This window comes from Typha angustifolia, chromosome 12 (genome assembly GCF_048772165.1).
Source record: "Typha angustifolia cultivar Huaian chromosome 12, ASM4877216v1, whole genome shotgun sequence".
Lineage (NCBI taxonomy): Eukaryota > Viridiplantae > Streptophyta > Magnoliopsida > Poales > Typhaceae > Typha > Typha angustifolia.
Genome location: NC_133250.1, coordinates 3072074 through 3133021, shown reverse-complemented (window position 1 = coordinate 3133021; position 60948 = coordinate 3072074). Strand labels below are relative to the sequence as shown.

Below are 60948 nucleotides of genomic sequence, written 5' to 3'. Positions count from 1 at the left end.
AAAAAATACGCATAAACATCTCCGTATTTAGGTAATCAAATTTGACGTCATTGCACTAAACCACAGTATTAGGATTTTTTGCATTTTACTTCCATCAAATATAAAGGCAATAGCTTATACGATTCTGTCTAATCACAAAATAGATTTGCCATAACCTTTTGTTTTCCTCTCCATGCCTTTCAATATGAAATCCGATAACGATAAATATAGATAATATCTTGTTAGAGACTAATTATTTTTAAACTTATATTCTTTCTCACAGAATCTGTAAGTTTGTGATTGATGATGATCCATATTTAGTGAAAGGTTGAGACAAGTATTGAAGACCAATGCATTTTGTTATTTTTCACATCCCATAGTTATTACAAATATATGCTCATACTCTCTACTGACAAATATCATCTTATTAACATTTCACATATAAAATGGTAGGACTAGAATATTTAACATTATACATCTGCAACTCGTCTTTTCTTTTAAACAATAGACCAATACGTGGCTTACCACTAATATTCTAGGAAGCAACTAATATATCTTGTACTTGGTTTCCAATCTGTGTTACACTAGTTTGGTGGAGGTTCAAATAAATGTGGCACAAAATAATCTTGATTAGCCTCTAGTTATTGATCAATATCCTTATCAGATGTGGAAGCACAATAATTATTTGTTTCTACACCATACATAATATTTACTATATTTGCGATATCAGTTTTACTACTTCGTTGACTTAGGCCTACATTATACTAATTTTCATTACTATTGAGATGTATTGGTGATTAAAACTTGACTAACTTAGACCTACATAATATTGTTCATGATAATTTAGATTAGCTGGTGTTTCAGATATCACTAAACTGACGTTGTTAAAACTTGGTTGACTTAGATTTACATAATATTGTTCATGAAAATTCAAGTTTACTAATGGTTTAGATATCACTTGTTCATTAGATTATGTGAGCAAAATAGTGAATTCCATTAAACCATCATGTATTCTATCATTTGGTGTAGAATTTATAAATAATTCTACCAAACTACCACTTTGTTCAAGCAAATTAAGCATTGCATTCACACTTTCATCATCAACAATTGACATAGTATTGAACTCACGACCAACGTTGCATATCCTACAAGGCAATTCCAAGTTTTATTCGCTCTTACTTAGTCCATTAAGTATCCATATTTTATCCAATAACTCATCATATGTTGACCTCCTATCTATTTTAACAAGTCTTTTTATTTCACCATCATATTCAACAGCATTAAGCCCCCTCATAATTGAACCACTTCAATAACAAGCGATAGACACTAATTTTGGAGCCATAATCTGTATGAAAAATAATATAAAAATATGCCAAATATTTAATTAAAGAAATATGAGGACTTCCTAAAATATCAAAATTTATTTAATAGATGAAATTTGGCTTAGCATAACATATTAATAGTTGAAACTATTTCATTGGTTAGATAACAAATACTTTTGGCCATAATTCATTGTTTTCCTAGAAATGTCTGTAAGTTAGAATTGGAATACATAGTCATATGAACAATCCCAAAAATAAAAGAATTGTTCCCTTTTTCTTAGAATCTTTAGTACAATCTTAGTATCTTAAGAGAACAATTTATTATTCAAAATATAACCTATCAATCCTAGCATAGTATGATCAACAAAAAGCTTTTCACTGAGTGCTACCATCGCAGGTGTGAGCAAAAAATATATCAGTTAAACAATGTTTACAAACTTATAATTAATATGCATGAAAGACTTCTAAAAGTATTACTTCCCTTAGATGTTAACTAGAAGAAAAGAACACGACTAATGAACTAAAAATGAGACTTAAACATGTCGTACGCCAAATAAGAATAAACATTAGAGTTTTACGCACGTGTGTTGTTAATAGGAAAACAAGATCAATTGCAATCCAATAGATCTATGAAGGAACATGAGAAATTTTGCAATACCAACTCATCTTAGGTAACACAAAACTAAATCAAGATTAGACGAAACCTTAAACCTTGCACTAAAATCTCTCATTAAGAGAGAGCGCTAGAGAGAGCTTACACTGAGGGAAGAAAATGCCACACTGCTCGTCGGCAATTGGTTAGCAACCCATGGGCACTATAAGGAAGAGAGTTGTGTTGCGTCGCTTGCTTGGGTGTGAGAGAAAGAAATGGTTAGGAAAATGACTAAATATCATGGGTAGCTAGCCGAGGGACTTAATCATTTTTCTCGAAAGTAATTTATTTGGTTGTAAAATAAGACTATAGCGATTTATGAATCCATTTCCCATAGAGCTATTAATTAATTGTTTTTTCTAAAAGTAATTTATTTGGCTGCAAAATAAGACTATATGACTCATGCTTTCCCATATAACGATTTATGAATCGCTTTTCCGTAGAGTGATTAATTGATCCTTTTCGCCAATTACTTAAAAGTGGAACTTAATTGATCACTCAGATTGATAGTCAGAGAAAACAATTTTCCTGTAATACTAGTTTAGAAAATAGTTTGAATAGTGAAAAATAAAATTAACTATAACAGTATTTTGGTCAAAAACTTAATTTTTTCATTACTACTGGTGTATCAGCCTGCGTCTATATGGATCAGATATTGTCCGACCTGTTGTCATCCCTAATAGTTTTCCATCTTTCAAGTGAACTGGAGCTATTGCCAATCAATATCATAATTGTCATTAAATTTTTTTTGACCCATTACAAAATGCCATTATGGCTAAGTTTAATCGAATATGCACAGAATATTCCTAACAGGTGACCATTGAAATTAGCAGATACATGTACAAATATCCTCCTCAATGCGTAGAATTAGATATGTGTAACTAATTTTATAAAAGAGTACTTCGTTTCTAATATATATCCTCTTGTACTATGATATCAGGTAGCATTAAAGTACTTTCGATCCCTTTCGAGTGATTTATACAAAGGTAAAATAGTCCTTTCACTATCTTAGCTAAGTTTTAATTATGATTCATTAGATCTAACCAATAGAATGTGCTTTTGACCAAAGGTCCAATGATATGAATGGTAACTATGACATTTCAAGGTTAAAGTGGTAAAATAATAATAATATAGTGGTTTAATAGAAATTATAAAAGGAAACCCTTTTCTCAGAGAAAACTTGTGACATCTTTGACTAAACCATAACTTGTAGAGCCTGGTGTCTCAACCACTGTATACCAGTAACAACTTTACTAAAGCTATATGATTCATTGAATACTAATAAAAGAATGAAATCAAAGGTTTGCCTTTCTCTTGTCACCAGGTATGGTCACATGAGTGTTCCATCTAAATATAAAGTCAGCAATTTCATCATTGGTATTCCAGTGGTTGAGACACCTCATTCACAATTTGGAACGCGAAAGATTGGCTCTTGCCAACTGCAATTTATGGCTTAGCCAGGGCACCATGGGTTCCCCACCATGGGTTCCCCACTTTATCCAAAATTAGTAGTCTCCTCAGTGTTTCCCTTTTTTTCTTTTTTCTTTGAAGAAAATAAGTAAAACTTGCATAGAGCCCAAAGGAAGATAAGTCAACCTACAAGAGATTCGAAGGACAACTCTTCACAGTGAAACATCAATTCATTCTCAAACCTTTGCAAAACAAATCGCTCCTCCGGAGAGATGAGAGTTGTAACATGGCATTCATCCTTGGAGAAAGGTATTCGTCCGGTTCTTCCGGCACGGTGGAGGTAGTCAACCGCACTCTTTGGAAGATCAAAATTGTATATGTGGGTAGTTTGTGGCAAATCAAACCCTCTGCCAGCTATATCTGTTGAAACTAGCAAGAAACCTTGTTGCCTAATTTCCTATGTAAGAATACCAGACATCAGAATAAAATTTTATAAGATAATAATGCAGATAATGTGATCAATTTATGCCATGTTATGAGTTACAGCTGAATTACGCCAACATAAACATGGTGCCAGTAGTTAAAACACTTTAGAAGAAGTTATACTGTGAACACCAGCTCTAAAATAACGTAAACAGAAGAATGACAACACTTCTTGCACAGGAATATAATTAATGAACTAAACCCCCAGTTTGTAGGAGCATTACAACCTAAAGGAGAGTTCTCATCATTATTTTTTTCTTATAGAAAATATTCTCATCGTTAATGTTATTCTGAAGATTTATAACTTCACAAATTTGATATTCTAAGTAATGATGAATAATATTATAAAAAGCAAGTACTCCAAACTTCTTACTTGGAGATGAGGTTCTTGTATCTCAAGGTGTACATAATGGTAAACAGAAATGTCGAAACTTTTGCCAAATTCTTAACATAAAGTTATGGGTCCAATTGTATATATATAATGTTTACAACATATATTCAATTGAATACTATATTTTTTTAGTACTAAACTAGAGAGATGATAAAGATTGCTAAATGATACACAGAGTCATTTTCATCACAATTTTGTCCACAATCATAAACTATTATTACTTTTCTAAACCACCAAACTAATGCTTCCAACAAATACGTTCAATCGATAAACGAAATCTATGATAATTAAGAATGAACCCAAACAAAACAATGAGGAAGAAAACCTACGTAGGCGTAATTGACTTGATGTCGCAAAATAATAAATATCATGCATAGTTATAGCTAAACCTAATGCAGAACCAAGTAATCTTATTAATTATTATGAAATAATGTGCAACAATGGGATGTCTCACTCATACTTGGTTATGTAACTCAACTGCCCCTAGAGCCTATATAGTTGGGGTCTAATATGTGGCCACATGTATGGGTGCAACCGTGCAACAACATTTTCTGTAAGATTGAGGGATTCCTCTTAATGACATTGAAATGTCAAAACATTTTAGGAAGGACAAAATTTTATCAAAGTATTTATGCTTCATACATCTTATAATGATAGATATTTGAGCATTGGCTAATATCATGGTGTATATTTTATGATTATGAAGAATGTACCTTTGGTTTATTTAGTAAAAATGATTATACATGCAAACATGCATGTTATACATTGTAGATGATCTAAAAATGAGTAATGCTTACATTGCGGATCTACCATTCAGCATTAAGATGTAACCCCAATAATCTGTTTGAAATACTTTCAGATGAAGAAGTTGGGACTGAAGGCTTTGCTGCTGTTCTTTTTGATGAAGAAAGGGCTAATCAAATTCAATACACTGGAACAAATTGTCATTTATAGATGAGCACAAAGGTATGATGTAGTAATCGATGACTTGAACTTTTACGGATTCTTTCATTTCAAGAATTTGTCTGTTGGTATTCCATCAAGTGAGTTGAGTAATTATTGCTAGGTTAACTATGCTAAATTAATATTATAATGCACTTAGAGCAGCAATAGATGTACTTTAGGTCATTCAGCAGACAAAGAAAGCCCCCTTATTCTGATCTACCAAGTGATGTCCAGAAAATATAATTGTGGCTTATATAGAATATTATAACCAATAATGGCAAGTTGAACGTTGAACATTGGACTTTCATTTGGAAGGAACATGTTACACAAAGTTCTCTTGCTGTGTTTACAAGAATACTTACAGAGAATGAGATCGCTCGAGCATTAAAATTCATATCTTCTTCAAGGAGAAGAATTTCTAGGCAGCCACCGTAAGAAGCTCTAAGAAATTCAATAACAAGGGTTGTTGATGGAAGCTGTCCAGCCCATTTTGATTTCTCAGACTAACAAATGAGCAAAATAGAAAGTCAAACAAGATAGCATACAGCCTAAAGATTAATTGTAATCAAAGTGCAATCAATTTTGAAATAATGATCTTCAGAATCGTAATTGTCAAATTAAAGAGAAGTTAATGCTAGCAAATTAGTAAATGGAACTTATAGATTCAGGCTCTAAATTTCTAGTAAGAAGTAAATGACTTAACAGTGGCAGATACTTTCCTTGTTCAAAAATTAAGCAGGCACTAATTTTTAAGTCCTGTGCTGCCCATGTAGTAAGTACTCTTAAGATAATCACATATGCCTCATCTAGTGGGACAAAATGTCAGTATTTATGCTCTATATGAAAAATAAAGGTAGGTCAAACTTGCAAGACCTTATTTTCTGTGCTATTAGAATTCTGACATTAAGCTGTTATCTAGAAAAGGAACTGATATAAGCCACTGCGAGGGAGAAAATGAGAGAATAATACATTAATAGGTATTTGGCAAGACAAAATTTTCTTCTCATGACTCATTCACCTTTTTCTATGATACAAATAGCAATCACACCTCAGCTACTAGATGCAGTATTATTGGTAGAATAGTTCTCATCAAACTGAAGAAATTTGAGACGTCAGCTGCCTAGTGCTTTTTGGGACATCTCAAAACATTTTCACAACAAGAATACTTCCTTCTGCCTACATAGTGCTAAGAAATAATTATCAATAATGGTGAAATCACTGATGGACATGATGCCCACTTTAAGTTTCTCATAGTAACCAAGTGAACTCTATCATGGCCAATCTGGATCCTTCGGACAGAAGACCACCAAGAAGTTTGCAAAATGAATATTTATCTTTGACAAGTACTAGTAGCATTGAGATAGTTTCTCATCATCTATTTATTGTTTTAGTGAGTTTCTCATCATCTATTTATTGTTTTAGTGACCATTGATTCTACTCTATTATTGATATTAACTCTGCTCACTACCCAATACGCCTTTATTTTTCAACTTACAAGTTACAATTCATCATCTGGAGTTCAGAGCAAATTCGCTATCAAAAGAATACATTTCTCACATGCTTTAGGAAGAGCAATGATCACATATATTATTGTGTATATATACCTTTGTATATGATATTTTCTAACGAATGAAGGAAACACTGCTACAGAATTATTCTTTGAAATCTGTCATGGTAGAGCTGTAGGATTTCAACTTTCAAACTTTCTGGGAAGAAGTGTTTATTGGCAGTGTTTTAGTTATTCCTTTTTGCCAGCCTTCATTGCTGGTGTTTTTTCTAATGGTTTTCATTGCTGGTGGTTTTCTGGTGTTCTTTTTTACCAGTTTCATTGCTGGTGTTCTATTTTTTGGCAATTTCTGTCAGCCTTCATTGCTGGTGGTTTTCTGGTGGTTTTGTTCCTTTCTTTTGTGATTGGCCTTGATTGCTTAAAGATCGTTTGTGAAGGATGTCAGATGGTTGAAGAGAAGACAAGTACTGAGCAATCGATAGAGACAGTTCAACCACAGTAAACTGGAGAATTGCAAAATATTCAAGCAGCATATTGGTTGGATGGAAAAAATTATCTCAAATGGTCTCACAGCTTATTCAAACTATGCTGAAAGGGAAAGGGAAGATCAGCCATCTTACAGGTACTGGGCTGAAACAAGGAGATCCTCATTTTGAAGTGTGGGATGAAAAGGATTCTATGATTATGGCATGGCTATGGAATTCTGATTCCTAAGATCAGCAACACATGAATGTTCTTGCTTACGGCTAAGAATGTTTGTGATGCATTACAACGAACCTACTCCAAAGCTAGAGATGTGGTACAAGTATATGAGGTCAAGGTGAAGACAATGGCTGCAATATAGGGAAATAAAACTGTGACTGAATATGCCTATCAGTTGAAGGCATTGTGGCAAGAACTTTACCATAGGATGATAAAAACCAAATGTCCTATAGATGCTGCTATCCTAAAGGATTTCATTGAGCAAGATAGAGTCTATGATTTCTTGGTTGGGCTTAATCCAGAATTTGATCAAGAATTCAGATTCTTGACAAAGAGGTTCCATGCTTAAATGAAGTGGTTGTGCTGATTAGAGGAGAAAAAAGCAGAGAAGGATTAATGCTTGAACCACAGAGCATGGACAGTTCAACTATGGTGGCTACTAGTGCCAATAATTCAGTCACAAACGTCAAAAGAGCACTAAGTTCCGAGAGTAACCCGGACTGTCAAAGGTCCAGAATTGTGATTACAAGGACAGGTTATGGTGCACTTATTGTAAAAAGGCTCGGCACACTTGTGACCGATATTGGAAGCTTCATGGAAAACCTCCTAGTTGAGAATGGGACAGAAAGGAGAGCAACCAAAGAACAATAGTCAGGCTCATGTTGCAATAGTGCAGCATGATGAAGAAGCAAAAAAGAGTTTGGAGGCCTCAACCAAGAAAAGATTGAGAGGTTGAGATCTCTTATTAGCAGCCTTTAACAAACCTTCAGGTACTTGTTCATTGGCATATTCAGGTAATCTTCCATTCTCTATTGGATTAAATATCTTGGATATAACCTATGACAACTCTTGGATCAAGGAGTCAGGAGCTATCGATCATATGACAAACTCACCAAATGCTTTCTCCACATATTTCCCATGTCTAAGCAATAGGAAAATATCCATACATGATGGTTCTTTGACCACTGTAAAAATGAGCCCATCCATGACCTTAAAAACGTCCTACAAGTCCCTAGATTTGTCCATTAATCTTGTTTCTATCCAAAAACCTACTCAAGATTTAAATTGCAATGTATCTTTTATCATAACGATGGTGTATTTCAGAACAAGAATTCAGGGAAGATGATTGGACATGCCAAACGAAATGGGTGGACTCTACTACTTTGAAGCACCAAGCCAGTCAAGCATTGTCAAGGACAGGTTATCTCAATCTTTTGTTTCAGAACTTCATTCATCTAGTAAAGAGAAACTTTGGCTTCATCATTGCTGACTTGGACATCCATCATTTAGGGTCATTAAAATTTTATTTCGTTCTTTATTTCATGGTCTATATGTTGAGAATTTTCACTGTGAAGTGTGTGAGCTTGCTAACACAAACGTGAACCTTTTCCAGTTAGTAATAAAAGAAGCTCTTTTCCTTTTCATCTAATTCATACTAATATTTGGGGTGCTTCTCCTTCCCTAATGTCTCTGGGGCAAGATGGTTTGTGTCATTCATTGATGATTGTACTCGTGTTAATTGGCTTTTCTTGCTTAAACACAAATCTAAAGTTAATACTTTTATCCCAAAATTTTGCTCCAAGATTAAAAATCAATTCGGGATCAGTGTCAAAAGGTTTAGGTCTAATAATGCCAGAGATTATTTCAATCCTAACTTCATACTTTTAGGCGGGATAATACATGAGTTATCCTGTGTCAATACACTTCAGCAAAATAGGGTGGCAGAAAGAAGAAATGATCTACTTCTCAATAAACCCAAGCTTCTTTGTTTGAGAAAAATGTGCATAAATCCTTTTGGGATGAAGGTGTCCTTACAGTACTCACCTTATAATCGGTTGCCTTCCAGAGTCTTAGGATTCAAGATTCCAATGGAAACTCTCTCAACATTCTATCCAAACATCCACATCTCAAATAATCTTGCCCCTAGGATATTTGGATGTGTGTCATTTGTTCATGTCCACAGTCACAATAGGGGGAAGTTAGATTCAAGGGCACTCAAATATGTTTTCGTAGGTTATTCTTCAACTCAAGAAGGATATGAGTGTTATCACCCTCCATCCAAGTTTTATGTCTCGGTTGATGTTACCTTCAACACAAGAGTCTTATTTCAGCACATTTATCTTTAGGGGGAGAATTCTATGATTGAAGATAAGAACTTTTCACTTGATCTGTCAGCTCTTTTTATGTCTAAACCAGCCTCTATGCCCAATTCTATGTCTATACCCATGCCTAAATCTCCAAGATATCTCCAATATCCAGAAAATTCTAAAACACCAAAAACTACTCAAGAAAATCTTGACTCTACTCTTGAGAATGTGAGATTTGGCAATGTGTTTTTGAGGAGGAAGAAGGCTGTTCCTGAACCTGTGCATGTCCAAGAATCCAATTCGAATCCTCCAAATGAGGTAACAATGTCTAACTCTTCATTGCAATCTGAATATGAATCTCATGAGACCAATATTTACCATGATATTCCTATTGCCATTAGGAAAGGAACTAGAGAGTGCACAAAACAACCTTTATATCCACTTGCTCATTTTTTGTCATTTAACTGTTTTTCACCTTCCCACAGAGCCTTTCTTGTTAGCTTAAATACCATTGCTATTCCTACCATCTTATCCGAGGCTTTGTTCAATGAGAAATAGAAGCAAGCTATAAATGTGGCAATGGAAGCATTGGATAAAAATAAAACTTGGGAGTTGGTTAAGTTGCCAATAGGGAAGGTGTAAATGGGTCTATAAAGTAAAGTATGGAACAGATGGATCGATAGAGAGATACAAGGCAAGGTTGATAACCAAGGGCTATACTAAGATTTATGGGATTGATTACTTGGAGACTTTTGCTCCAGCTGCAAAGATGAATACTGCCAGAATCCTATTGGTATTAGCAGCCAATTATAGTTGGGAGTTATAACAATTTGATGTGAAGAATGCCTTTTTGAACGGATAGTTAGAGGAAGAAATTTATATGGAGGTTCTACCAGGTTATGGGAATAATTTGACTGATCCAACCGTGTGTAAGTTGAAGAAAGCCTTGTCTGGATTTAAACAATCACCACAAGCATGGTTTGGCAAATTTGCAAGAGTTATGATTGCTATGGGGGTATAGACAAAGCCAAGGGTATCATACATTGTTCATTAAACACACCTTTACAGGGAGTCATAGCACTCTTAGTTTATGTTGATGACATACTAGTGACCGGGAATGATGACAAAGGGAGTCTCTAAATCAATATTTGGCTAATGAGTCTGAGATCAAGACATTAAGGAGGCTGAAATATTTTCTTGAGATTGAGGTACCTCACTCTAGGTAGGGAATTTTTATCTTTCAACAGAAGTATGTTATAGATCTGCTCAAGGAAACAGGCAAGATAGCTTGTAAACTAGCAAGTACAGTAGCACACTAATAGACCTGAACCTCAAACTAGGAAATGCAGAGGAAGATGCAGCAATGGACAGAGAAATGTATCAATGGCTAGTGGAAAGACATATTTATTTGTCTCATATACGACCAAACATAGCATATGCAGTGAGCGTGATTAGTCAGTTCATACAGAGGCCAAATGAAGTTTATTTGCAGGCAGCTTACCGAGTGTTATAATATCTAAAAGAGTCTTATATTCAAAAGAAATGGAGATTTGGTACTAGAGGCATATACAAATGCTGATTATGCTAGGCCTATAGTTGATAGAAGATCAACCTCTAGATATTATACCTTCCTTGGTGACTTGGAGAAGTAAGAAACATAACGTGGTAGCACGATCTAGTGCAGAGAGGAAAAATTCTGAGCCATGGCTCAAGAAATGTGTGAACTACTTTGGTTAAAGATCATCTTAGATGATTTGAAGATTAAGTGGGATGGCCCAATGAGACTTTATTGCGATAATAAGTCTGCAACCAGCATAGCTCACAATCTAGTATAAGACAATCCAACGAAGCACATTAAAATTGACAGACGCTTCATTAAGGAGAAGTTGGAGAGAGGGTTGATTTGTACGCCATATGTTTCCACACATGGCCAGCTTGCAGATGTGCTTACTAAAGGGTTAAGCAGCTCAACATTTCACAGCATTGTATCCAATTTGGGATGGAGAATACTTATTCACCAGCTTGAGGGGGAGTGTGGGAAAATATACATGTATAGTTAGCTATTTAGGAAGTTTTGTAATGATTAGTATCCCTAGAATTAGGCTAATTTAGTTAGTTCTCATTTTTGTTAGAGCAGCCCATAAATCATGGGATTAGGTGTCTTGCTTTCCTTATTTAGTGCAAGAGCTATGGCTAACTTTGTAGATGATATTTCATAACGAATGAAGGAAATGCTACTGCAGAACTATTTCTTGAAATCTGTCATATAGAAAACAGATTCTTGACTCTAACAAGAGAGAACTAATCCAACAGAATAGCTCTAATAGTGAACTAAATCTAACAAAAGATAACTACAAATTTTCCACATGTAGGATTAGCTCTAACAGTCTCACTTTGCCTGGTGATCTAAATCTCACCTCACCCATAGACCACATAGCTCTAACCATTGAGCTTCATTATCACTTATCCTTCCTTCAAAACCCATTAATCAGTCAGAATTCTGATTCTCAACAATAGTGTACAGTGGAGCAAAATACTCAGTTGGAAAGAGTTGCGGAGGAAATGAATTAGAACAAAATTTGGTACTAACATTGGAAAGAGAAGAGCTCACAGCCTCTCATAAGCCTGTATATTTCTTCTCACATATAGTCATTTAAGATTCGTATAGGGCCAGCTATAGGTGGAGTCCCCAGAAAGGTGGTCGGCCCACAGAAAGCTCTAAGAGTAGGGTTAAATCTTAAAATATGAAATTTCCATCCCTGAAATTAATTTCCACCAAAACCCCAATCTAATGGCAAATTCTCCGGGATGCTTTTCTCTTTTCTGAGAAAAAGTTACTAGCCAACGTTGCGGCAGAGGCTTTCGATCAGGCACTATTTTTCATCAAAGGATCAATTATTTCGATTTGAGACTGGGACGTCTTCTCTAGTGAGCTGCCCATAATCCACACTCCTAGGTTCTCAAATTAAAATTTAGCCAGCTCAACCACCTAAGGAAAAAATATAGGCTCTGACACCATATCCAAGGATGCCAGTTTAAGCTACTCCTAAGTTAGAATAGTTGAAATGGATCGGAATCGACTGACACGATGACATATAAGATCAAAGGTTGATAAACTTTTCATGTAACTATGGTTAGGTTTTTAATTTAATTAGGAAGATAACTAATAGTAGAGAGATCATCAGACTCTGTCTTACTAGATTTGTCATTCATTTTCTAGCATATAAAAGATCATGCACTACAAGAATGATATTATATGGATATTTATATCAAACCTAGTGCCGTGCCGTGCCAACCTATGCTGATCGGCACAGATCACGTGAGGTTCGAAATATATTTTATTGATATGAAATGAATTCATTGTAGTAAATCTAAAATATTCTATGATGCTCTTTTTTATCACGCGACAAAAGTGATATATCATGTGAAGCCAATTATTTTTTACTTTTTACTATTTCAATTATATTATGGAGTATTCAATCATTAATATTAGTTTTAATAAATATATTTAATTATATTATCAGTTGAATAATGTTTTTATTTGGTTATTGCTATTTCTTTAATAAAATAGGTTATTTACAAAAAAAATCTAAGATAAAAGACTCGCAAGTAGGCTTTAATACATATATTCAAACTAAAAAGTAAAAATTGACGTGCTGAAGACCTAAAAATATTTTTAAATACACTAAAAATTTTATTAAAAATGTGCCAAAAGCGTGCTAATGCATGTTAGTAGCACGCAAGGGGGTGCCAACTAGGGATCAGCATGCATCACCTAAAAAGTCAAAATGTGGATATTCAAATAGTTCATCCGTAATCACAAATTTCTTGATTCAAATTTTCATAAAAAATTACTTTTTTATATTCCTTTTTTTCTTATCGGTATTGTTGTTATCCTATGCCCACTATCCATAGATAGCTATAGTAGACAATTTTCCTTATTTGCACATTACATGTGAATAGCGGATTGCTAGATTTCTTGTAGATGGCTGCTGGATATGCAGCTATTTTTATGGTAAGATGCTTGAGCCAACTACTAATATAATAATAAAGTGATAGCATCCTAAAGCACTACACTGCAATCATACACTAGTGGTTTAAGGTGTCCTCATTTGTTTCTAATTTCTATACACCTTTTCTCAGAGGAAATCTTCATTTCACACTACGCTGGTCTGAACCTGCCATTTTAGTATTGTTACATCAATCTCTAAACTTCTCATAAATGTCCAAGTAATACCCTTGGGCATTGGTCCCGCTAACCTAACAGCTCCTAACAAATTGTATTGAAGAGGAAAATTTATGTTTGGATCTATGTTTCTAATCCCCAAATTGTAATTTCCCGTCTTAAATCTGATTTTTACATCCTCACTTTTCTTCAAGTAACTATTTGATTGTCTAGATAGGATAAGTTCAATAATAATTTAATTTAATTCAAATTTCTGTCCTTCAGAATTGGCCAAGCTAAACTATGGTCATTTTCATAATCTGGTAGCTTTTTTTCAAGGGCTAATGTTACAATTTGTTACCTACAGTAACAGCCAGTTGTGATTTCAGCATACTTAGGGAAATGATGGTTTCAATATAGAAAAGTGAAAAGGCAGGAATAAAAACCAGAATAAGTCAATAATGGGGGAGGTAAACTAGAGATTTCCTTTTCCTTAATGTTTTCATTCTTTCTGGCAAATATAGGCATCAAAATGTGAATTGACACAAGCTTTACACCAATCATATTGACACACATTATTTCATTGTGTCACTGGATTCTCAATGTTTCTGTCACTCTATCCTGCAAGAGTGTACTTTAAAATTGGTAAAATATTGATACTACATAAATTGAAGAGGGTAGGGTATCCAGGTATATGAGTTGCCATCTACCAGGGGTCTAGAAAGGAGAAAGTCAAATAAATACGACACAAGGATCACCACCCAATTTAATAGATTATTAATCTAAAACTTACTGGCCTTGCATAAGACAAGTAAATACAGACATTCAAATGCATTAAGCATTTTAAATTCAATTGAATGCAAGCATCATGGATTCTATATTTTAAGATTCTTGGGATTAACTAATCAGAAAAGCATATAAACTATAGAGAACTAAGGAAAAATGTCTTCTCAAGCTTAGAAGAAGAAAAGATGCTAGAAAACAGGCAAAGTTAATGTACTCTACGATGCATCTAATATTCAAATAGTAAACAAGTGGGCACCAAGCTTACAAAAAGCTGAGTAACAAAGACTTCAACAAACCTGCTCACTGACAAATATTATGGCGGATTTAGGTGCATCTCTGTCAAGTAAGGAGAGCAAAGTATGCAAACGTTCCTTCTTACCACAGATCTGCAACAAATTAGGGAATAAGATAAGGGGATCACATGAAATTCTGTGATCTGACTATTAGATCTAAAAGATGAAAAAAATATCGAAAGCAGTTTATTGAATTGCCACTGGACTTCATTTATAGAGAACTCAAGTCAAAACATGGTTATACAATAGTGTTGAAACTCAAAAAACACACAAACAGACAAAATAATTAAAGAAGTGAACACTATAATATAACAACAAGTCCTTCAAAGTTTAAACATGCTCACCACATATTTGTGACATAGGTGCGAAGGCATCGGTTCCACATGATTGACATGGATATGAACTACATCACTCTGCATCCAGAAGGAAATTAGTATATAATAGGATCAATCATCAAAAACGGGAGAAGTAAGAAGCGATGGTATGTATATTAACAGAACACATGCAAAGAAAAGATAGTGAAATAAATTGTGAATTAAAGACACCTTGGTCCACTTCTGTTGTACACAGTCATATCGAAAACGATTGTGCTGGGGTATGGATGCACTAGCTAGAATGGTTTGACGACTGTCAACTGTAGAAAATGAAGTCAGCAGCTTGCGAAGAGAGTACACTTGTTTTGATGAATTGAACATAAAATCAACCTATGAAGAGAAGTTCCTTGAAAATATTAATGTCAGTCTGGGACAGTTATCAGAAGAAAAAAAATTATTGCAAAAACAGAAGAGACCTGACAAAAAAGTTCAAATACAATCTTCACTGAGGTATACTAGAGCACTAGATAAGCAACGTGTATTGTATAGAAACAGAGGCAAGAAAAATTAATATTTAAACATTAAGAAGGCTCATAAAAAATCTGAAAAACCAAAAAGTGAAGTAGATTATATATATGCTAACCAATATATCTCCACTAGTAAAGTAGGTGAAGAAGCTCAAAGGTTATTATTTAAGTAGAACTAAGGATGGGCGTGTCAGTCGGCAAGCCCTTGCCTACTGCTCATGCCATGCCGATGATGGACAAACTCAAAAGTCATCGGATACTATATATATATATATAGATACATACATATAAACATGATGTGAATTTATGTGCTTAGCCCTCTGGCTACTTTCTTTCTTGTTGTATGACAGTAGTAGAGTTAATACTATTGTAAGCAAAAACAGCAGTCTCAAATTTTAGGCTTAAGAGGAGGTATTAATGACTAAGGGGCTTAAAATTATTGAGACGAATAGAATAATTCACAAGCTACAAGGATTAACTGAATAGGAAAGATTATTGATTGAAGATGTCCACTAAAGCCACTTCACCTTGATTCTCTTTGCAGGTCGACCTGACATTCGTAGTCATCCTCATAGACAAATAAGATCCTTAAGGATGAGATTAGATTACAGGGATGTCTAGGAAAAGGGAAGAGATACGGGGTTAAGAGTAAACACAACAATAGAGTAACGGACAAATTTGAATCTGCTCCAAGTTCCTCCAACTCATCTTGAAGGGAATGTCTCTAAGCAAGTTTCACTTATTAAATGATGCCTTGTGAGTAGTGAGTACATCCCTTCTCCCCTATCTATCACACAACATACATAAAAGAATTAAAAAGATACAGCAAATAACATAGAATAAAATCTAATAGGCAAAATTAACTCTTCATTTTCTTCCTTTTTTGACTTACCTTGAATGGTTTCACTGAATTTGCCCCAAGTTCCTCAGGTTAATTCCAAAGGAGAGAATGTCCCACACCTAAACTCACGTGAGTTTAAAATGGTTCATTCATTGACTGGAGCACTGTAAGCACAACCCTTCTCCCCTATTTACAGCGGAATTTACATCTAAGAAGAAACAATGTAGACAAAAGAAAAGATTGTATTTTTTCTTCCTTTTCTCCACTTGATCTTCACATCTTAGATCTACAGAATCAATTTTGGCACCATACTGGTTTCCTCCATGATCATTTAGCATGCCCTTCCTCCTTTTCCCTTGATTCTTGTTGTCTTTCCCTTCTTCAATCATGGTCCTTTCTTGGACATTCCTGATAGAAACTTGCTTTCATGACCCTAATTACTAAATTGCTAAGATGTTGTAATGTGGCAACATCTGCAAAGGAAGCCTTTATCTAAAAGATCTTACTGTACAAACCTAACTTATAAGATCAAATTGAGCACATCTCTGATCTAGGACAACTGCACTTGCTAGTTACCTAAAAAGCCTAGTGTATGAAGAGAAGGTCATAGGATATCCATTCTTAAATTAAAATTTGAAAGCTTGATCACACACACATATTCATGTGTAAATGTTGAATAATGACAAAATTGAATTTTTGAAAAAACTTGAATTCAAATTTCACGTTAGGCCAGCAGTCCCAGCCAGGGTTGATTGTTCAATTATCATTTAGCAGAAGTTAATTTACTTTGTAAAGTAAACAACACGAAAAAGGTAGAATTAAAGAAATTTGTCGAAAATATTAATTAAAGGAAAAATACATTTTGAAACTCCCTAAGAAGAAACTACAGGACAGTATCTATATTAGAATAGTTCATGATCACATTCACTTGCCTCAGCTTGCAATGAGAATTTGGAAACTTTCAAATAGATTTAAGTATGGATTGTTGTGCCAATGGCACATGCCGTGTCAATACGCCGTCCTGATGGTGCCACTGGCACGCCTCTAAATAGACTTTTTAAGGTATTTACACATAGTTTAAGTTTTAATATATGCATTAAAGCTTACATTACAGTCGTTAGCCCTAGATAATGTTGTAAAAGACCTAAACATAGCAAAGGTCAAATATGATTCAACACATAATATCAAGCTATTTTCCTTTGCCTTTAATTCCTAAATTTTGAAGATTTTATATAAATCTAGCACAAAATGCTAGATCTATATAGAATGACTCTTACAAATGATAGACCTATCTTCATGTTGCTACATCTAGGATGATTAATCTCCGATTTGGTTTCTAAAGCAAAGGAGGAAGAGAAAATAAGAATAAAATATTTTTTTCAACAGGTTTTGGAGTTCACATCCTTGATCAAGCAACTCTCCTAAATCTCTCTTTCTTCTTTTCTTTTTGTTTGGATCTTTTCTGTAATTTAATGAAAGAAGTCAAAAAACCAAGGTCGTAGAAAAACTAATGAAAGGAATGGTGTAAAACTATAAATTGCAATAATTAATAAACACATGAAACCGTACCTTGTTAGAGCCAAATCCCACTTAATTGTAATAATAGCAACTACATTATGAATCACTTAATAACATGCCATGGACATGCAAATAATATTAGTAATCACCTCATCAATAATCAATACCCGCATTGCTTCAAGCTTAAGAACGCGTTTCTCAAGCATTTGACACAAGCTCCCTATAGTGGCAACCACTATCTCAGGTGGCTCTGCCTGAAAGCAAATTAACACATTAATACAAGAAATGAAACAAATTACTGACTTATGGACTTGTAGAACATTCGATGGTAGTTAGCACTTATGACGAAAAGTATGATTTACATGCATGGAAAAAAATTTGAGGGATAAGATGAGATCAAGTATACAAAAATTTAGAAAATGAACACAAGTGCAAGTGGTGTCCTTGTGTCAAGAGACCATCATGGTACTAATGATTCTATCTTAAAAACTGACACACAGCATTTTTAGCAAGTAGCACAAATGGACTTCTTTGATTCTGCAGATCTATCTGTTACAACCATATAGCAAGAAAATGTGCCCAAAGTGGAAACCAGCTAAGAGTCCCTGCCAGTTAAGATAACAATATATCATGATGATGGTTCAAAGTTTGGGTTTCGGTTTTGACCCCTAGGAAAAATAAATATTTTAGTCTAAAATAGAATATCAAAATAAATGTCAAAACTAGAAATCTTGATAGTTTCAACCTTAACCAATGAGTTTCAGCCATCACTATTCCGTCTCTGGTGAAACTTCATGAAGCCTTTCAAGATAATATTAGTATGAGGATATAGCATAAAGCTAAAGCTAAAATATCACTATGGTAACAGTCATATATTGGTCCTTTAGGACAATGAATTGAGGCATTGAATAGCAGCTGGCCACAGGAGCAATCTTTATCCTTTATTATAGAGTTCACAATTCAGCCAAAGTTTGCAGTTTCGGCTGATCTCGATCCCACCCCAAAACCAACAAATTGGCTTGTTTCGGGGCAATTCCTCACATTTCACCAAGCTCATACAAAGGCTGATCCAGCAAGCACCTTCGGCGACTCCGCACTTGAGTAAGTGTTTCTTTATCTCTTCTAGTTTTCTTTCCTCCTCTCTCTCTCTCTGTCTCTAACTCCCCCTTTATCTCTCCTCTTTACTGCTGCAGACAGACAATGAAGGGAGATAAATTATCGCACTTCTACAAGAGAAATTTATGAGCATAGAAATTTATTAGATCTAGCTCGGAATTTATCATGAGTAATTTTTTTAGTTTTTAGGCTTCTGATAACTTAAAAAATTGTCAAAATCAAAGAAAAGCTTCTAACAACTCAGAGCCGTCAAAAAAGTTATGTTGATAATCAGAGAAAAAATCTGGAGTTTCAGATAGGTAACATGGTTTATCTAAAAGTGTCATATTAGGAAGGATTGATTAGGTTTGGTAAAAAAGGCAAATTGAGTCCTCCCTTTATTAGACCTTTTGAGGTGTTTAAAGCATTGGAGAGGTGGCATACCAAATAGTATTGCCATCTAGGTTAGCTAAATAACATAATGTCTTCCATGTGACTATGTTAAGGAAGTATGTGCCTAGTGCTGATTATGTGATTGATTTCGAGCCTTTGGGGATCCGAGGAAATTTATCTTATGAAGAGCAACCTATAGATATCCTAGAAACATAGCAAATAAATCTTCACAACAGGGTAATCTCATTTGTGAAGATCTTATGAAAAAACCACAAGCCGGAAGAAGCAATTTGGGAGCGTGAAGATGATATGTGAGAGAAGCATTAAAAGCTATTTCCTCAGTCTGCATAGTAACTAATTATTGCGGTACTACCTTATTCTCTTATTACGTTAATTTTATTTTTGAGGACGAAATTTCTTTTCATTGGGAATAGTTGTAAGAACAGAGAAAAAAAAAAGAGAATCACATGAGCAGTGCATGTGCAACCCCCTCCCCTCCCTTCTCTTTCGCAGTTACGCGACAGAGGAGTTACCGAGAGATTTTGGCCACTCCGAATCTAAATTTGATCCCAAATAAAGATTCAAAAACCTATTCAATAAATCAAAACCCTAACCCTGTTTTCTCATATGTCATTCTCTCTGTCTATCTCTTTCTTTCCCGTTGGAGCACCCACCATCGAATCGAAGCACCGGAGTGATAGAAGACCACTCAACAACTCACCGATCAATCCTCTCCCATCCCTCATAATTAATTTAAAGTTTAATTAAATTAGAATAGAAATACATTTTCTTTTTGGGGTAAAGCAGCATAGTCGGTGAATCGAGCCGACCGACAGCTTCAGGTCGCTGCCGTTCATGTGCCAGAGCTTCATGTTGTTGGCCTCATACCGTAGGCGTGCTTCCCTGGAGCCCTCGTGGCTTGGTTTGTGGTAGAAGACAATTCCATGGCCTCTGACCATGGAGTCGAGCTACTTGTCGTCAACGGTGGATTCTCCTCCACCTTGCGTGGTATGCGTGGTCACGAGAATGTTGGAGAGCTAGGGGTGTGGCCAGTGGACCGTCAAAGGCAGTGGTCGCCGGTGGTCGTCAACGGACTCTCTCTCCTTCTCTTCCTCACATCGATCACTATAGGGAGAAGATTTGATTGGGCTCAAGTTTGAATTTCAGATCCAAAAACCCGACATGAACTATCTTAATGGAGGGTGGGCTACGGGTTAGCCAGCAGCCCAATCCATTATTGATTTGGTTTGGGCTTTGATCCGGCCCAATCCAATGGGTTTAAATCAACCTATTTTAGCTATTTATTTAGCTTTAAATCTTAAAAATCATGATATTATTTAATTTAAAATTTTACTGTTATTTACTATTAAAGGTGATAATTTTTAGCACGTGGATTAGAAAGTGAAGATTTCAGTTGTTTAACCTAGACTGAAGTGAGTGGGTTTACTCACATATTTATTCATATTGTATTTCGTACTTTTTATCAGACCACGTATTTCTCTATGTGCAAATTATTTATTATATTTTCTGTGTGCAATTTAATTATTATAATTACATGCGCAAAATATATAATTTAGTATATCGCTATATTTTATGCAAATTGCAAATTTTAGTGGGGTAAAATATAACTAGTATTTGGTATGACTTAGATAATAGTCCCGGTATAGATCGTTTGCGATTTTTCATAATGACTCAAATCTGACTGGAAATCCAAGAAAAAGTCTTATCTCAGATCACTACGGTGACTTTCTTAGGTGACTCTAGCAAGGTTAGGAAACAATCCTAAGTTAGATTAAAAGACTTTTTAAGATGACTCTAATCTCTCTCAACTATTAGTAAAAAAAAATAAGGTGCATTTATTACATAGAGACACCTCTTGATGATCATAATCAAATCAGCTATGAGAAAAAGGCCCAAGCGTCATCTCGATGTGACTTCTAATTGATATGAATCTATAGGGTATAGACCTAATTGAGACAAATGACATTATTATTATTGAGAAAAATTTCAGTATATTAAAACTGAGCATGTCATAAGATATGACTTTCTGTTATTATTATTGTCGTTATTATTGTTACTTTAAGAACATGCTTAGTAAAATTCACTTTATATTGCTGATTTTGGATTTTATTTAACGTTATAAATTTTAATTTATTTGGCTTTTGAGTGGATTCCACTCACTGAGCTATAGTTGTTGATTCATAGATTTTCTTCTAATATTTCAGATAATGGTCAGTGTGGCGACTGAGTGAGATGCACCGGGACCCACTTCTACTTAAGACTTACCCTTTTACCTTTTCATTTGTTTGATTTTTATGTTTTAAACTATTTGTTAATTCAATTTGCTTAGAAACACATTAGTGATGACCTTGATTATTTTCATTATGATTGGGTTAAATTATATAAATCTATTTTTTTAATTAATTTTTGTCATTGGTGTACTTAGAAGATTAGTAAGGCATTGTATCTCAATACGTGTATCTCCAACGTATTGAGATACATGGCCGGTCATAATTCCGATTCCGTGTCGTGACATTCATAAACGAATCCTTGATGACAAAATGAGATATTATTCAATTGAATAATTTTATTATTATTTGTTTCAAGTTTCAATATAATCAATTTCTTATAAAATATTCAATAATATATTTCAGATAGAGAAATATAGATTAAGAGTTTACCACTTCAAAACTGCTAAAGTTACTGCAACTATATCTCATAACAATTCAACTAAATGGTGGTCTATTTATGAATAGGAGGAAGCACCAAATTTAACATCAATAGTTAAAATCTTAAATTACATCGTGTCTTTATCACAGTGTGAAAGAAATTGCACTACCTTTTCCTTGATTCATACGAAAACACATAATCGAATTGATTAATAATTAAGAGATTAGAGAAATTATTTTTCTGCCATTATAATATGAGATTGAGAGAGAAATTTTAAAAAATTAAAAAGTGATCAGCTAATTGATTTAAATCATATTTTTGATAAAGAAGATTCCCTAACTTCATGGATTAGAAAAGTGAAGGATAGATTATTAGATGATAAAAATAACTCATAATTAGATATAGCATTCGCAGAAATCACAGCTAGAGCAAAGGCTAGTACGAGTTGTTCGATAGCAAGAGATATTATAGCTATCAATACCAAAGATAATCCTAATGATCCTGATAATACACCTGGTGGTGAGATCGTCTTTTCCACATTTGCTGAGGAAAGTGAAAAAGGTATAGGGATTAAAGACAGAGAAATTGAGGATGTACATACATGTCAGGGACGTCATTATTAGTATGTTGCTTTCTATAACCATAGTTTATCAAGTATTCATTGTTTAAAGGCATCACATGATCCATATGCTGATTTAGTATCCTCAGTATCATCAAACACAAAATCCACATATTGATTATTATCCTCTTTAGAATTAACAAGATCGATTTGATATAAATGATATGATACAATCACTCTTTAGAGCACTAAGCCCTATACATTATTATTATAAACTTATGGTGATTATGATGACAATGACCATAGGGATTTACGAGAGTCAGCTCGATATTCATCGAAGTTTTGAGTAAGTACTTTTTTTCATTTTTAGGGCTCATATGTGAATAATTATTATTTTTCTTATTTCTTTTGTCATGTTTTCTAAATTTTTAAAAATTTTCCTGTATTTTTAAATAATAATTAGAATTTTATGTAATGAAAAAAAATCTGATCCAATCTGGAAGACAAATACGGCAAATTCGCCTGATACATATCATTTTTTCGGAAGGCCAATCCCAATACTGATCTCAATTTTTCGAACCTTGAAATTATGAACATTTTCTGATCAAGTGCATGTAAAGTGTCGACAAAGAATAAAAATTATAAGATTAACAAACAATATTGGCGAAATACTGAATAGTTTCTATCAAGTGGTCCATAAAGGGCTCCCCATGATTAGTCATTTAAAAACTCTAGATGAATGGGAAAAAAATTACATTGCCTAACTTGCGAATTATCATCATTCATCATGTTATCTTCTCCTAATCAATAATTTTGCAAAGAACATGATCATTACAGATTGGACCATGAAAAGGAATAATAGTGCCAACTGCCAAGAGCATCTTTTTCCAAATATGCATTAACTATAATTTAGATATTAGAGAAAACAAATTCCTCAGAATATGATTGCTCCTTAATGAGAAACAATATCATTTTTAGTGAATAATTATATGAAGTCCAAGTCCATGATCTCCATAGGCAAAGGCTAAAGGTGACCGATGATGTACATTTTAATACTTGCTACAGCATGGTTGAGGCACTAACTTTCTTCAGAATAACATCTACAAATGGCTCCTAGAATAGGCAATCCAAAGAACTAACTCATAAACTTGCTAAAAGGTAACTGGGTCATAAAAGGTTTTATTACCTAAGTTTTATCAAATTAAAAGTATTTTCATTTGTTAAAACTTTAATAATTTGCCATCTCACATGCCCAGACAATTGGCTTACTTTGCCTTAGGGAAACTCTTAACATAAGCATAATGTTCATTAAGAATTCAAAAATTCCAGCACACACAGAAACTAGTATACAATATTAATCAAACAGTCTACATAGAACTGAATAAATCAAAACCTTAACAACTCTTAGTACAAGAATTAAAAATGGTAAGTTGGTAACTGCAAACTAAATGAGCTTGAATACTTTCTTGGAACTGTCACCTTCAGATTTACTCTCTTCTTGATCCCTTCAATTATAAATTAAGGGACACAGATAGAATGTAATACCTTTAACCAGCTCTTTTGCCTCTTCAACATCCCACCATCCAGCAAAGTCATGATAGTGCATGCCTTCTGCATCTTCTCAATTCCATCCCTCTTCGCAGCAAGCATTCTAGCAACTTTTGTAACCTTCAATTGTTATAAGACCAATTCAAATATTACAAGATCATGAAATAACAGTTACTATCATATTGAAGTAATATAAAGAAAAAGAAAAACTCACTTGCATTCCAAGTTCCCGGGTTGGTACGATAATCAATGCTTGTACAGCTGACCTTTGAAAGTCTATGGATGAAAATACCAACAATAAGTATGCCAACGTTTTGCCTGAACCTGTCTAAATTTACATTTCATTGTAACATTAACATCTCATTATGGATAATGCATCAAACTATAATATAAAGCTAAATCAGATATTTAAGTACCACAAAAGACACTCTAAAAGGTTGTTTAATAGGCAGGACAGAGAGGGTCTCATGCCACTAAAGTGATACCATGGTAATATGTGAGGACTGCTATGCCCACCACGAAAGGGATGGAAAGTATGCATAAAGAAAAAAAAAAAAACTTGTTATCCTGATTGAAACTGAGCTCATACCATATGCACATCTGGTACAATGAGAAAACCAAAAAAATGAAACATCGCTAGTCTCAGCCACTTTATGCTAACTTTCTGGTTTGTGGTTTAGTTTTCCTTGTGAGCCCCCACAGGTTTTCCTATAATACCAGATTTATTTAACTAGTGTAAGGAGCACCTGCAACTATGACGAGTTTTTGCATGAGAACATAATAGCAGTCGATAACTTAATGCAGATGAAGAATCAAGGAAAAAAATATGTATCTTTGTATTGGAACAAGAAGATCTGTAATTATATCAGCACAAACTGGTCCAAACAAACTGAGATTAGAGCCAACTTTTTACTGATTAATCATCTAATATGGATGAATACCTTGACAGGTATAACATATCCAAAGTTAAAGGGGGTTCTTGTAGGTACAACTTCGATTGGTATTACATGATTGATATAATCATGTAATAACATAGTGTCTTCTCAGATACGAAATATTTTATGGAGAGATATGATCGTGTATGGAACTACTAAAAGGATCCTTTCCCTCCACTAATCACTATAAGATGATCAAGTGCTACCATGTCCTTTCTTACAAATTCTTAAACCTCCATGTCAATTACTTTCTACTTCAATGAAAACATTCCTTCGTATTAATGTACTATGTGATCTCCATTGGACATGTCCAAATAAAGCCTCTCGCCCCAACTATATGGAATCTCTTCCTTTCCCTCCATTCAACATTTTCATTTAAGAGTCTGCGCCTAATCAAGTGCTACCATGCCCTTCCTTACTAATTGCGTACACCTCCCTCTAAACTTATATTTGAAAGAAAACATTTATTTAGATTGGTATCATCATTCCTTATTCTACCTTCACTTCAATCAATTTTCATACCCCTCGAGTTTGCGCCTAATCATTTTAATCAATTTTCACATAGATTTTCTTTATGTACCCCTAACTTCTTTGATATTTCCATTGACTATTATTCTTTAGAGACAACAAAATCTATTTAAGTCTCCCTTAAAGACAACAATATCAATTTAATATGACTAATATGATGCAATCACTATTTGGAATACTAAGTCCTAAACATTATTATTTACAAATTTATAGTAATTATGATATACGACAACTATAGAGATTTACGAAAGCCAACTCGGTATTCATAGAAGTTTTAATTTTTGAGTAAGTTAATATCTTTTTTTTTATTTTAGGCTTCTTATATGAATAATTAGTATTTTCTTATTTTTTTGTCATATTTTCTAAATTTTTAGAAATTTTTCTGCATTTCTAAGTAATATTTAGAATTTTATGTAATTAAAAAGGTTTGATCCAATTCGGGTGATCGATATTGTCAATCAAGCTAATACATATCGTTTTTTTAGAAGGTCGATCCCAATCTTGATCTTGATCCCAATTTTTTGAACCTTGAAACAAATACAAGCCGATTAATAATCGGCTTAGATAAGTCACTCATTTATGACTCATACTTGATAATATTAAACACAAACCTGTTTAAAGTCTTCAAGTTCATGTTGAATCAAAAAATGGCAACCTTATTGGTAGAAACTTCATCTGTTGTAGCCTTCCAAGAAGACATTGCATGGTGACATCAGTGGTATGTGTAAATCTCGGGAAAAATTATGAAAATCTAACTTGAATGAGAAATCTTCAAACTTGGAACCTGAAATGACCTATTAGAAAAAAGAAGGTTTAGACTTTAGAGTTGATCATCGTCTAAAAAGATTTTTACTGCATTCTTTGTAATACTAGTTTATTATCCAAGCCGAACACAATCTCATAACTTGAACCTAGATCTTATCTAAGTTATTGGATTATATTCGAGCAAATAAAGCTCGACTTTAGGACTCGAATACTCTTATATTAAACATTTTAACCAAAACCCATCTTCCATGACAAACAACCTACTTGTCCATGCTTCAAGCTTTCTTTCTCAGTCACTTCTCTCCCTAGAATGTCAACTCTTAATATCCCCCTTCCGTCCAGCTCTGGCACCTCCAATGCCTCCTATTCTCCCACCTTCACTCTATTCCTCAATCCTCCCCTATTGACACCATGTTTTGAAGTTTTGCACAAGATGGAGCAGTACCCACCAAAGCTTGACCTCTACTTTGACTAAGAGTTCTTGCACCAATTTCTAGATAGTTATGCCAAGTTGAACACCTCAGAAAGTAGTGATCCAGTGATGATAATCATAATGTAATTCAATGAGCTAACTCTCAACTTCAAAGCAATATAAGAGAAATTATACAAAAAAGCATTTAGACAAGATAAGTAACCTGGGCATGAAGTATACAATCTCGACCAGATAACATAATTGGTAAAGATTGTTCCTGAATGTCAGTAGGTATAACATATCCCATCTCTACGGCCCTGCAAAATAAGAAATAAATTGAAAATCGTGATGATAGACAAGTAGAAGGAAAGAAAGATGTCTACTTAGTTGAGTTTATCTTATTTGACAACCTTCTTTGTTTTCTTTAAAAAATTGACATGAAACTCTTCCTCATCATTGCACTTCAAGTTTTCATGTACTTGTGCATACACATTATGAATCCTTGGCTTATTTTATTTCATTTGTCACTCTTGGTCACGGACTAGCAGACCTTTCCTTGATTTCTAGCTACGTAAGAGGTCCCTGTGATAGGCCTAGATTTTAGTCCAAGTGCCACTGACTAAGTCGATCTTGTGGAGTGTTTGATGAGTGTCACACATCATGCCCATCATGTGGGAAGTAGAGATTTTGTGTGCTACTCAAGAAGAGAGGCCCACCTATTTCCAATACGAGCCATCCATATGTCATGAATGATGCACTGATGTGTAATCCTTCCCTCTTTGCCTTCCATAACAGGACTTAGATGTTCTCTTGAAAGATTTGATCAATAAAACTCATTAGTTCACTATTCATTATCTCCTTCTCTTTGATTCTCCTTTGAATCTTTTTTCTTTCTCTTACAGGTTTCCCTAGTGATTCTCCTTAATAGATCCTTTTTTGCAATCTATAGTAGCAAATTCATATTTCCTAGTCAGACATTTTATAGATGTAACTTACAAACCCACCCAATTTTCATATAAGATTTTACCTCCAAATCTAATTCTTCTAAGACCTAGTGGAAAAAAGCATTAACAGAATTCTAAATTCCAGGCAACTACATCAAATAGGCAAATACAACTCTCATAATATAAATTTAGTCATCGAAACAATCCTCCAAACTTAGTTGCTCAGTATAACATAGAAGTACAAGTTTTACCAAATTGATGATCACTAATCAATATGACAGGAAATGAACCATAAATCAAGGACAGTCGAAACTTGTCACAGATTGGGCCACTGGGCTTTGAGCCGAACCGTGATGCTCGAAACCCACTAAGCCATTAAAGGTTAGTCGGCAACAACTTTACTGAAAGAAGAAGGTTGAACTGAGAGACAGAGAAAGGGAGGAGAAAGAGAGGAGATTAAGGAGGAATTCAATATTTCTTCTTCAAATCAAATGAAAAGGTAAATTTCTCTTTCATTTTCTTTAATATTTTGTTTGTTTTACATTTTAAAAACTAATTTTGGATATAAAAATGAATCAATGATAGATCTAGCTCAATTTTGCTCAATCTATCATTTATACGGGTCTTTCTACATAGATCTAGCATTTTGATGCTAAAATATCTATGAAAAATACTCTTTAAAATATAGGAATATCCCCAAATCTTCCCTGCAAATTTCAAAAAATCTATAATTTATAATTAAAGTTCATTCAGAAAATCCAAATTTCTGCTGGAACCAAATTGGTATTTCTTTTATATAACTCAACTTTTGAGGTGACTTTCTATGGTGGACTTTTAGTCCTGTATCTAACAGTGTTAATGAAGCCATATGGCAACAGCACATACATCAAGGTGGCCGGGTATCTAATAAAAGGACTCCAACATAACTTACAAACTTTTGGGAGTCACAATGACTTGAAAGATTATCTATTAAGAGGAGTCTATGATAAGTCATGCACTTTTGAGATCCATGATGAAATGAAAGATTTTTTTTTGTTTTCGATACTTTTCATTTCTTTTCCCAACTTTTCCTTCTTCAATCATTTCATTAACTTTTTGCAGATTTCAGAGTTTACTTCTACTGGAAATAAACTCACCATTGTGTTTTTCTTTACTCAGATCAAATCAAACATATGATAGAATATCTCTTTCTTTTCCCTGAAATTTTAGCTATAAAGCCCATATTAATAAAATCAGCACTAATACTTCTTGCTCAGCCTCCTTTGCAGTCTGTCATATCCTTAACAATGCTCCCAAAAAGTTTGAATGTTGATCAGATTTGTTAATTCCAACATATGACAGCATTCCCCTGATTAAGGAGGCTACGCTATACTAGCATAGAGCAAAAGGTCCTAAACCAAAGGTAGAATGCGTGAAAGATTCCAAAAGAGTCAAGCCACAATTGAGGAAAACAACTTGAAAGAAAGGTACCCTTCCATTTCATTAAAATCAATCTGGAAATTATGACAATTCATGATAATTGCATCAATAATGTTTACAATCACCAAAGCACAAGTTGATAAACACCAACAAAATATTGGTTTTCCAATATCCAAAGATGCATAACTGAAAAATTACCATCAGAGAATTAATCATTTGGTGATATCCCAATCCCTATTAGAAGGAGGTCAAGAGTCAAAAATAGCAAAGATGGAAAATTCAAGAGTTAAAGGTACAAGAAAAAAAAAACCTTCTTGAAAAGTTCCAAGATCAAACAACCAAAACCAGATTCAAAATCTTCAAGATATTCTTCTAGTGAATTAATCCAGCTGTATGTGAAAGCTGAAGCGTGAAGCTACAATTTCAAGATGAAGGAATTCTTCTAATGATATGATTGCCCAAAGAAAACTAATCGATATAGACCATCAATTACTCTCTATGATGTGCTCAAGGACGAATTTCACATAGAATAAGTAAATCGATTATCTGAAGTGCTAAAGTGAATGTTTTGTACCACACCATCTTCAAATAATCGACGTGTCACCATCATGAAAGCAATTAGAAGTTATAAGACGTAATTTTCCTTTCTTTCATCCAATCCAATCCATCATCGTGACAATCTATCTCTGTCAATCACTGAAATGAAGCAATTTCAATATGTACTTATTTTAGTCATTCATTCAATGCACAACAAACCAACTCAACAAAGATAAATACTTTAGTCATCAACCAAATTCATTTACATCAAATATGTGGCCGCCTGATATTCACATCTCTCTTTTAACCACATAAATTTCCATATAGTTATGAACCGACTTAGCTAACACTTGCTCGCAATTATCTACATTCTACAATATACTGTTTATTCACTAGCACAGCCTCTCATAGTGCAAGAAGTGTTGTACTATCCTAACAACGTTTCGGTACAAATAACACACCCCTTCAAATATTTTCCAGTGTTCACTTCTTGATTTTCATTAGAAGTTTCGTCCTATAAATAAAAAAGTGGTTTTCTGATCCAAGAAACCATTTTTAAACAGAAGTTTAGATACTACTTAATAATAAATCATCAGCGAGAAAGAGTAAATTGATAAAATTGGATTAGCAAGCTAGTGAAAGAATGGCACCTCTGGAGGACGTGGTCCGGCACTCGGCCATCGCAGATCTCGCGGAGCGTTCGAGTTCGTTTGGGACCGTCGTGAGAGAGAGCGCTAGCACTGCAGGAGATGGCGGACGAGGGCTTCGACGGGAACGGGATTAGTAAGGGAAAGGAATTGCGGAGTCTAGGGTTAGAGTTTCTGGAGAGGAAAGCGGGGAGAGGAGAGGAATGGGTTTCGCGGTTTAGGAAAGAGGCGGGAGGAGTGCCGCCGAAGGAGGCCATGGATGAAAGGATGAGACGGGTCGAATGGACAGGTTCATGTATAATGTTTAATGGGGATTTTTGACCAAAGTACCACTGTTCCAAATATAATTTACCAAAATAGATCATCGCCAAAACTTATTATCGAAGGGGTCTGCGGCACTTAGCCCTACTTAAAATATTAAAAAACTTCGGCATTTAAACCTTAAAAGAGAAATCGCTGATAAGTTAAGCATTTTTATGATGAAACGCCAAAATTTTAAGCGTTTTGTTTTCAGTTATTTACTTAACCACTACTTAATCGGGCAGTTATACTTAAGCATAAAATGTTGAAGTCTAAACCCTATTTATCAAACACCACGTGGTATCACAAAAATTGTTAGAAAAATATATTCAAATAACAATTATATTTTGGTAATAGAAATAACATTTATGGATATATATATATATATATATACAAGGATTCGTAAAACATAAGTAAAACTAGTAAATTCACACTAAACCATATCAAAAGTAAAACCACTAATGAGATATATTTGCACAAAAAATTTCAAGTTTCTAAACAAGTATCTACCTTCTTGGATATATAAAATCGTAAAAGTCAATAATTTTTTTCTTTTTCTTAAGCAACATTGGGTCATGAGATGTGGCTCTATGTAAACTGTGAAGTAGATATATCTATATCTACTAGTTGTTTTACGGTAGTTTACTCCTCTCTAGTTGCATCCTCTATAATCTCCTCTCTAGTTGCGTCCTCTATAATCTCCTCTCTAGTTGCGTCCTCTATACTCGGCTCTTGATGCTCTATAGTAGCTGGCATTAGCTAATGCATTGTAGGAAGAGCATGTAAATATCAAATTCATCAACCATTTATAATGTGCTAATACACATGTCAATAATCATGCTCATCGATGCTCGACCACCATTGTTACTCCATACGACAAGTGCATGTGAGCCTCAATAGTGAATAATTGATAGAGTATGAATCTATACCAAATATTTATTAGTTAGTTAATTTTTTAGCAAATCTCAAACTTTTAAGAATATTAAACATACAAAATGTAAAATATTCTAAACATACCATAACTTCAATAATCATGCCAAAGGGTAAAAATTGCATGTGTGGTCTTTCTCATAATAGAGAAATCAATTATTATGTAATCCTCCTATAGCGATACATGTATGGATCATCATAACTCATTCCTACAACTATCTGTGATGAATCAACTATGTTGACTCCATGCTGCTCCCATACAATAATATACTCTATATAGTGAGCCCGCCAATTATAAGTGCTCTAACACGACATGAAGTTTAGCTTTAATATTACATGGAGTAGAGATTTGGTGAGTCCAACCAAATTGAAGCATGACTCAATCTAGAAAATGCTACTCAATAATATCAAAATGAATAAGCGGTGCCCTTGTCCTCCATATATCACTATTGGATGTGCATATTGCTAATAGTCTAACCAATACTTCTATATATGGCTCTTATATAGTCTACACATTAGTAATATAAGTTAAGTTAAACATATTATACTAGAAGTAATTTTACATATTTACAAATATTACACGATCATCGTATTTGTTAGTCTAGTTGATCTCGATAAAAATTGCAACATCTATGGTGTCAAATTTTGGTCATAACTTTACTTGCACTACCAACTAGCGCCAAGCGCATCACTCGACTAAGGCTGAAGTTTAGTTGGCTAATACTGATGAGCCTAAGCTGGCTGAGGCTACTCTACTTGAGGTTGAGGCTCAACATCGACAACCTCAATAGGAGCTAATTGTTTGTCATCTATAGAAAGGGTATTAAATGTCTCTTTCAATTAGTGCATGCGTAGCGATGAACTATATCTTGTTGTCTAAAATGGGAACTGTAACACCTAAACCCTAACTACGTGTATGGTATGAGCCCATACGGCACATGCAAGGCACCTAGCAACTTAGTTAGTTGCCGATAATTAAATAAACATATATCAACACTATAATTTTATTCACAACATCTAAACTAAGAATAACTCATGTCTGAATATCAATAATATACTAATAATCCTAATAGGGCCCCACACATGCCACAACATGTCATAAAAAATATCTCATTATTATATATATACAATAGTGGTATGTATATAATACATTAAGTATAAAATCACCTACTAATAGAAAACGACAAGGATAAAGACATCACTATGAAAGTCCACTACTACATCATATAACATGACTCATCTAGTGTACAATACTAACCATATTCTACTTTTCAAGCACCGGTAAGACCTCTAAGAGAGTATCATACTCTATTTGTTCACATTAATTTTTAGAAAAGAAAAAACAAAGAGAGTCGTAAGCTCAAAGCTCAGTGGATAGATACCTCGAATCAGTGATGTCAAATAGAGAATAAATTATGTACTAGATAATATAAATTAGAAAGAAGTATGATGTCATGTATGAGTATATATATATATATGTATGTATCATCGATAATATATATAAATAAAATCAATTTTATCTTATGAATGAGCAATTATATCCTTAAGTAAAAGTACATCTCATAATAAAATTATAATATAATATCACTGAATGTAACAACATATTATGTATAACAATCATAATCAACTAATAATAATCTCATCTATAATGATACATGATGCATGCCAACCACTAGATAATCCTATATGTTAAAATCAGATATAATCAACATATCTCTCTCTATCATAATCAATCGTCTCAACTCTGAATACTATCTACCATACTAGACCATGGTACCTAATCCCAAACTCGATATTTATATGCCGCAAGCTCAAAGCATATCCTGTCATATACTGAGAGTGTTTTTAAAGATAATAATACCCTACCATACACTAAGGATATCTTAGTAATAATCATACCCTTTCATATATTAAGGGTATATCAATGATAGTTGTATCTTGTCATATGCTAAGAGTACAACCATTGACTATCACCATACTCTGTCATACGCTAAGAGTATGCCCAGTACCAATCTAGACCAGATATCATTCTAGCCATCACATCACATATACATGTATTTTTTATGATTTTCTATTATATGATATATCATATGTATATATCCAATACTACAATAGATTAGGCAATTAAAAATTTAGTTGGTAAAGAGGCCAAGAGAAAAATAAAGTAATGCAGTCTCTACTTATGTATCTAACATATATATTCGCATACTAGTTTATCACATATATACTCATGTTAGAGATCATCTCGATATAAACTCATAACAAGTTGATCATCTCGATATAAACTCATAACTCTCTCTCTAATGAGGGGGCTGGGTTGCAAGAGAGATATCCAACTATCCATGGATCAAAGCTCTCACTATCTCATAGTACAAGTAAAATGACGCCTACATGCTAAAAGCCTTGGATCTTAAAAACAAAAAATGTGAATTATAAATTGAAAGTTGATTCTAAAAGGTTTACATAACGTAAGACACAATCAACAATACAAACATTGCCCCTCCATATCACCTCAAACCTATGGTGACTCTACAACCTCAACATAGATATATCTATAGGCTTTAGGTCCTCATGTGCAGCCATCAAAAGTCTACATAAGAAAAATTATAACTACTTTTTTAAATTTTAAAATAATATAATCTAACACTTTACCAATGATCTACGAGGGCTCATTATTTGTATTTTTATCCTTAAATGCTACTCATTTATGGCATACATTTATCTACTCATTTATGGCATGATGCTTTTATGTGATTCATATTATTTAGTATATGATTTACTCTCTAGTTGACATCACTGATTCGGGGTAAGATTCATTAAGCTTTTTGCTCACGACTCTTTTTATTTCTTTTCTAATCCCCCCATAAATATTATGGTACGTGATAGCGACTTAAGATATTTTGAGGAGATATTTCAGAGTAAAGATGAGGTGAGCTATGGACGTGAGATGGTATAGAAGATAGTTTATCTAGATATTGAGTTGTGCCATTATTTAATATTTATGTTCTATTGTATAGATGATGATTTGTATAATATAGGTCGAATTATATTGTACTCATGTATTAGTGATTTTAGTTGTATCTTGATGATTTGTCGTGGCCTGTGTGAGCCCTGCCAGATTATGTAACTGTCTAATATGGTTGTTGTGAACTTAGATGTTCATATATTAATAGGTTTATTTAGTTGATAGTATGATTTATTTGGTAATAGATTATATGAGCATGGATATATTAGCAAGTTTTATTTGATGATGTCATGATTATATGTGCATAGGAGTGTATCTATGGGTGACGGGCCCCACCCGAGTTGTCGCGTGCGTCGCACGCGCTGTGTGGGCCGTGGGTGTGCATGTGCCCATTCGGGCGAGGGCATTACAATTCCACTTAAGTGAAATGCTAAAAACTTCAACATTTTCTTTTAAAGTGCTCATAAGTTGAGCATTTTCTTTGTAAGACACTCATAGATCTAATTCCCAAGCCTTACGTGCTAGAAAATGAGTGTGCCGGTGTTAGAAAGCATGGTAAAATGTTTAAGTGATGAGCCTTTCATCTAAGGCACCAAACTTTATAGCGTTTCCTTCGAACACTTAACCCCCTCAACTACAAAGTTAACCCTCATTGTAATTTGGTTAGTATGGAAAAATACTTAACTTTTAAGCATTTCTCTCAAGAGCAAAGTTGCCAAATATTTCAGCATTTTATCATTTACGGTGAAAATGCCAAACATTCAGCATTTCATTTATGCTATAATAAAATAGACCCCTTTGGTAACAAGTTTGAAGGATGGTCTATTTTGGTAAATTTAAATTTGGAACAGGGCTAGTTTGGTCAAAAACTCATTTTCGAGGAGTAATAGAGTCGAGCTTGAGCTTAGCTCATCCTAATATCAACTATCAAACTGGCTTGAGTTTGGCTCATTATAGTACTGAGCTTGGCTCAAACTTGGATGGATTGACTCGGTCTAAGCTTCTAGCATAAGATTAGAATAAGGATTTTTTTCTAAATTAAAAAGATTCTTACATGAGACGCACTTTGCTAGCCATGCTACACTAAATTGCAAAAATGGCTAGGATAACTTGCTTGAACAATGGAGATTTGAATATTTCATTTTTACTTATAAAGTTGCTAACGGCAGAAGGAGAAGAATTTGTATTCTAGCTATGCAATTTAACAATGAGATGGTTTATGAAAAGATCTTGTTACGAAATGTTATAAAATAATTTTTTGACCAAATTGATCTTTAGAGGACAAGAATGGATTGTAAAATTTAGGATGGTACTAGATTAAATAGAAACGAAGCTAGTCTAGTGTTGATTTTACTAAGAAGAAGATTCAAAAGGCAATTTTTCGTAAGAATAACATCTAAATAGAGATGAAGCCGGTCTAGTAAGTGATGATTTTTCTGAGAATGAGATTCAAAGGGCTATTTTTCATATGAATAGGAGCTTTACTATTTTCATTGGATGACAACAAATTTCTAATGGGTTTTAATATAAAGTTACATTTTTTGGACTTTGATTAAGGGTATATTTAGAAGCTATTTTAAAAGTGGTGATTTTACTGAGAATGAGATTCAAAGGGCTATTTTTCATATGAATAGGGGTTTTACTAATTTTCATATGGATGACAGCAAATTTCTAATGGGTTTTAATATAAAGTTACATTTTTTGGACTTTGATTAAGGGTATATTCAAAAGCTATATTAAAATTCTACCATTGGAGCTTAAATTATGTAATTATTTGCTTGATTCCTAAGAAGGATGGTGTTGATAGAGTTGAGGAGTTCATGACTATTAATTGACTATAAGGTGTTGACTAACAAGCTGAATGGAGTGTTGTGTAAAATGATTAATGGGTACTAAAGTGCCTTTATTAAGAAGAGGTTCATTTTGGATAATATGATTAGTAAGATGAAATTATTTCTAATCTATAGATGAAGAGCACCAATGGGTTGTTCATCAAAGTTGGATTTTGAAAAAATGTGCAATAAGATTGATATGGAACTTCTTAGAAGATATTATGAGATAAACAAGTTTCGATGAGAGATGGACTAGCTAGGTGTTCAATATGGACTAGGCTTAAGGTGTATTTGTGGTGAGGTGGTGGTGTGGTTAATGGTGGCATTGGGAGGGATGATGAGCTAGAATGTGGAGATGAATAGATTTATGGTAATAGTTGTATGGGTAGGTAGGATTTCAGAGAGGAAGAAGTGGCTGGCCGTAGGGGTCTAGAGAGATCAACAGATGATGGAAGGAGGAGGTCCATGACCTTGGTGTGTGATGGCCTTAGCTTGAGAAAACGAGAGGAAAGAAAGATTGAGAAGATGAGGTAGAGGAGAAAAGATAGAGATTGATATAAATTAATAATTTCTTCAATGATATCATAGACTAGGTTACTCTCCACATATATATGGAGGCTAATCTTAATTGACTCAAAATTAATTAAGCCATAAATCAAACAAAAAATTGAAATAACTCCTAATTAGATTGAAATCAGTGTCAGATATGCGAACAACGTTTGAACGGCTTACCTAATCAGGTCTAGATCACATCATTCCACTATGCTTCTGATCATCTTGTCCTCAAGATGTCTATAGTGGTTTTTAGACCATTTGTAGCTCTTGAAGCTTTTTCTCTATCATCCTAGTCATCTGAGAATCATCGTATATGTGTATGGCCAAACTGCTCACACTTTTACTTGAATATCATGGTAGAGTCTGCTAGTGGTTGTAGTCTTGGATGACCCAAAGTGAAGGTGTAATTTTTGGTCCATGTGGTTGCGTCTTTAGGATAAGAGTGGTTGACACAATCCTAGGAAGGGCTAGAGTAGTACTCGACTCAACAGAGATAGTGGACCTAGATCGGACTTAGCAGGTGAACTTGGCAAGTCATGGATGCGGTTAGTTTGGATGCATGTAGTGTCCAGGTGCTTTGATGCATTGTGGTCGAAGAGGTTGCCTCCATTCTTGGTAGTGGGATGACTCGAGTGGTGAGTACTCTAGCAAGTGTTGGACTAGGCTAGGCTCATGTTTGGACTCAAGTAAATCCTAGACGCAAGGAGAAGTTCTAGTTGGGCTTGTGGGTGCGTGTAGGTTTGTTTGAGCCAACTGGACTAGTGGCACATCTAAGGCTTGCAAGGGCTTGCCTAGGTAGGAAGGTGGCCAATCAGGCTAAGGAAGATCCTAAAAGGCAGCCATGACTCTAGGATTGGGCTACTGACGTATTGGATCTCTATATTCTTCCCAATCTTCAAATCGGTGGCTTGGGTGGTGATCGGTGGCTGTTTAGGGATACCTTATTATTAGAGTGCATCGAAAGGGTTCCTTTGGTGGTAGTGTACACATTAATAACCCTCCCTCATGTGACGAAAGTGGTGACGGGGTCCGATATTGAGGGGGGTTCCACTACCATGGGGTGCCGCCACAAGTTGATAACAACTTGTGGCAACACCTTGATGGAGGCTTGCATGGCCCTCTACAATGCTAGGAACAATGCTTGCATCTCGGTTTGCATGGCTCACTACAATGCTTGTGTTTCTAGTAGCATGACATGTATTGTTGTCAGTCATTAGCTAGACTAATCTAGTTGTCCAAGCATGGTAGAAGGTAATGCAATCGCTGGTGGAATGGTATTTACATCCATCTCTTCAAAGGCAGCCACTTTCGTAGTCGCTGATATGCCCTCTTGATGGTGTGATACCAATTGCTCTCATTGAGGCATTTGGTCCAAGGAATAATGGCTCTGATACTAGTTGATATGGACTAGGTTTAAAGTATATTTGTAATGTAGTAGTGCAATTAATGATGGCAGCGGGGGATGAAGAGATTTGGAATGTGGAGATGGATGGATTTATAGTGATGAAATGTGGGTAGATAAGATTTCAAAGAGGAAGAAGAGGAAGAAGCGGTCAGCCCTATGAGTCTACAGGATTAGTAGACAATGGGAGAAAGGAGAGCGACGATTTTGGTTAAGAGAACGAGACGGAAAGAAGAAGATAGAGATAGATGCAAATCAATAATTTCTTCAATGATACCTTAAACTAGGCTGCTCTCCACATATATGAGAATAATGCTAATTGACTAAGAATTAATTAAGCCCAAAATCGAACAAACAACCGAAATAAACCAAATTAGACTGAAATTGGCATCAGACGTCTAAATGGTTTGATGAAGATTACTTTTGACATCTAGTATTCGAACACCCTTTTCAAACGAATCTAACCTAGTGCTCTCCGTCTGGTATTCAGATATCGTTAAATGATATAAAAGTTGCTTATTCAAGCCTAAGGCCAGGTAATCTTTCAAAAATTAACTAACATAAATTTCGTTCCGACGAACCCAATGTCCCTTGATTTGACCCGATTAAATTTGGATCGTATCAGTGTTACAAATTGTTATGGAGAAATTAGAACTATTCCAGGTGTAGAAAAGGTCTAAGACAAGATAAGCGACTCTCTCTCTTCCCGCTTTTATTGGTGGTTGATGAACTATATGATGCTTGAAAAAGCTAAGGAATTTGGGCTAGTTGAAAAGCTTGAGAAGTAATTTGATCCCTAATAGGCTTATATATCTCTAATATATTGATAACAATCATATTTCTCCAAGCTGAAGCTAGATGTGTAGTAATTCGAAATTCCTATTATTTGTCTTGAGCTTGTCTCTGGTGAAACTTTTATCAAAGAGTTCCTTGGTTTATTTGTAGAAGGATAATAATCACTTTGTAGAGATTTTGAACTACAGAAAAGAATAATTACTTATTAAGTATTTGAACTTGTCTTTGCATGGCAGCTAGATGAGCAAGTAGGACTAGTTGCTCATTATTGCGAAGGTGAAAAGAAGGCTTGCTAGGTGGCAAGTCAAGTTGCCATCTTTAGGAGGTAGAATTAACTTAGTAAACTCAATGCTTAGTATTATCCTTCTGTATTATTGTCTTGTTCTCCTAGTGTTGGGTGCGAGAGAAGACAGATAAATTGAGGTGCGGTTTTCTATGGAAAGAAGCCAATGAAGAGAGGAAAGGGCATTATTTGGCTTATTAACAGAGAGTTTGTAAGAGAAAGGAATTTGTTGGGGTATGGAAATGAAAATGGACACTACTATACTGGCAAAATGGTGTGGAGATTATTGAATACTAAGAATCATGTGTGGGCTATCGTGATTCTACAGAGATATTATAAGAAGTGAAGATGGAGTCTTTTGGATTAAAGAGTTCCAATAGGTTGTCACCTTTCTAGAGGAGTATTGTGCACGCTAATGTTGTTTCTAAAGCTGGACTGAGCTAGGATGCTGGAAATGACAAATCTATTAAATTATGGAATGATCTATGCATAAGGGAATATACACATATGAGTATTAGGTTCCTTGAGTTGTTTAAGATAGCTTAGAATGAAAAGGTTATGATAGCTAATGTTCGAGATAGTTATTATTATGTTAGGTTTTATTTGTACTTATGTAGACAAATTATATTTCAAAATATTATTTATATTCATGTAAAGTATCTAGATTTTATGTATGAGTATATGCACAAGTTATGAAATATTTAATAAAGAATATTAAAGTGAAATATTAATTTTATTATTGAAGTGCTCAAATGATGTCATGATGGTTGGAGAAGTATAAAAAATTATCTTAAGGGCATGGAAACAACTACTCTGTGTCCAACTATCAATTCTGGTGTTCAAAGTACGTTCTAATGTACTCTGAGGCTGTTGGAATGCACCTTGTAAGCATTCACACATACAAAGGTGACGTTCACACACACAAAGTTTATATTTGGTCTTTTACAGCGCGTTCATAATTCAAGTCATCGTGTTCGAGTGCACTCGGGTCGTGTTCAAATGCACCCATGTAATTTACAATTTCTAGAATTACATGAAATCTGATTTGTCTTAGATTTGACTTTATTTCTAAGAGGAGAGAGGACCGTCAAGTAATAAATTGGAGATTATTTTTAGAAGAGCCATCGATCAATATTGATATTATCTTTTGGAAGTCATTGGAGATCACTTCTCTGCTTTAAACAGAACGCGCTGAATCATTCTCAACTCTACATACCTATATTATATCTAGAAAAATTATATCTCAAGGGTCATTAAGATGAAATGATTAACTTCGAGGGTCACTAAGGTTTGAAAACCTATCACAGGAAGCACTACATTCCAGAATCTAGCGATCAAGGTTGGTACTTATTAATAATATGCGGGTGATCCGTAAGCTTTTTGTTAACTACAAAAGATTTTAGTGATTTGTTTGGATCCATAGTTTTTTACTCGATTTGAGATTTTTCCTTGTAAAAAGTATTGTGTTCGTGATTGTATTTTTCATACTTTATTTTTCGCATATTATTATCGATAACATGTGATAGATCTCTATCTCCTACGATGATTCTTATAATTTTCAATTGGTATCATAGTAGGCTCTCTTATCTTAAAGAGAGATCTTTTAGAAGATGAATTTTTTGAGAGAAGGTATTAATAAACCTCCAGTGTTAGATAGATATAAAGATTCATATTGGAAAGATAGGATGGTATGCTTTTCTAGAGTCTGATGAAGATAATGATATTGACATTGAATTGATGAGGCTTTTTATGAAAATGATTAAGAATTTTTTAAAAAAATTCTAAATGTGTAAAGAGAAGACCTAGAAGCAATTATCAAAGGGAATAATTTAATGTTATGAATATCAAGGTTATGGACATATCGCTCTCATAAATGCTCAAATTGCCTTAAGAGAAAAACAAGACTTTATAGGTCACTTGGGTGATATTGATGATTCTAATGATAACGACTCTAAATTCAAAAGTAAAAATTATATTGCTTTCACTACTTCTTTAAGTGTTTGCTGAACTTTCTAATGATTCTTTGAGTATAGATGAACATAATCCATACATGGCAAATTCTAAAGATGATTCAAGATTACAACAGGTGTATAATAAGTTGTATCAAAAGTCATATAAGTTGAAATTGATAAATGTAAAACTCTTTGACTAAGTTGAAAGGAGTTGAATCTGAACAAGAAAAGCTTGAAGACAAATACAAGGAAGAACATGATTATTTAGTCAAGACAATAGATCAGATAAATAAGCTAAAGGAGAAACTAAAAGAAGCTAAACTAGAACAAGAGTGTCTAACAAAAGAAGTGACATTTTTAAAAGGGAAAACAAAACTTGATGAAAATTTTAATGCTCAGATTATGAGCAAAAAATGGTATTGGCTTTGCAAGAAATGCATCTAATGTTAAAACTATTTTTGTATTTGCAGGGTATCAAAAGAATGATGAGCCAAGACAAAATATGATATGGAGGTATCTCGGAGTACCAAAAAAACATATGATACTGGGTATGTGTGAAAGTGGAAGATAAATTCTAAACTCCTAGCAAAGTGAAAAGTAATAGATATGTTCCTACTTGTCATCATGGTGGAGTTAAAGAACATATTATGCCATATTGTAAATTTAAGCAAAAATATAAATATGCCTTTTATTATGGGTTAAAAATTAGACAAATTTGAATTAGGAAAGAAAATATTTTGGCATCCTCTCAGGGTGGTGTTATTAAGTGATCCCTTAGTTGGATATGTTGCTTATTTATATTCCTTAGCTATATACTTTGTGTGTGTGTGTATATATATATGTATATATATATATATATATATATATATATCAAATTTTTGGGTTTTAGATATTTTTTAGTAGTTGATAATTGTGCATTTTAGGATTTTTTTAGGTTTAATTATTTTGGGTTTCTCAATTTTATTTTTTGTTTTGGATTATAGTTGTCTTTGTTTTAAAAAAGAAGAAGAGAAAACTAAAAAATTTGATGCACTTATTGAATTAAAATGACTCTTATGAGATGAAGTCATCCTACTATAGAATTATTATTAGAATTATAATCACTTGTGTTAATATTTTTTATATTATCTCTAAGTGTATTGTTTAATCTTAGATATTCTTCATCACTTTCTATGCATGTCCATTATAGTTATTATGATTCAATCTTTGTGTGAGTATTATTTTATTGAGTGTTCTTAAGATATCTTTCTCATTATGTTGACATTGACTATTTAATATTTTGACTTAGTTTCACCCTTCTAATATTTCTCTTTATTAAGAAATTAATGAAAAGGGTTACCATATGATTAGTGTGAAAGCCATCTTAAAAGTGTCAAGTTTGACATCGTGCACCTCTATATCATTCATGAATTATCTATATTTTTAATATGGTCTATTGTAAGAAAAATGGCTACTTGACTCATGTGTGAAAGCTATCATTTTACCCAAATAGTTATTTGATATAAAAAATAAATGGAGAAAAATAAAAAAAGTGAAAAATGAAAAATGTTTTTAATTGAAAGGAGAAAATATGAACTAAGTTTGGTTTGACTTTATTTTAGTGTCTTTTTTTGATATTTGATGTGTTATAATTGTCTTATGTTTTCGTGCTTTACTAGAGCGAATTATCAATAAACTATAATTATATATTTTCTTTAGACAATTTTGAGTGATCAAACCACTTAGTTTATAATATGTTAATATAAACATTTGTGTATCTATTTTTTTGATTTTATAACGAGACTAACTTCTTTCGTGAGTTAATTTGAAATTTTTGAGTGCGTCAACTAAAAAAACTTAAATATGATATGTGAACTCAAATGTTAAATGTTTTGATTTGTGAATCGTTTTTGACTTTGAATACTTGAAAATTGAATTTGAGACTTAAAATATTTTTGTGTGTATTTGAAATTTACTAGCTAAAAAATGATGTGAAATAAACTATAGTTTTGAGAGGGAACACGACTGTGTTCTTTGTTAATTTATGATAAAAAGGGAAAGAGTAACATATAATAGTGTTAGATATTTTGGTTTGGTTTGCGATTGATTGCTTAATTTGTTTTTATAGTCTCACATACATTTTACTTAGTATGAGTGTTGAAGTTGTGCAAAATATTTGATAGCAAAAAAAATTTGGTGCTATGCTTTATACGATGTATACATTATTATGGGCTCACTTTGTATTTTAAGAAATTGTTTTGTCACAAATTTCCAAAGGAAGAGATTCTTAAGTTTTATTTATACTTATGTAATTAGCAAATTATCTTTCAAAATATAATTTATATTCATATAATGTATTTAGATTTTATGTATGAGCATATGCACAAGTTATAAAATATTTGATGAATAAAATAAAATTGGAAGATTAATTTTGAAGTCAAAGTTTTCAAAACAATTTTAGAATTGTTATTAAAGTGCTCAAATAGTGTCATGATGGTTGGAGAAGTATGAAAAATTATCTAAGAGCATCGAAACAACAACTCTACATCCAACTGCCCATTCTGCTATTCGAAGTGCATTCGAACACGCTCTAGCCCATTTGAACGCACATTGAGGCCGTTCGAACGCACCCTGTAGCTGTTCACATCGTGTTCGCACATTCAAAAGAGTTTGGTTTGGCCATTTGAATACACTCTGCAAGCCTTTACACATATAGAGATTCATATTTAGCTGTTCGCAGCGCATTCTTTCAAGTTGCTGTGTTTGAATGCACTCGGGCAGTGTTCAAATGCACCCACGTAATTTGTAATTTCTAGAGTTACATGACATCTTATTTGACTTACATTTGGCTTTATCTCTAAGAGGAGAGAGGACTGTCAAGTAATAAATTGGATATCATCTTTTAGAGAAGCCGTCAATTAATATTAAGATCATTTTTTGGAGGTCATTGAAGATTATTTCTCTACTTTAGACGGAATGAGCTAAATCGTTCTCAACTCTACGCATTTGCATCAGATCTGGAAAAACTATATCATGAGAATCATTGAGATGGAAGGATCAACCTCGAAGTTCACTGAGGTTTGAAAACCTATTATGGGAAACATCATCGGGTCTAGTGAGCAAGGTTGATGTTAATATGGATTGAGTCATGAGAATCAGCCGGTGAAATGTAAGCTTTTTGTTAACTGCTATAAGTTTTAGTGAATGGTTTTGGTCTAAATTTGGATCCGTGAATTTTTACGAAATTTTAAATTTTTTCACATAAAATTTTTTGTGTTTGTGATTGTCTTTTCATACTTTATTTTTCGTATATTATTATCGATAGCGTGTTATAGATCTCTCTCCTACTATGTTTCTTTAATTTTTTAGATTAGGATCTGAGATATAGAAGATGCTTAGATGATAGTTTGATCAGGGAGAATAGCATATGATAAATTTTGTAGAGCCAGATGTGGCTAAGTAGGGATTTAGCAGTGATGGAATTTACTCAGTTGTCCCTCTACGAATTTTTTGGACAATAGTGGTCATATAGTTCTTCCTAGCCTTTGAAAGATTAAAATACCTACTAACACCATAGTGTTTTTTTTGCTTGGCTTGCAATAATAGAATTCTAATAATAGATAATCTAGTGAAGAGAGTGGTCTAGCATTTTTACTTGTGTTATTTACAGAAAAGAAGAGACTACTGGAAACAATTTTTATTTTTATTTTTTTTCTGAAAGGTCCTTTTGTCGGCATATTTTAAGGTTGTCAAAGGATATTTTCCAAAGTATGTAATTGGTCTTTTTAAATGGAAAGATCAGGTGGCAAACAGAGAGGGCATGAGTTGGTGGCCTATCTGGATTGCAAGTGTGATGTGGGATGTTTGGCTTGTAAGAAATATAAGAATTTACTAGAATAAAGCTGAAAACTAGTAGATTTTAACATTAAAGCATTGTTTCTTTGTTGGGCAGGTAGTCGAAATGATGAGAAACAGAGCAAAGCCAAGAAGCCGATACAGGAGGGTGTTGTGGAGAATCCACTGGTTCTAAATGATAAATGGGGAGCTTGGAATTGTTATTATTCTTAATGGTGGTTTCTGTGGTTGTTTTGCATTAACTGGAACTTGTTATGGTGAACTTGGTAAGTTCAGTTCTATCCAGTTCTATTTTGTTGGGGGGTTTGTTTTGTAAGGTACCTTCTTAGAGCTGAGTCTTATAGATTTTATTAGTAATTTCTGTTTTGTAGTAAGGTTTGTAAGTGTGAGGGACCTCTTTGGTAATATTTTCTGTTTGTTCATGTACAGGTTCTTTCGATATTTTCTTCTTCAAAAAAAAAAAAAAGTCAAGTGAATCAAGGCCAATCTAAGCTCATCTTATTTATCAAACGAGCAAAATAAATTTCAGTCGAGTGGCAAAAGAGCCAAGCTCTAGTGGATTCTAAGTTAGCAAGTTTTGTCTCTCTCTCTTTTTTTTTAAAAAACTCTTTGAAGCTTTTCAACAAAATAGACATCTTTACAACTTTAATAGAGTAATAAGCCAAGCCCATATTTAATTATAGTCACACCCCCTGAACTATAGGGTAATATTAAAGTGATCTCCTGACGTTTAAAATGCTACAACCAGACTCCTAGATTAATAAGACATTGCAAGGTTGCCCTTTCGTTATATTGACGTCCAATTTTTTGAATAAAAATAATTACGTGTGGTTAACGTGACTTAGAATATAAAAATATTTTACATTAGAACAGAAATACCCTTATGCTACCCCATTTGAAATCTGACATTTCTTCTTCCTCCTCCAACCATTTCCTAAACCCAAAATGCTCTTCTTCATCAACCGAACCGAAACCTAAGCTCTTCTACTCAACCCCACTCCGAAAAATCCAGCACATTCAAAATCTTCTTCTTATCCTATGACAAATGTTAGATGCCATTGTGGAATCAAAGATGCTCTAAAGACTTTATTTACAAAAAACAATACTAGAATGAGGTTTTTGAGATGTATCAATCTTAAAGCAAGTATAGCTGTAACACCCGTGTATAAAAAAAAAAAATTTATTAGCGCACGCGCAATTAGTTGCGAGAGGTGGGAGAGAAGTAGCCAGAGTGGAGCTAACTCCACTCCGCTCCCCTCCCCTCCTCATCCCTATTTAAATCCTTTTCCCTTCGAGTTTTGGACTTTTCAGAACATCTCTCTCCCGCACTTCCCCTTTTTTATGACCACTACAGAAGAAGAAACACTTTTCTAGCTCAAAATCACACTAAAAATGTAACATTTTAACTTAGATCTAGATATCAGGGACCACAAAGAGAAATATAAACATGTTTTTACAAGAATGCTCAAATGGTTCCCCAAAGACAAAAACTATGCAGTCTCCCTAAAAATGAAAATTTTCAGCTTAGATGCAACAAATATTACACTACCTCCAAGATATTTGTACTAAAACAAAATTAAATAAGTAACACCCTCGAATAACAAATTTGGGCGAGGCACGTGCCACGCACGTGCCCACCCTCACTTCCCCTCCCTTTGGTAGGTCTTAGCTTGACAAAGCATCTCTTTGTCAGGCCAAGGTGAGGGGAGGAGGGCAGGCCTAGCCCTCCCCCTGCACATGCCACCATTGGGGTGCGTGGAGGGGGAGGGGGGCAGCCTCGAGCAAAGGGTCGCCGCTCCTCCCCTCCCTCCCCCCTCCCTCCCCCCTCTCTTTCCCTCCTTATTTTTTCCCTTCCACCTTTCTTCTCTCCCATTTCGATCGTCATTGTGATCATCGTTGTTGTGGTTGAGCCAGCGTAATCCTTGTCCTTGTTGGTAAGTTCTCTCCCTCCTCATCATTTCCTTTCCGATGTGGTGACAATCAGGCTGTGCATCATCACTACCCTTCCTTCCTTAGCAAGGCGCGGCAGTTGGCCACTGACCTTGGTCCTTCCACCCCCCTCCCCCTCCCCTGTGGGGGTGTTGGCGTGGTAGGGGAAGGGGAGGTGGTGCCTGCCCTCTTGGCAGTATGAGGATTACGGAGCTCGACCTGAGAATGCCTAGCTCGAGCACTGCGAGCACACCTTAGGTGTGCCTACCTTGGGTTGAGTCCAGCTAGCCCAAATGTGCCATGCTCGGGCTGGGTTGTGCCCAACATAAGTGCTCCGAGCATGCCTTTGGCGTGCTTGCCTCGGGTTGGCTCCAGCCAACCCAAGCGTGTCGGGCTCGAGTTGTGTTAGGCCAAGCCCGAGCGGGGCGGGGGCGCTCGAGCACGTATACCTTAGGCTATGCTCGGCCAGCCCAAGCTTGTTGGGCCTGGCCAACTCGAGCTCAAGCATTGGGCTACGGGATGAGCTTGGCCAGCCCAAGCTCGAGCCGTTGTTTGTGGGCTAGGCCAAGCCTAGCCTGGCAAGCTCTACTTTGGGCCTTTTGGGCTTTGCCTCACACATTTTTTGGGCTGGGTAGGGAGTGAACCAGAATTTTCTTTTCCCTTTATCATAATCTATAGCATTTAATTCTAATTGTCCCCTTTTTTTATCCCCCATAAATTTTAAGATTTTGGTGCTGATCTAGTGATCCTATCGTAGAGTACCTTGTGACCAGTGCTCAGCCTGAGGTCGTTCGTGATTAGGTGGGGACTACTCATTGCCTGAGATTTTTAATGAATATAGGCAAGTGGTCTATCCACTCTTGATTTATTATTTGATGTGATGAATGATATCATGAGCATATATGACCTGCTAATCCTTGCATTGTAGCAAATTCTTTCTAATTAATATATTGCTTGACATGATTTGTTATTACTTTAATATGATGTGCCACATGCTTAGATAACCTTGCTTACTATCCTGTTATGCTAGACATATTTATCTTGCCATGACACCTACACACGTGCATGACCTGAAAGGGGATGATTTCTACATCTCGGTAGTATTTGACACGTCCCCAGCCAGGGTTAGGAGCAGGGGATATTTTATAGTATTATATAGTAGGACTTATGCTTGAGGTCTCGATATGTGGATCCTAGATAATTAGGCAGCCATTTCACTGGACGATAGGTGATTTACTATTGATCGATGAGAATTTACCCTTCAAAAATGTTTACACTAGAGAGTAATGGTAGGATGATGTAGACCTAGTGGTACCCAATGAGGTAGGGTAAAGGAGTCCGTGAGTGATGGCTCACGAGATTTTTACACTATGGTGCTTTTATGTGGAGCTTCGAGCTCAGATGGTCATATCGATGTGTAGTATCGACTTCGGTGATGGGCTTACTGATCATGTTGTTCGTTGGGTTATGGGCCAGCGATTCTACCGCTAGGGTCTACCCTCCCTTAAGAGCCTGTGATAGGAGGCGTACCATGCATAAAGAATGGATAAATTAACTATAATCTTGTTGGACTATGCTTGCCATTTCTTAACGTGTATACTTCACGTTACGATACATATTGCCTTATATAGTGCACTTTTCTATATCTTGTTTTGAGCCGCGTATGTTATTATTACTGATGAATAATTAATAATAATACCACTTGCTCTCACTTAGGCTTATTTTGTGTTGATATTGGATGTAGATTGACTTACACCTTGGCGAGATGTCTGGCAGCAGCTAGCTAGTAGGGCGATAGGCCTTTTATTTTCATATTCTATTCTGAACTTATATTCAAGGATCTATGTCCTTATATTGTAGCTACTCTGATCATCTACTTTTGTCGGGGATGATTATCCCTTTTTATTGTATTATGGATGGATTTGCTGTGGCCTATAAGCCCTTTTCTTGTTTTCCCCTTAATTTTTTTGGGTTCCTTGTTGTGATGACGTGTTGTTGAGCTCCTAAATCTCCATGTGACCCTCGCGTGAGGGGTAAGCCCGGTGAGAGCCACATGGCAATATTGGGTTGTTACAAAATATTAGGGTTATCAAATTATACATATTATGAACCAGATTTGAAATGATCTAGACATAAGAAAATTATGGGAATTTTTTGTGGTGGTAGCCTCTGAGTTAGGGTTCTAATGGATTTTGTTTTATGTAAATTGGAGGTTGGGATAAAAAGTCAATAATAAAATAGTGGAAGTAGGTCAGAACGGGTCGGATTGAGGCAGTCATGGATGGTGGTGGATAGCTAAGGGCGATGGTGGATGGCCATATAGTAGGGTGGCATATGGTGGAAGATAGTGGCTAGGGTTTGAAAGCTTAGATTAGTTCTACGGTTATGATCTACTCTTAGAAAATAAAGATAATCTAATGACTACGATCAAAGATAAACATGAGATAATAAAATAACTAAACTCAATTCTCATTCCACAATAATAATCAACTCATGATCACTCTTATTTATAGGAGTAAAGTCCTAGCGGATTGGAACTACATATGAGTTATTCCCTTTTCTAAAATTCCAAACAATAAGCAAATCTAACAAAAGAACTTGACTTGGCTTGACCTGACTCGACTTAACTTGACTGACTGAACTCACATGGTTAGATTGTAACAATCCACCATGCTTCTAACACCTTATCCTCAAGATGACTGATACGCAAGTTGGATCTTTTGGCTTATGTTGTGCTCGTGGGTCCACGGGTCTATATGCAATTCTGGCTCAATTAATTGACGTTGGCCTATTAGATCATTCCACTAGTTGTCCTCGAGCACGTACTTGAGCCCCAGGTCATACTCAAGGGTTTCCAAGTAGTTCATGAGAGGTTGTTGAGCCAGATCACAAAAATTTAGCATGCCTTGAGATATGTGCACTTCATCTCTTCCACTCAATAGCCAATACCCTAACCCTAGGGCTGAAAACATTTTTCACCTAAGGGTGTCACTGTGGGCTACATTAGCGCTAGCGACAGTTGGACAAGGTTGTTGGCCAGTGGCAATTGGCGTTCGGTGGGTCCTTGTAGTGACAGAGAAGTGATAAGCAATAGTGGAAGCTTAAGACCTAGCTTGAGCTTGGGTTACTATAACAGTGGCCATGGCATGTTGTCAGTGGGTCCACCAGCCCCTAGTGGCTATAGTTGGTTGACATAGCCCCACTATAGTGGAGTAGAGGCGGCAGAGACCACTAGTAAAGCCACCCCGATAGCTTGGCTCGGCCAATATTATTGCAAGCGTAGACATTAGGTTCAACCATGCGGTAGTCTTTAGTGGCTGCGGTGGCCACCACTCAATGGCAGTCGACTTGAGGATACTGACCATGGTCGCTGATGGTCGTTAAAACACCGTACTTAAGCCCCTGAAGCTTAGTTTAGTGTAATGGAGAGACTCACCGTAGGCAGTCTGCCGACCATCTCCTACAGCTCCCGTTGGCCTCGCTTAGTATAGGGGTCTCTAGGAAAAGACTAGACTTGGATGTTTGGGTTGGGATCACTTGATCATCGCCAGTGGAAAGCTAGGGTTTTCGGCCCTAGTTTCCACCACGGAGGGCAAGACGATCCAAAAGCCACTACTGTGAGCTGCTTTGACATGGATACAGTGTCTAGGAGGTATATAAGTGCGGAGGGGTCTCCATTACAACTAGAGGAAGAGTTTTGGTCATGTTTTAGGACTCTCCTCTACCTCCCGAGTAGACTCCTCTAGCCGTGGTTAGCTAGTTTTCACAATGGTCGGTGGTGCTAGTGACACAGGGTGGTTGTGCTGGGCTAGCAGAACAACCATCAAGGCTTGGATCTCCTTCTCAATCCTCTTGGAGATCTATTTCGATGATTTCATGGATTCGACCAACACCCTTGCCTAAGTGGGTGGTTTATCGTCGGCGATGGCTGCTGTTAGTCAAGGTGGCGGTAAGCACGCTATCTCCCATACAATAGCCATGTCATAGCTCAAGGTGTGGATCACTCGAGAAACTCCCACTAGAATAGAAATAAGTTACTGATCCTCCATGGTTGCTGCTTCATCTTAAATTGCATGTAAACTATTGTCCGAGGAATGTCGCCTCTAATACAAATATTATGAACTAGATTTAGATGTAAACAAATTATGAAAATTGATGTGATGCTACTCTCATGAGTTTGGATATTAATGACTTTTGTTTCACCTAAATCAAAAGTTAGGATGAAAAGTTAAAAATAAAATATTAAAAGTAGGTCAGAACAAGATAAGTCGATAAATATCCAACGTTGTGGCAGTCGTCGGAGGATGACGGATGGCCAAGGGTGGTGGTGGACGGGCACATAATAGGGTGACTCGTAGTGGAGGACGGTGGCTAAGGTTTGGAAGCTTGGATGAGTTCTATGGATGCAATCTACTCCTAGAAAGATAAAGACGATCTAATGGGATGATAAAAACTAATTACTAGATAATAAAATAACTAAACTCAATTCTCATTTCACGGTAATAATCAACTTATGATCACTCCTATTTATAAGAGTAAAGTCCTAGAGAATCGGATTCACATGCAGTTTATCCTTATTATTTGAAATTCAAAATGATAATAAAATTTTAATAAATAACTTTACTCGACTCGACTTAATTTGATTGACTTAATCCATGTAGTCAGATCCTAATAATACCTTTAGTTTATAAGAAGAGACTTGTCATCTTCGAAGTATAGTTGCTAGTTATTTAAATAATGTAGGGCAAGACGAGAATGGAGAGACTATGGGAGAATAAGGCATAGAAGCGAGAAAGGATGCTTATGTAACACCCGATACCAAATACACATGGGTGAAACTCACATGATCTCCCCGTGACGTATTGGCCAAGGTTTTAATATAATAAATAGGAGAAAAACCCTCATTTCTATAAATAATACAAAACAAAAAGAAGCCCACAACATCATAAGCCAAAACAAGCCCCAAAATACAAAATTATAGGCAAAGGCAATTGCCCACGCAGGGCTACAAGCCATCTAGCTTCATTTACATGAATAAAATAAAGAAAAAGAAACTATGAACTCAGAGCCATCTGCTGATATGAAAATATTTCCGTTCGAAGTTAGTGAGCATAAAACCCAATAAATATCCACAACTATAATATAAAAGTAGTGCAATTAAGGATGCCATAATCGATCAATATAAATATGCACATCATGATCAAATTAATGCATTAGTACCACATACTCATCATGCTCATTCAATGCGCACATACATTAACAATCTACAATATGGCATGTATCAATCAGAACTATAATGTCCTCAAACTCAAGCTCACATCGAGCTTCGCCCATAGGCCATGTGAACAATATACAACATGATATATATACCTATTTCAGACTATCAAGCCTTATACATAAGCTCATATAGGGCCATGCCCATAGACCACAATAACACTCCACGCGACCGCACTATACCAACAAGGGAGAGTAGATCCTATCGACAACTCACCCCCTATATGGTTGTGTACGTGTGTAAGCAATATGATATTATATAGCACAACAAGTCTAATAGAATACACATCATTATCACGTATTATGTCCTAATATACGATCATGCCTAACAGATATGCATAGAAATCATAATATGTGAAATCTTGCTGAACAGCAAAATATAATTAACATGCACGACATGCATTAATAATAGTAAGGAAACGTATGCACATGCATGATATGAATGTGATGATCTCATAAGGCAAGTTATTTTATTTTTTTATACTGCTCCTAGATTATAGAAGTTTCACTTGCCTGATATCGTTTTCCTAATACCATCGCCATTAGCCACGGGATCATGCAAGAATCCTTGCATGGAAGAGACTCCACCTCGATAATAAAGATGAATAAAAATTATAAGCACCATATTCCTTATAAAAATTAATTAGAATTTCTATATTTATTAATTAGGTAGAGCTGGCATAGCTATACCTAGGGGTATAAATGAGCCGAGCTTAAGCAGGCTGGGCCCAGCTCGGTTCGACTCGAGAGGTGGAGAAACCTAGCTCGAGCTTGCTTCGAGCTAGAAAAGCTAAACTTAACTTGGTTTTAGCTCGATGAGGCTTGACAGCTCATGGGCTTACTAGTCGGCTGGGTTACTAAGAGTTGCTTTAACCAACTATATATGCCATTTATACTTTTATTTTGATATATATATATATATATATATATATATTGAGCTTATTCAAGCCAAGCTGGCTTGAATAAATGAATATGAGAGGATTTAATAAGAGCTGGCTCACTCAAGCTCGGCTCGATTAACTTTTCGAGCTCAAAAATCTAACTCGGCTCGACTAATTTAGAGCTCAAGACAAGCTCTAGTCGAGCTCTTAACGAGCCAAGTTCACAAGCCTTGCGAGCCAATGAGCTTTTCTGACGGTCATAGTTGGATGCTTGACATGTTATTATACAAAATTACAACAATTTACTTCAAATTATTGCTGCAATCATTATTATCAATCCTACATAAGATCACATAGCCAACAATTAATTAATTAGCTTCATTAAATAATGCAACTTGCTTAATATCACTTTACTACACTAATCTATATTAATTCTCCGATAAGAGCAACTAATACATAGATACTCAGATGACTGACACCTTTGCTAAAATTAATTTAACCAATAAATCAACCATGCTAAATGCTACTTAGAACTAAATCCCTATTAAGAGCAATTAGTAATAGCACTCTTAGGGCACAGTCTTAATCCATTAAAATTAATTAGTATAACTATCAAGCAACCCTCGAAAATAATTTATTACATTTTCCATTGACATAAGTAGTTAGATAAAAGATTTAAAAATACATTAAAACAAATGAAAATTAACTAATTATTTGGATTAGCCCCAGATCCAAAGAAACAGGCTGGGATGCAACCAACCCAAAGACCACTAACTTGACCCACTAAGCTTGAACTTGAAGCTCAAATTATCCAATTAACCACTTGGGCTAAGCTACCCCACAAACAAGGGCTAGGCAGACTATAGCCCAAGTTTGGGTTGGGCTACCCACGACCCAAACCCACCACTTGGGTTAGGCTGCTTGTGGCCCAACCACCACTTAGGTTGGGCTGCCCACGACCCAAGCCCACCACTTATTTTGGGTTGCCCATAGCCGAATCGAGTTCAAGTTAGGCTAGGCAGTTGAACTCCACAACACCTCACCTCGCCACCTCCTTCCTCTCACCTGATAGAAGACCAACCAAGAGGCTAAGCAAGGAGCCATCTTAGCAAGTTGGGCTCCACGACGGGGGTGGGGGGATCGCTAGTGATCCTCGCCACCGACACTCCTACCTATCGCACCAAAACCACCTACATGACGCACACAGTCTAACGAGGTGGTGCATGGTAGGGTGAGGTAGCCAACAACGATCGAGGCCCCCTCATAGGCTAGGGGGATGAGTCACCAGGCGAACCCAGCCATGAGGGCACCAAAGGGTGGCACTAGGAGCTTCATCTTGTAGAAAGGAAAGATTTTGATTAGACGAGGGGAGGAGATGGCACTAATAGTGGTCAGATTCATCCTAGAAAGTTGGCAAGAAGAGGCCACTTGGTGTGGCCTTTCCCAAAGGCAAAAAGAGCCCACGAAGGGCCCAACCATGAGAGCTTCACACTAAGATAGGAGGAGGACTCACTAGCGAGCATCACCGCGGCGACACTCCAGTGTGGCAAGGAACTATAGGGGGAAACAACTACAGGGAGGGAGGGAGGGAAGGAAAGAAGGAAGGAAAAGAGAAAAAATAATGGAAAAGAAAAGGGAGGAGAAAAAAAAGACTGGCATGTGCACTCTTTTTAGGATGTTGCAACTTAGAAGAGAATGGAAAGAGGATATTAGATTTCAAAATAGAGAAGAGAAAGGTAAAGTTGCTCCTGTCTCTTTCCCAACAAATCACATCCCATCAAAGGGTAAAATAGGTAATCTACATTTCTTCTAATAATAGCTAATAGAAATAGATATTAATGCAATGTGGACAAGGATAAAAGAGTAATCAGCCATTTCCCATTAGCAGTATCATCTAGTGCATTTTAAATGTTAGGGGGTCAATTCAATATTACTATAGTTCAGGGGGTGTTACTGTAATTAAACGTAATACTTAAATAGGTCAATTTGGTGGACATGCTGAACATCATCATTAGTCTTTCCTAAAGTCGTTGATTTTGTTAGCGATTTAGTTAACATATACAATGTTGATTGTGTTAGCAATTTATCCTAATGATGCAGCACAATCTAGGAGTCGGACCTTATGCTTATGAATGAAATGTACACATAATAAATATCATATGAATCTATATTATGCAGAGGTAAGAACCTAAAAAGTTATATGTGAAATTTTGTGATCCATCTTATGCTCTAATACTAGTTGAAATTTTTATGTATGCTTTGATACCAATTGAAATTCTACTATCAAAATCCTAGTTCAATTAGGATAAGATAGATATGGATGTCAAAAGTCAAAAGTCAAGTCGAGATTGAGTTGAAAAATCAAAATCAAAACCAAAATCTACTCGGACAATGAAAACTAAATCTTACTAGGATTAGGAAAACCAAATATAGGTCGTATTGAGATCAAGTAGAAGAATGACCTAAACCCTCAAAATACCCCTCACTTGAGATCCATGTAGAGGCTGAAAGAGGTAGCAACATACATATCATTACTAAATTGTGAGCTTTTAAGTGTTGGTAATTGTATACAAAATATTCTAAGTACTTTTATACATGTACATGAGCATTTATACAAGTTTTGAAAGTATTCGGATTAAGGAATTTCAAGATCAAGGGGAGAAAAGTTTTTGCATTCACACGGCATTCGAACGCACCCAGACCGCATTCGAACACAGACTCAAGCATCTGTATTGATAGCAAATGAGTTTTCTTTCATTGGTACGCAGGATTAGGCGTTCGCAAATACAAAGAACACGTTCAGGCTGTTCAAACGTGTATTCAGGCGTTTGCAAACACAGAGAACGCATATTGGCCATTTGAATGCACCCTGCATACATTCACAGCATGTTCACACATACAGAGGAGTGTATTTGCGTGTTCGAACTCAACTAGTGAAAATCGAGTTATCGTGTTTGAACGTAATCGATCCGTGTTTGAACGCACTTGAAAACAAGTCAGCGTGTTCAAATGCATGTACGTAATATGCAAAATTCTAGAGTTACATGAGTCCTGATATGACTTAGAATTGGCCTTATCTTGTTAACCTATATAAGGTTGTGATGCCCTAACTCTAGGGCGATTGGTGAATGCTTTTGTTAAAGAGTTCTTGAGGCTACAACGTTCTTCTACCAATAAGATCCGTCTCTTCTACAACGCACCAAGCTTTCATCTTAAAGGTCATCTAGATGGAGGATCAATCTCGAGAGCTATTGAGATTGGAGATCAATCACAAGAAGTGATGAATCGTAGGTTCTAGCGAGCAAGACTAGGAGAAACAAAGTTGTGGGGATTGATGGGTTATTTTGTAAGTCAATCTTATAACTGCTACACGTTTAGTGATTAGTTTTGACCCGAGTTTGAATCCATGGTTTTTTTTTCCGTATAGGTTTTTTCCACATAAAAATCTTGATGTTCATTGCTTTAATTTTTAATATTTATTCCGTATTTATTCAAGCAAAGAGTTGATAATATTGTCTAGGGTTTAGATACATACGCGAGTCTAGATTTTTTTCAATTGGTATCAGAGCAGGCTCTCTTACCTATAGAGAGAGATCAACTAGGCATGGATTTTCATAGAGATAGACAATTTTTTATTAGACCTCCTATTCTTGATAGATCAAACAATAGATATTGAAAAGCTAGGATGAGAGCCTACATGAAGTCTATAGATAAGCGAGTGTGGATGGCCATTCTGAATGGTTGGAGTACCTGGTGAATGATAAACTTGTTGAGAAACCTCTTGAGTTTTGGGATAGGTTAGATTATGAAAAGGTTGGCTGGAACAGCAAGACAATTAATGTTATTTTCAGTTATGTTTCCTCGAATGAATTTAGAAGAATATATACTTGTGAGATAGCTAAAGATGCTTGGACGATCTTAGAAACTACTAATGAAGGAACAGTAGCTATAAAGCTTTCGAAACTTCAGAGATTGACTATTAATTTTGAAACTCTCATAGTCAATTCTAGTTTCAACCTAGGAGAAAAAATTATGAGAACAGAATTTTTCGTAAGATCTTTAGGTCTCTCCTAGAAAGTTTCAGGCGAAGCTTACAACTATTAAGAAAAGTAAGGGCATCGATAGTATGAAGGTTGAACAATTGGTAGGTAATCTATAAATGTTTGAGTCCACTCTTTCTGAACCTAGGAAGTCCAAATGTATGACCTTAACTACTATCAAACAAAATTTAGAGGAGTCGGATAATGAAGGCGAATTAGATGTTGAGATGTTGACTATATTTATCAAAAAGTTTAATAAATTCTTTAGGAAGCCAAACAAGTTCAATGCTAAGAAACTTGAGAAAAACAAGACTTTTGAGAAAATGAAAAATCCTGTGAGTTCAAATGTTGGAGTTAGTAACAATAATGTTAAACAGAAAAATAAAAATCATAATAGTAAAGTTCGATGTTTTGAATGTTCTTATTTTTGGATATATTGCATAGGAATGTCCTAATCGGCATATGAGGAAGGGTAAAGCAGGAATGTCCTAATTGGCATATGAGGAAGGGTAAAGCAGGAATGACCTAATCGGCATATGAGGAAGGGTAAAGCTTTGGCAGTCACTTGGGATGACTCAGATGAGTCAGATGATGATTTTGAGAAAGACCAACAGAACTATGCAGCTTTCTTCTCCTCTCTTTTTAATACTGACTCTATTATTGATTTTAATAGTACAGATGAATAAGAAGTGTTACCACCTAAAGAAAAAGAATCTAAGATTCAGAATATATATAACGATTTATACCTAGAGTCGTTCAAACTCAAGAAAAGCAACCTAAGACTACTTTAGAGACTCAAGGTAATTGAACCAGAAAGAAATCAATTTAAGGACAAGTACAAAATGGAACTTGAACGTGTCAAAAATCTCACTCAACAACTCAATAAAGGTAAAGATAAGATAAAGACTGTTGAAATTTAACTATAGCAATTACTGAAGTAGGTGACATTTCTAAAAGAAAAGAACAAACTTGACGAGATTTTAAATGCTCAGATTTTTAGAAAAAACAAGTATGGAGTTGGATACAATGGTAATTTAAATAATAAAAAGACTTTTTTTATTTTTGTAGGTCTTCGAAAGGAAGAAAACTTAATACCATTAATCATACCTTTAAAGCAAACCTGGATGAACGTCTCAAAATCGACGTCAAATCAACAAGGTGGTGAATTCTCAACCAAAGGTAAAAATTAGACACTCCTTAATAAAAGGTAACTAAAAAAAGGGTTTGTTTCCACATACTTTCATTATGGCCTTCCATGGCATATTATACCTAATTGCAAATTTCTACAAAAACCTAGGAGTGCCTTCATTTATGGGGTAAAAACAAAGGTCATATGGGTTAAGAAAAGCGATTTAAAATGTTATGTTGTGCATACCGCTTTGAAAGCTTTAAATTCTAACTTATGATATTTAGATAGTGGCTATTCAAGACATATGTCAGGCGATAAATTCATATTTTCTAAACTCGAAGAATATGAAGGAGGAGTTATGACATTTGGAGATAGTAACTCATCTAAGGTAATTGGTAAGGGAAATGTAAGTACTCCAAATGTCCCTATCCTTGAAAATATCCTTTCTGTTAAAGGCTTGAAAGCAAATCTATTGAGCATCAATTAATTTTGTGATAAAGATTAGAAAGTAAAATTCTCTAAAAATAATTATACTATTCTAGATCATGAAGGTAATGTTATGGTTCTAGAACATCTGATAATTGTTATGTTGTTGGAACTTCATATAATCTGAAATGTAACAATGATTCTTTTAATATTGCAGATCTTTGGCATCAACATCATAGATATGTGAACCACAAGGAAATTTTTAATTTGTCCAAACAAGAAGTGATAAGGGTGATACCTAAGATGAAAGAAATGTTAGAAGGGGTGTGTGTGATCCATGTCAAATCGGAAAACAAATAAGAATCTCACACAAGAAAATAAATGCAGCTACCACTAATCGTGTTTTACAATTTGTCCATATGGACTTAATGGGACCAACAAAAATGAAAAGTCTTAGTGGTAAACGATATATATTCTTAATTATTGATGATTACTTTAGATATACCTTGGTTGCTTTTTTATGTGAAAAGACCGAAAACTTTGAAGCTTTTAAATCATATGCTTGAAACTACAAAATGAAAAGTCTACTACCTTAGTTAGTATTTGTTATGATCATGGTAGAGAATTTGAATATAAAAGTTATTCCATATTTTGTGATTCTCTTGGTATTGAGCATGCATTTTCAGCTCCTATAACTCCACAACAGAATGGGATTGTGAAGAGAGAACTGTGTTGTGCAGGTGTTGTGCAGGAAATGACAAGGGTTATGCTTCATGCTAAAAAAGTTCCTCAAACGTTTTGAGCCGAAGTGGTAAATATAGCGGTACATCTGATAAATTGTGTTTATCTACGACTAGGTATGAAAATGACTGCATATGAAATCTAGAAAGATAAGAAACTTAGTGCTAAATATTTTCCAGTGTTTGGTAGCAAATATTATATCTTGCGTGATCGAAAACATTTGACTATATTTGACACTAAGAATAGCGAGGGTATTTTCTTAGGGTATTCTAATAATAACAGAGCTTATAGAGTATTCAATCTTGACATTTCTACTATTATGAAATATGCTAAAGTTATTATAGATGATACCACTATTGACAAATCTGAAGTTACTTCTATTGTTGTTTTCGTAGGTATACTTGACGAAGATGAGGAAAAAGAGCTAGATCTATCAATCAAGAAAAGAACAATAACAAGGTTGAAAAGAACAAAGATAACTGTAGTGTACAGGAACCATCAGCCATAGTAAAATTTAATCATCCACTATCACAAGTGATTGAAGATGTGAATGAACCAATAAAGACAAGACAACAGATCTAAAGTGAGGTATCATTTACTTGCTATACATCTACATTTGAATCTAAAACTGTTAACGAAGCTCTATTGGATGATTCTTGGGTCAATACTATATATGATGAACTAGAGCAATTTTTTAGAAATAATATTTGGTATTTAGTTCCTAGACCTAAGAATGTGAACATAATTGGAATAAAATGAATATATAAGAATAAAAATGATGAATATAGCAATATAGTTAGAAATAAAGTCAGACTAATAGCACAAGGATACACTTAAATAGAGGGTATAGACTTTGATGAGACATTTGCCCCTATTACTAGACTAGAATCGATTCGTATACTTCTTGTCATTTAAAATTTAAATTGTTTTAGATGGATATTAAAAATTCTTTCTTGAATGGTATTTTGAATGAAGATGTATATGTGGAACAACCTAAGGGTTTTGAATATCATAAAATTTTCTTCTCATGTGTTTAAATTGAAAAAGACTCTCTACAAGCTAAAACAAGCTCAAAGAACTTGATTCGAGAAGTTGACTACTTTTTTAGTAGATGCATGGTTCACTCAAAGGGGAGTGGTTAAGACTTTGTTTATTAGATGTGAGAACAAGAGTTTAATTGAGGTATATGTGGATGATATTATCTTTGAAAAAAATGAGTCAAATTTAGCTAAGGAGTTTGTTGACCTCATGCATAGTAATTTTGAGATGAGCATGCTGGGTGAGTTGAAGTTCTTTTTGGGACTTC

The 60948-nt window shown here is 35.0% G+C and overlaps 1 protein-coding gene across 6 annotated transcripts; it reads right to left on the bottom strand.

Moving 5' to 3' along the window:
- Positions 1-3121: 3121 nt before the first annotated feature.
- Positions 3122-30668, bottom strand: LOC140772572 (DEAD-box ATP-dependent RNA helicase 58, chloroplastic). Of its 6 annotated transcripts, none has more exons than XM_073114708.1 (11): positions 30378-30516; positions 29765-29886; positions 27051-27144; positions 24402-24515; positions 24185-24307; positions 18072-18176; positions 15268-15426; positions 15067-15135; positions 14726-14815; positions 5545-5685; positions 3122-3820 (listed from the first exon to the last, which is right to left on the bottom strand). In XM_073114708.1, exons 2-11 carry the CDS (start codon positions 29770-29772, stop codon positions 3545-3547), a joined length of 1179 nt encoding a protein of 392 aa, XP_072970809.1. In that variant the 5' UTR covers positions 29773-29886; positions 30378-30516; the 3' UTR covers positions 3122-3544. The 6 variants fall into 6 exon arrangements, with proteins under 6 accessions (XP_072970809.1, XP_072970812.1, XP_072970813.1 ...); XM_073114710.1 differs by having other exon boundaries at positions 3123-3820; positions 24402-24511; XM_073114711.1 differs by lacking the exon at positions 29765-29886 and having other exon boundaries at positions 24402-24463; positions 30378-30420.
- Positions 30669-60948: the final 30280 nt, after the last annotated feature.

What these genes read in the sequence shown, in the direction of transcription:
- LOC140772572 (XM_073114707.1), bottom strand. Translation starts at nt 30,631, where the DNA reads ATGGCCTCCTTCGGCGGCACTCCTCCCGCCTCTTTCCTAAACCGCGAA. An exon ending in GGCAAAAGAGCTGGTTAAAG is followed by an intron (nt 18,177 to 24,184) that starts GTATTACATTCT and finishes ATTTGCTTTCAG; the next exon opens with GCAGAGCCACCTGAGATAGT. An exon ending in GGGTATTGATTATTGATGAG is followed by an intron (nt 15,427 to 18,071) that starts GTGATTACTAAT and finishes TTCTCTTCATAG; the next exon opens with GTTGATTTTATGTTCAATTC.